Raw genomic sequence first — 72,089 nt, forward strand, 5'->3', positions numbered from 1 at the left:
AAGGAAAAACTGTTGTATTTATATTGTATTTTATGCTTCTGGCGTTGACTTCTGAGGCCCTAACTATTTAATCTGTTGGAGCAACGCCCTAGGGTGAAGCATAGGTTGTCCGGAACGTAGAAAAGACCATAACTTTCACACTGGTAGAAATTATTCGATTCATACAATGGAAAAACTGTTCTATTTATTTTGTGTTTTATGCTTCGCGCGTTGATTTCTAAGGCACTAACTATTCGATCTGGTGGAGCATCGCCCTAGGGTGAAGCCTAGGTTGCCCGGAAAGTAGAAATGTCCATAACTTTCATACTGGTTGCAATTATTCGTTTTATACGATGGAAAAACTGTTGTATTTATACTGTATTTTATGCTTCTGACGTTGACTTCTAACGCACTAACTATTCGATCTGGTGGAGCAACGCCCTGGAGTGAAACCTAGGTTGCCCGGAACGTAGAAATGACCATTACTTTCACACTCTTTGCAATTATTCATTTTATACGATGGAAAAGCTGTTGCATTTATATTGCATTTTATGCTTCTGGCGTTGACTTCTTAGGCCCTAACTATTCGATCTGGTGGAGCAACGCCCTAGGGTGAAGCCTAGGTGGCCCGGAACGTAGAAATGACCATGACTTTCATACTGGTTGCAATTATTCGTTTTATACGATGGAAAAACTGTTGTATTTATATTGCAATTTATGCTTCTGACGTTGACTTCTAAGGCTCGAACCATTCGATCTGGTGGAGCAACGCCCTAGAGTGAAACCTAGGTTGCCCGGAACGTAGAAATGACCATAACTTTCACACTGTTTGCAATTATTCGTTTTATACGATGGAAAAACTGTTGTATTTATATTGTATTTTATGCTTCTGGCGTTCACTTCTTAGGCCCTAAATATTCGATCGGGTGGAACAACGCCCTAGGGTGAAGCCTAGGTTGCCCGGAAAGCAGAAATGACCATAACTTTCAAACTGGTTGCAATTATTCCTGTTATACGATGGAAAAACTGTTGTATTTATATTGTATTTTATGCTTCTGGCGTTGACTTCTGAGGCCCTAACTATTCAAACTGTTGGAGCAACGACCTATGGTGAATCCTAGGTTGTCCGGTAAGTAGAAATGACCATATCTTTCACACTGGTTGCAATTATTCGTTTTATACGATGGAAAAACTGTTGTATTTATATTGTATTTTATGCTTCTGGCGTTCACTTCTTAGACCCTAACTATTCGATCGGGTGGAACAACGCCCTAGGGTGAAGCCTAGGTTGCCCGGAAAGCAGAAATGACCATAACTTTCAAACTGGTTGCAATTATTCGTGTTATACGATGGAAAAACTGTTGTATTTATATTGTATTTTATGCTTCTGGCGTTGACTTCTGAGGCCCTAACTATTCAAACTGTTGGAGCAACGACCTATGGTGAATCCTAGGTTGTCCGGTAAGTAGAAATGACCATATCTTTCACACTGGTTGCAATTATTCGTTTTATACGATGGAAAAACTGTTGTATTTATACTGTATTTTATGCTTCTGACGTTGACTTCTAAGGCTCGAACCATTCGATCTGGTGGAGCAACGCCCTAGAGAGAAACCTAGGTTGCCCGGAACGTAGAAATGACCATATCTTTCACACTGTTCGCAATTATTCGTTTTATACGATGGAAAAACTGTTGTATTTATATTGTATTTTATGCTTCTGGTGTTCACTTCTTAGGCCCTAAATATTCGATCGGGTGGAACAACGCCCTAGGGTGAAGCCTAGGTTGCCCGGAAAGTAGAAATGACCATAACTTTCGAACTGGTTGCAATCATTCCTGTTATACGACGGAAAAACTGTTGTATTTATATTGTATTTTATGCTTCTGGCGTTGACTTCTAAGGCTCTAAGTATTCGATATGGTGGAGCAACGCCCTAGAGTGAAGCCTAGGGTGCCCGGAACGTAGAAATGACCATCACTTTCAAACTGGTTGCAATTACTCCTGTTATATGATGGAAAAACTGTTGTATTTTTATTGCATTTTATGCTTCGGGCGTTGACTTCTAAGGCACTAACTATTCAATCTGTTGGAGCAACGCCCTAGAGTGAATCCTAGGTTGCCCGGAAAGTAGAAATGACCATAACTTTCATACTGGTTGCAATTATCCGGTTTATACGATGTAAAAACTGTTGTATTTATATTGTATTTTATGCTTCTGGCGTTCACTTCTTAGGCACTAACTTTTCAATCTGTTGGAGCAACGCCCTAGGGTGAATCCTAGGTTGCCCGGGAAGTAGAAATCACCATTGCTTTCATACTGGTTGCAATTATCCGTTTTATACGATGGAAAAACTGTTGTATTTATATTGTATTTTATGCTTCTGGCGTTGACTTCTAAGGCCCTAACTATTCGAACTAGTGGAGCAACGCCCTAGCGTGAAGCCTAGGTTGCCTGGAAAGTAGAAATGTCCATAACCTTCATACTGGTTGCAATTATTCGTTTTATACGATGGAAAAACTGTTGTATCTATATTGTATTTTATGCTTCTGGCGTTGACTTCTGTGACCCTAACTATTCGATCTGTTGGAGCAACGCCCTAGAGTGAAGCCTTGGTTTCCCGGAACGTAGAAATGACCATGACTTTCAAACTGGTTGCAATTATTCCTGTTATACCATGGAAAAACTGTTGTATTTATATTCTATTTTATGCTTCTGGCGTTGACTTCTAAGGCACTAACTGTTCGATCTGGTGGAGCAACGCCCTAGAGTGAAGCTTAGGTTGCCCGGAACATAGAAATGACCATAACCTTCACACTGGTGGCTATTATTCGTTTTATTCGATGGAAAAACTGTTATATTTACATTGTATTTTATGCTTCTGGCGCTGACTTCTTAGGCCCTAGCTACTCGATCGGGCGGAACAACGCCCTAGGGTGAAGCCTAGGTTGCCCGGAAAGTAGAAATGACCATAACTTTCAAACTGGTTGCAATTATTCCTGTTATACGATAGAAAAACTGTTGTATTTATATTGTATTTTATGCTTCTGGCGTTGACTTCTAAGGCACTAAGTATTCGATCGGGTGGAACAGCGCCCTAGAGTGAAACCTAGGTTGCCCGGAACGTAGAAATGACCATTACTTTCACGCTCTTTGCAATTATTCCTGTTATACGATGGAAAAACTGTTGTATTTTTTTGCATTTTATGATTCGGGCATTGACCTCTAAGGGCCCAACTATTCAGTCTGTTGGAGCAACGCCCTATGGTGAAGCCTAGGTTGCCCGGAAAGTAGAAATGTCCATAACTTTCATACTGGTTGCAATTATTCGTTTTATACGATGGAAAAACTGTTGTATTTATATTGTATTTTAAGCTTCTGACGTTGACTTCTAAGGCACCAACTATTAGATCTGGTGGAGCAACTCCCTAGAGTGAAGCCTAGGTTGCCCAGAACGTAGAAATGACCATAACTTTCACACTGGTTGCAATTATTCGTTTTATACGATGGAAAAGCTGTTGTATTTATATTGTATTTTATGCTTCTGGCGTTCACTTCTTAGGCCCTAACTATTCGATCGGGTGGAACAACGCCCTAGGGTGAAGCCTAGGTTGCCCGGAAAGTAGAAATGACCATAACTTTCGAACTGGTTGCAATCATTCCTGTTATACGACGGAAAAACTGCTGTATTTATATTGTATTTTATGCTTCTGGCGTTGACTTCTAAGGCTCTAAGTATTCGATATGGTGGAGCAACGCCCTAGAGTGAAGCCTAGGGTGCCCGGAACGTACAAATGACCATCACTTTCAAACTGGTTGCAATTACTCCTGTTATATGATGGATAAACTGTTGTATTTTTATTGCATTTTATGCTTCGGGCGTTGACTTCTAAGGCACTAACTATTCAATCTGTTGGAGCAACGCCCTAGGGTGAATCCTAGGTTGCCCGGGAAGTAGAAATCACCATTGCTTTCATACTGGTTGCAATTATCCGTTTTATACGATGGAAAAACTGTTGTATTTATATTGTATTTTATGCTTCTGGCGTTGACTTCTAAGGCCCTAACTATTCGATCTAGTGGAGCAACGCCCTAGGGTGAAGCCTAGGTTGCCTGGAAAGTAGAAATGTCCATAACCTTCACACTGGTGGCTATTATTCGTTTTATTCGATGGAAAAACTGTTATATTTACATTGTATTTTATGCTTCTGGCGCTGACTTCTTAGGCCCTAACTACTCGATCGGGCGGAACAACGCCCTAGGGTGAAGCCTAGGTTGCCCGGAAAGTAGAAATGACCATAACTTTCAAACTGGTTGCAATTATTCCTGTTATACGATAGAAAAACTGTTGTATTTATATTGTATTTTATGCTTCTGGCGTTGACTTCTAAGGCACTAAGTATTCGATCGGGTGGAACAGCGCCCTAGAGTGAAACCTAGGTTGCCCGGAACGTAGAAATGACCATTACTTTCACGCTCTTTGCAATTATTCCTGTTATACGATGGAAAAACTGTTGTATTTTTTTGCATTTTATGATTCGGGCATTGACCTCTAAGGGCCCAACTATTCAGTCTGTTGGAGCAACGCCCTATGGTGAAGCCTAGGTTGCCCGGAAAGTAGAAATGTCCATAACTTTCATACTGGTTGCAATTATTCGTTTTATACGATGGAAAAACTGTTGTATTTATATTGTATTTTAAGCTTCTGACGTTGACTTCTAAGGCACCAACTATTAGATCTGGTGGAGCAACTCCCTAGAGTGAAGCCTAGGTTGCCCAGAACGTAGAAATGACCATAACTTTCACACTGGTTGCAATTATTCGTTTTATACGATGGAAAAGCTGTTGTATTTATATTGTATTTTATGCTTCTGGCGTTCACTTCTTAGGCCCTAACTATTCGATCGGGTGGAACAACGCCCTAGGGTGAAGCCTAGGTTGCCCGGAAAGTAGAAATGACCATAACTTTCGAACTGGTTGCAATCATTCCTGTTATACGACGGAAAAACTGCTGTATTTATATTGTATTTTATGCTTCTGGCGTTGACTTCTAAGGCTCTAAGTATTCGATATGGTGGAGCAACGCCCTAGAGTGAAGCCTAGGGTGCCCGGAACGTACAAATGACCATCACTTTCAAACTGGTTGCAATTACTCCTGTTATATGATGGATAAACTGTTGTATTTTTATTGCATTTTATGCTTCGGGCGTTGACTTCTAAGGCACTAACTATTCAATCTGTTGGAGCAACGCCCTAGGGTGAATCCTAGGTTGCCCGGGAAGTAGAAATCACCATTGCTTTCATACTGGTTGCAATTATCCGTTTTATACGATGGAAAAACTGTTGTATTTATATTGTATTTTATGCTTCTGGCGTTGACTTCTAAGGCCCTAACTATTCGATCTAGTGGAGCAACGCCCTAGGGTGAAGCCTAGGTTGCCTGGAAAGTAGAAATGTCCATAACCTTCACACTGGTGGCTATTATTCGTTTTATTCGATGGAAAAACTGTTATATTTACATTGTATTTTATGCTTCTGGCGCTGACTTCTTAGGCCCTAACTACTCGATCGGGCGGAACAACGCCCTAGGGTGAAGCCTAGGTTGCCCGGAAAGTAGAAATGACCATAACTTTCAAACTGGTTGCAATTATTCCTGTTATACGATAGAAAAACTGTTGTATTTATATTGTATTTTATGCTTCTGGCGTTGACTTCTAAGGCACTAAGTATTCGATCGGGTGGAACAGCGCCCTAGAGTGAAACCTAGGTTGCCCGGAACGTAGAAATGACCATTACTTTCACGCTCTTTGCAATTATTCCTGTTATACGATGGAAAAACTGTTGTATTTTTTTGCATTTTATGATTCGGGCATTGACCTCTAAGGGCCCAACTATTCAGTCTGTTGGAGCAACGCCCTATGGTGAAGCCTAGGTTGCCCGGAAAGTAGAAATGTCCATAACTTTCATACTGGTTGCAATTATTCGTTTTATACGATGGAAAAACTGTTGTATTTATATTGTATTTTAAGCTTCTGACGTTGACTTCTAAGGCACCAACTATTAGATCTGGTGGAGCAACTCCCTAGAGTGAAGCCTAGGTTGCCCAGAACGTAGAAATGACCATAACTTTCACACTGGTTGCAATTATTCGTTTTATACGATGGAAAAGCTGTTGTATTTATATTGTATTTTATGCTTCTGGCGTTCACTTCTTAGGCCCTAACTATTCGATCGGGTGGAACAACGCCCTAGGGTGAAGCCTAGGTTGCCCGGAAAGTAGAAATGACCATAACTTTCGAACTGGTTGCAATCATTCCTGTTATACGACGGAAAAACTGCTGTATTTATATTGTATTTTATGCTTCTGGCGTTGACTTCTAAGGCTCTAAGTATTCGATATGGTGGAGCAACGCCCTAGAGTGAAGCCTAGGGTGCCCGGAACGTACAAATGACCATCACCTTCAAACTGGTTGCAATTACTCCTGTTATATGATGGATAAACTGTTGTATTTTTATTGCATTTTATGCTTCGGGCGTTGACTTCTAAGGCACTAACTATTCAATCTGTTGGAGCAACAGCCTAGAGTGAATCCTAGGTTGCCCGGAAAGTAGAAATGACCATAACTTTCATACTGGTTGCAATTATCCGGTTTATACGATGTAAAAACTGTTGTATTTATATTGTGTTTTATGCTTCTGGCATTCACTTCTTAGGCACTAACTTTTCAATCTGTTGGAGCAACGCCCTAGTGTGAATCCTAGGTTGCCCGGGAAGTAGAAATCACCATTGCTTTCATACTGGTTGCAATTATCCGTTTTATACGATGGAAAAACTGTTGTATTTATATTGTATTTTATGCTTCTGGCGTTGACTTCTAAGGCCCTAACTATTCGATCTAGTGGAGCAACGCCCTAGGGTGAAGCCTAGGTTGCCTGGAAAGTAGAAATGTCCATAACTTTCATACTGGTTGCAATTATTCGTTTTATACGATGGAAGAACTGTTGTATTTATACTGTATTTTATGCATCTGACGTTGACTTCTAAGGCACTAACTATTCGATCTGGTGGAGCTACGCCCTAGAGTGAAGCCTAGGTTGCCCGGAACGTATAAATGACCATTACTTTCACACTGGATGCAATTATTCGTTTTATACGATGGAAAAACTGTTGTATTTATATTGTATTTTATGCTTCTGGCGTTCACTTCTTAGGCCTTAACTATTCGGTCTGGTGGAACAACGCACTAGGGTGAAGCCTAGGTTGCCCAGAACGTAGAAATGACCATAACTTTGTCACTGGTAGCAATTATTCGATTTATACAATGGAAAAACTGTTCTATTTATTTTGTGTTTTATGTTTCGCGCCTTGACTTCTAAGGCCCTAACTATTCGATCTGGTGGAGCATCGCCCTAGGGTGAAGCCTAGGTTGCCCGGAAAGTAGAAATGTCCATAACTTTCACACTGGTTGCAATTATTCGTTTTATACGATGGAAAAACTGTTGTATTTATATTGTATTTTATGCTTCTGGCGTTCACTTCTTAGGCCCTAACTATTCGATCGGGTGGAACAACGCCCTAGGGTGAAGCCTTGGTTGCCCGGATAGTAGAAATGACCATAACTTTCATAGTGGTTGCAATTATTCGTTTTATAGGATGGAAAAACTGTTGTATTTATATTGTATTTTATGCTTCTGGCGTTGACTTCTGAGGCCCTAACTATCCGATCTGTTGGAGCAACGCCCTAGAGTGGAGCCTTGGTTTCCCGGAACGTAGAAATGACGATGACTTTCATACTGGTTGCAATTATTCGTTTTATACGATGGAAAAACTGTTGTATTTATATTGTATTTTATGCTTCTGGCGTTGACTTCTAAGGCACTAACTGTTCGATCTGGTGGAGCAACGCCCTAGAGTGAAGCTTAGGTTGCCCGGAACATAGAAATGACCATAACCTTCACACTGGTGGCTATTATTCGTTTTATTCGATGGAAAAACTGTTATATTTATATTGTATTTTATGCTTCCGGCGCTGACTTCTTAGGCCCTAACTATTCGATCTGGTGGAACAACGCCCTAAAGTGAAGTCTAGGTTGCCCGAAACGTAGAAATGACCATCACTCGCACACTGGTTGCAATTATTCGTTTTATACGATGGTAAAACTGTTGTATTTATATTGTATTTTATGCTTCTGGCGTTAAACTTCTAAGGCACTAAGCATTCGATATGGTGGAGCAACGCCCTAGAGTGAAGCCTAGGGTGCCCGGATCGTAGAAATGACCATCACTTTCAAACTGGTTGCAATTACTCCTGTTATATGATGGAAAAACTGTTGTATTTTTATTGCATTTGATGCTTCGGGCGTTGACTTCTAAGGCACTAACTATTCAAACTGTTGGAGCAACGACCTATGGTGAATCCTAGGTTGTCCGGTAAGTAGAAATGACCATATCTTTCACACTGGTTGCAATTATTCGTTTTATACGATGGAAAAACTGTTGTATTTATATTGTATTTTATGCTTCTGGCGTTCACTTCTTAGACCCTAACTATTCGATCGGGTGGAACAACGCCCTAGGGTGAAGCCTAGGTTGCCCGGAAAGCAGAAATGACCATAACTTTCAAACTGGTTGCAATTATTCCTGTTATACGATGGAAAAACTGTTGTATTTATATTGTATTTTATGCTTCTGGCGTTGACTTCTGAGGCCCTAACTATTCAAACTGTTGGAGCAACGACCTATGGTGAATCCTAGGTTGTCCGGTAAGTAGAAATGACCATATCTTTCACACTGGTTGCAATTATTCGTTTTATACGATGGAAAAACTGTTGTATTTATACTGTATTTTATGCTTCTGACGTTGACTTCTAAGGCTCGAATCATTCGATCTGGTGGAGCAACGCCCTAGAGAGAAACCTAGGTTGCCCGGAACGTAGAAATGACCATAACTTTCACACTGTTCGCAATTATTCGTTTTATACGATGGAAAAACTGTTGTATTTATATTGTATTTTATGCTTCTGGTGTTCACTTCTTAGGCCCTAAATATTCGATCGGGTGGAACAACGCCCTAGGGTGAAGCCTAGGTTGCCCGGAAAGTAGAAATGACCATAACTTTCGAACTGGTTGCAATCATTCCTGTTATACGACGGAAAAACTGTTGTATTTATATTGTATTTTATGCTTCTGGCGTTGACTTCTAAGGCTCTAAGTATTCGATATGGTGGAGCAACGCCCTAGAGTGAAGCCTAGGGTGCCCGGAACGTAGAAATGACCATCACTTTCAAACTGGTTGCAATTACTCCTGTTATATGATGGAAAAACTGTTGTATTTTTATTGCATTTTATGCTTCGGGCGTTGACTTCTAAGGCACTAACTATTCAATCTGTTGGAGCAACGCCCTAGAGTGAATCCTAGGTTGCCCGGAAAGTAGAAATGACCATAACTTTCATACTGGTTGCAATTATCCGGTTTATACGATGTAAAAACTGTTGTATTTATATTGTATTTTATGCTTCTGGCGTTCACTTCTTAGGCACTAACTTTTCAATCTGTTGGAGCAACGCCCTAGGGTGAATCCTAGGTTGCCCGGGAAGTAGAAATCACCATTGCTTTCATACTGGTTGCAATTATCCGTTTTATACGATGGAAAAACTGTTGTATTTATATTGTATTTTATGCTTCTGGCGTTGACTTCTAAGGCCCTAACTATTCGAACTAGTGGAGCAACGCCCTAGCGTGAAGCCTAGGTTGCCTGGAAAGTAGAAATGTCCATAACCTTCATACTGGTTGCAATTATTCGTTTTATACGATGGAAAAACTGTTGTATCTATATTGTATTTTATGCTTCTGGCGTTGACTTCTGTGACCCTAACTATTCGATCTGTTGGAGCAACGCCCTAGAGTGAAGCCTTGGTTTCCCGGAACGTAGAAATGACCATGACTTTCAAACTGGCTGCAATTATTCCTGTTATACCATGGAAAAACTGTTGTATTTATATTCTATTTTATGCTTCTGGCGTTGACTTCTAAGGCACTAACTGTTCGATCTGGTGGAGCAACGCCCTAGAGTGAAGCTTAGGTTGCCCGGAACATAGAAATGACCATAACCTTCACACTGGTGGCTATTATTCGTTTTATTCGATGGAAAAACTGTTATATTTACATTGTATTTTATGCTTCTGGCGCTGACTTCTTAGGCCCTAGCTACTCGATCGGGCGGAACAACGCCCTAGGGTGAAGCCTAGGTTGCCCGGAAAGTAGAAATGACCATAACTTTCAAACTGGTTGCAATTATTCCTGTTATACGATAGAAAAACTGTTGTATTTATATTGTATTTTATGCTTCTGGCGTTGACTTCTAAGGCACTAAGTATTCGATCGGGTGGAACAGCGCCCTAGAGTGAAACCTAGGTTGCCCGGAACGTAGAAATGACCATTACTTTCACGCTCTTTGCAATTATTCCTGTTATACGATGGAAAAACTGTTGTATTTTTTTGCATTTTATGATTCGGGCATTGACCTCTAAGGGCCCAACTATTCAGTCTGTTGGAGCAACGCCCTATGGTGAAGCCTAGGTTGCCCGGAAAGTAGAAATGTCCATAACTTTCATACTGGTTGCAATTATTCGTTTTATACGATGGAAAAACTGTTGTATTTATATTGTATTTTAAGCTTCTGACGTTGACTTCTAAGGCACCAACTATTAGATCTGGTGGAGCAACTCCCTAGAGTGAAGCCTAGGTTGCCCAGAACGTAGAAATGACCATAACTTTCACACTGGTTGCAATTATTCGTTTTATACGATGGAAAAGCTGTTGTATTTATATTGTATTTTATGCTTCTGGCGTTCACTTCTTAGGCCCTAACTATTCGATCGGGTGGAACAACGCCCTAGGGTGAAGCCTAGGTTGCCCGGAAAGTAGAAATGACCATAACTTTCGAACTGGTTGCAATCATTCCTGTTATACGACGGAAAAACTGCTGTATTTATATTGTATTTTATGCTTCTGGCGTTGACTTCTAAGGCTCTAAGTATTCGATATGGTGGAGCAACGCCCTAGAGTGAAGCCTAGGGTGCCCGGAACGTACAAATGACCATCACTTTCAAACTGGTTGCAATTACTCCTGTTATATGATGGATAAACTGTTGTATTTTTATTGCATTTTATGCTTCGGGCGTTGACTTCTAAGGCACTAACTATTCAATCTGTTGGAGCAACGCCCTAGGGTGAATCCTAGGTTGCCCGGGAAGTAGAAATCACCATTGCTTTCATACTGGTTGCAATTATCCGTTTTATACGATGGAAAAACTGTTGTATTTATATTGTATTTTATGCTTCTGGCGTTGACTTCTAAGGCCCTAACTATTCGATCTAGTGGAGCAACGCCCTAGGGTGAAGCCTAGGTTGCCTGGAAAGTAGAAATGTCCATAACCTTCACACTGGTGGCTATTATTCGTTTTATTCGATGGAAAAACTGTTATATTTACATTGTATTTTATGCTTCTGGCGCTGACTTCTTAGGCCCTAACTACTCGATCGGGCGGAACAACGCCCTAGGGTGAAGCCTAGGTTGCCCGGAAAGTAGAAATGACCATAACTTTCAAACTGGTTGCAATTATTCCTGTTATACGATAGAAAAACTGTTGTATTTATATTGTATTTTATGCTTCTGGCGTTGACTTCTAAGGCACTAAGTATTCGATCGGGTGGAACAGCGCCCTAGAGTGAAACCTAGGTTGCCCGGAACGTAGAAATGACCATTACTTTCACGCTCTTTGCAATTATTCCTGTTATACGATGGAAAAACTGTTGTATTTTTTTGCATTTTATGATTCGGGCATTGACCTCTAAGGGCCCAACTATTCAGTCTGTTGGAGCAACGCCCTATGGTGAAGCCTAGGTTGCCCGGAAAGTAGAAATGTCCATAACTTTCATACTGGTTGCAATTATTCGTTTTATACGATGGAAAAACTGTTGTATTTATATTGTATTTTAAGCTTCTGACGTTGACTTCTAAGGCACCAACTATTAGATCTGGTGGAGCAACTCCCTAGAGTGAAGCCTAGGTTGCCCAGAACGTAGAAATGACCATAACTTTCACACTGGTTGCAATTATTCGTTTTATACGATGGAAAAGCTGTTGTATTTATATTGTATTTTATGCTTCTGGCGTTCACTTCTTAGGCCCTAGCTATTCGATCGGGTGGAACAACGCCCTAGGGTGAAGCCTAGGTTGCCCGGAAAGTAGAAATGACCATAACTTTCGAACTGGTTGCAATCATTCCTGTTATACGACGGAAAAACTGCTGTATTTATATTGTATTTTATGCTTCTGGCGTTGACTTCTAAGGCTCTAAGTATTCGATATGGTGGAGCAACGCCCTAGAGTGAAGCCTAGGGTGCCCGGAACGTACAAATGACCATCACTTTCAAACTGGTTGCAATTACTCCTGTTATATGATGGATAAACTGTTGTATTTTTATTGCATTTTATGCTTCGGGCGTTGACTTCTAAGGCACTAACTATTCAATCTGTTGGAGCAACGCCCTAGGGTGAATCCTAGGTTGCCCGGGAAGTAGAAATCACCATTGCTTTCATACTGGTTGCAATTATCCGTTTTATACGATGGAAAAACTGTTGTATTTATATTGTATTTTATGCTTCTGGCGTTGACTTCTAAGGCCCTAACTATTCGATCTAGTGGAGCAACGCCCTAGGGTGAAGCCTAGGTTGCCTGGAAAGTAGAAATGTCCATAACCTTCACACTGGTGGCTATTATTCGTTTTATTCGATGGAAAAACTGTTATATTTACATTGTATTTTATGCTTCTGGCGCTGACTTCTTAGGCCCTAACTACTCGATCGGGCGGAACAACGCCCTAGGGTGAAGCCTAGGTTGCCCGGAAAGTAGAAATGACCATAACTTTCAAACTGGTTGCAATTATTCCTGTTATACGATAGAAAAACTGTTGTATTTATATTGTATTTTATGCTTCTGGCGTTGACTTCTAAGGCACTAAGTATTCGATCGGGTGGAACAGCGCCCTAGAGTGAAACCTAGGTTGCCCGGAACGTAGAAATGACCATTACTTTCACGCTCTTTGCAATTATTCCTGTTATACGATGGAAAAACTGTTGTATTTTTTTGCATTTTATGATTCGGGCATTGACCTCTAAGGGCCCAACTATTCAGTCTGTTGGAGCAACGCCCTATGGTGAAGCCTAGGTTGCCCGGAAAGTAGAAATGTCCATAACTTTCATACTGGTTGCAATTATTCGTTTTATACGATGGAAAAACTGTTGTATTTATATTGTATTTTAAGCTTCTGACGTTGACTTCTAAGGCACCAACTATTAGATCTGGTGGAGCAACTCCCTAGAGTGAAGCCTAGGTTGCCCAGAACGTAGAAATGACCATAACTTTCACACTGGTTGCAATTATTCGTTTTATACGATGGAAAAGCTGTTGTATTTATATTGTATTTTATGCTTCTGGCGTTCACTTCTTAGGCCCTAACTATTCGATCGGGTGGAACAACGCCCTAGGGTGAAGCCTAGGTTGCCCGGAAAGTAGAAATGACCATAACTTTCGAACTGGTTGCAATCATTCCTGTTATACGACGGAAAAACTGCTGTATTTATATTGTATTTTATGCTTCTGGCGTTGACTTCTAAGGCTCTAAGTATTCGATATGGTGGAGCAACGCCCTAGAGTGAAGCCTAGGGTGCCCGGAACGTACAAATGACCATCACCTTCAAACTGGTTGCAATTACTCCTGTTATATGATGGATAAACTGTTGTATTTTTATTGCATTTTATGCTTCGGGCGTTGACTTCTAAGGCACTAACTATTCAATCTGTTGGAGCAACAGCCTAGAGTGAATCCTAGGTTGCCCGGAAAGTAGAAATGACCATAACTTTCATACTGGTTGCAATTATCCGGTTTATACGATGTAAAAACTGTTGTATTTATATTGTGTTTTATGCTTCTGGCATTCACTTCTTAGGCACTAACTTTTCAATCTGTTGGAGCAACGCCCTAGTGTGAATCCTAGGTTGCCCGGGAAGTAGAAATCACCATTGCTTTCATACTGGTTGCAATTATCCGTTTAATACGATGGAAAAACTGTTGTATTTATATTGTATTTTATGCTTCTGGCGTTGACTTCTAAGGCCCTAACTATTCGATCTAGTGGAGCAACGCCCTAGGGTGAAGCCTAGGTTGCCTGGAAAGTAGAAATGTCCATAACTTTCATACTGGTTGCAATTATTCGTTTTATACGATGGAAGAACTGTTGTATTTATACTGTATTTTATGCATCTGACGTTGACTTCTAAGGCACTAACTATTCGATCTGGTGGAGCTACGCCCTAGAGTGAAGCCTAGGTTGCCCGGAACGTATAAATGACCATTACTTTCACACTGGATGCAATTATTCGTTTTATACGATGGAAAAACTGTTGTATTTATATTGTATTTTATGCTTCTGGCGTTCACTTCTTAGGCCTTAACTATTCGGTCTGGTGGAACAACGCACTAGGGTGAAGCCTAGGTTGCCCAGAACGTAGAAATGACCATAACTTTGTCACGGGTAGCAATTATTCGATTTATACAATGGAAAAACTGTTCTATTTATTTTGTGTTTTATGTTTCGCGCCTTGACTTCTAAGGCCCTAACTATTCGATCTGGTGGAGCATCGCCCTAGGGTGAAGCCTAGGTTGCCCGGAAAGTAGAAATGTCCATAACTTTCACACTGGTTGCAATTATTCGTTTTATACGATGGAAAAACTGTTGTATTTATATTGTATTTTATGCTTCTGGCGTTCACTTCTTAGGCCCTAACTATTCGATCGGGTGGAACAACGCCCTAGGGTGAAGCCTTGGTTGCCCGGATAGTAGAAATGACCATAACTTTCATAGTGGTTGCAATTATTCGTTTTATAGGATGGAAAAACTGTTGTATTTATATTGTATTTTATGCTTCTGGCGTTGACTTCTGAGGCCCTAACTATCCGATCTGTTGGAGCAACGCCCTAGAGTGGAGCCTTGGTTTCCCGGAACGTAGAAATGACGATGACTTTCATACTGGTTGCAATTATTCGTTTTATACGATGGAAAAACTGTTGTATTTATATTGTATTTTATGCTTCTGGCGTTGACTTCTAAGGCACTAACTGTTCGATCTGGTGGAGCAACGCCCTAGAGTGAAGCTTAGGTTGCCCGGAACATAGAAATGACCATAACCTTCACACTGGTGGCTATTATTCGTTTTATTCGATGGAAAAACTGTTATATTTATATTGTATTTTATGCTTCCGGCGCTGACTTCTTAGGCCCTAACTATTCGATCTGGTGGAACAACGCCCTAAAGTGAAGTCTAGGTTGCCCGAAACGTAGAAATGACCATCACTCGCACACTGGTTGCAATTATTCGTTTTATACGATGGTAAAACTGTTGTATTTATATTGTATTTTATGCTTCTGGCGTTAAACTTCTAAGGCACTAAGCATTCGATATGGTGGAGCAACGCCCTAGAGTGAAGCCTAGGGTGCCCGGATCGTAGAAATGACCATCACTTTCAAACTGGTTGCAATTACTCCTGTTATATGATGGAAAAACTGTTGTATTTTTATTGCATTTGATGCTTCGGGCGTTGACTTCTAAGGCACTAACTATTCAATCTGTTGGAGCAACGCCCTAGGGTGCATCCTAGGTTGCCCGGAAAGTAGAAATGGCCATAACTTTCATACTGGTTGCAATTATCCGGTTTATACGATGGAAAAACTGTTGTATTTATATTGTATTTTATGCTTCCGGCGTTCACTTCTTAGGCACTAACTTTTCAATCTGTTGGAGCAACGCCCTAGGGTGAATCCTAGGTTGCCCGGGAAGTAGAAATGACCATAACTTTCATACTGGTTGCAATTATCCGTTTTATACGATGGAAAAACTGTTATATTTATATTGTATTTTATGCTTCTGGCGTTCACTTCTTAGGCCTTAACTATTCGATCTGGTGGAACAACGCACTAGGGTGAAGCCTAGGTTGCCCGGAACGTATAAATGACCATTACTTTCACACTGGATGCAATTATTCGTTTTATACGATGGAGAAACTGTTGTAATTATATTGTACTTTATGCTTCTGGCGTTCACTTCTTAGGCCTTAACTATTCGGTCTGGTGGAACAACGCACTAGGGTGAAGCCTAGGTTGCCCAGAACGTAGAAATGACCATAACTTTCTCACTGGTAGCAATTATTCGATTTATACAATGGAAAAACTGTTCTATTTATTTTGTGTTTTATGTTTCGCGCCTTGACTTCTAAGGCCCTAACTATTCGATCTGGTGGAGCATCGCCCTAGGGTGAAGCCTAGGTTGCCCGGAAAGTAGAAATGTCCATAACTTTCACACTGGTTGCAATTATTCGTTTTATACGATGGAAAAACTGTTGTATTTATATTGTATTTTATGCTTCTGGCGTTCACTTCTTAGGCCCTAACTATTCGATCGGGTGGAACAACGCCCTAGGGTGAAGCCTTGGTTGCCCGGATAGTAGAAATGACCATAACATTCATAGTGGTTGCAATTATTCGTTTTATAGGATGGAAAAACTGTTGTATTTATATTTTATTTTATGCTTCTGGCGTTGACTTCTGAGGCCCTAACTATCCGATCTGTTGGAGCAACGCCCTAGAGTGGAGCCTTGGTTTCCCGGAACGTAGAAATGACCATGACTTTCATACTGGTTGCAATTATTCGTTTTATACGATGGAAAAACTGTTGTATTTATATTGTATTTTATGCTTCTGGCGTTGACTTCTAAGGCACTAGCTGTTCGATCTGGTGGAGCAACGCCCTAGAGTGAAGCTTAGGTTGCCCGGAACATAGAAATGACCATAACCTTCACACTGGTGGCTATTAGTCGTTTATTCGATGGAAAAACTGTTATATTTATATTGTATTTTATGCTTCCGGCGCTGACTTCTTAGGCCCTAACTATTCGATCTGGTGGAACAACGCCCTAAAGTGAAGTCTAGGTTGCCCGAAACGTAGAAATGACCATCACTCGCACACTGGTTGCAATTATTCGTTTTATACGATGGAAAAACTGTTGTATTTATATTGTACTTTATGCTTCTGGCGTTAAACTTCTAAGGCACTAAGTATTCGATATGGTGGAGCAACGCCCTAGAGTGAAGCCTAGGGTGCCCGGAACGTAGAAATGACCATCACTTTCAAACTGGTTGCAATTACTCCTGTTATATGATGGAAAAACTGTTGTATTTTTATTGCATTTGATGCTTCGGGCGCTGACTTCCAAGGCCCTAACTGTCCAATCTGTTGGAGCAACACCCTAGGGTGAAGCCTAGGTTGCCCGGAAAGTAGAAATGACCATAACTTTCATACTCGTTGCAATTATACGTTTTATACGATGGAAAAGCTGTTGTATTTATATTGTATTTTATGCTTCTTGCGCTCACTTCTTAGGCCCTAACTATTCGATCTGGTGGAACATCGCCCTGGGGTGAAGCCTAGGTTTCCCGGAACGTAGAGATGACCATAACTTTCACAGTAGTAGCAATTATTCGATTTATACAATGGAAAAACAGTTCTATTAATTTTGTTTTTTATGTCTCTGGCGTTGACTTCTAAGGCACTAACTATTCGATCTGGTGGAGCAACGCCCTAGAGTGAAGCCTAAGATGCCCGGAACGTAGAAATGACCATAACTTTCACACTGGTAGCAATTATTAGATTTATACAATGGAAAAACTGTTCTATTTATTTTGTGTTTTATGTTTCGCGCGTTGACTTCTAAGGCCCTAACTATTCGATCTAGTGGAGCAACGCCCTAGGGTGAAGCGTAGGTTGCCTGGAAAGTAGAAATGACCATAACTTTCATACTGGTTGCAATTATCCGGTTTATACGATGTAAAAACTGTTGTATTTATATTGTATTTTATGCTTCTGGCGTTCACTTCTTAGGCACTAACTTTTCAATCTGTTGGAGCAACGCCCTAGGGTGAATCCTAGGTTGCCCGGGAAGTAGAAATCACCATTGCTTTCATACTGGTTGCAATTATCCGTTTTATACGATGGAAAAACTGTTGTATTTATATTGTATTTTATGCTTCTGGCGTTGACTTCTAAGGCCCTAACTATTCGATCTAGTGGAGCAACGCCCTAGGGTGAAGCCTAGGTTGCCTGGAAAGTAGAAATGTCCATAACTTTCATACTGGTTGCAATTATTCGTTTTATACGATGGAAAAACTGTTGTATCTATATTGTATTTTATGCTTCTGGCGTTGACTTCTGTGACCCTAACTATTCGGTCTGGTGGAACAACGCACTAGGGTGAAGCCTAGGTTGCCCAGAACGTAGAAATGACCATAACTTTCTCACTGGTAGCAATTATTCGATTTATACAATGGAAAAACTGTTCTATTTATTTTGTGTTTTATGTTTCGCGCCTTGACTTCTAAGGCCCTAACTATTCGATCTGGTGGAGCATCGCCCTAGGGTGAAGCCTAGGTTGCCCGGAAAGTAGAAATGTCCATAACTTTCACACTGGTTGCAATTATTCGTTTTATACGATGGAAAAACTGTTGTATTTATATTGTATTTTATGCTTCTGGCGTTCACTTCTTAGGCCCTAACTATTCGATCGGGTGGAACAACGCCCTAGGGTGAAGCCTTGGTTGCCCGGATAGTAGAAATGACCATAACATTCATAGTGGTTGCAATTATTCGTTTTATAGGATGGAAAAACTGTTGTATTTATATTTTATTTTATGCTTCTGGCGTTGACTTCTGAGGCCCTAACTATCCGATCTGTTGGAGCAACGCCCTAGAGTGGAGCCTTGGTTTCCCGGAACGTAGAAATGACCATGACTTTCATACTGGTTGCAATTATTCGTTTTATACGATGGAAAAACTGTTGTATTTATATTGTATTTTATGCTTCTGGCGTTGACTTCTAAGGCACTAGCTGTTCGATCTGGTGGAGCAACGCCCTAGAGTGAAGCTTAGGTTGCCCGGAACATAGAAATGACCATAACCTTCACACTGGTGGCTATTAGTCGTTTTATTCGATGGAAAAACTGTTATATTTATATTGTATTTTATGCTTCCGGCGCTGACTTCTTAGGCCCTAACTATTCGATCTGGTGGAACAACGCCCTAAAGTGAAGTCTAGGTTGCCCGAAACGTAGAAATGACCATCACTCGCACACTGGTTGCAATTATTCGTTTTATACGATGGAAAAACTGTTGTATTTATATTGTACTTTATGCTTCTGGCGTTAAACTTCTAAGGCACTAAGTATTCGATATGGTGGAGCAACGCCCTAGAGTGAAGCCTAGGGTGCCCGGAACGTAGAAATGACCATCACTTTCAAACTGGTTGCAATTACTCCTGTTATATGATGGAAAAACTGTTGTATTTTTATTGCATTTGATGCTTCGGGCGCTGACTTCCAAGGCCCTAACTGTCCAATCTGTTGGAGCAACACCCTAGGGTGAAGCCTAGGTTGCCCGGAAAGTAGAAATGACCATAACTTTCATACTCGTTGCAATTATACGTTTTATACGATGGAAAAGCTGTTGTATTTATATTGTATTTTATGCTTCTTGCGCTCACTTCTTAGGCCCTAACTATTCGATCTGGTGGAACATCGCCCTGGGGTGAAGCCTAGGTTTCCCGGAACGTAGAGATGACCATAACTTTCACAGTAGTAGCAATTATTCGATTTATACAATGGAAAAACAGTTCTATTAATTTTGTTTTTTATGTCTCTGGCGTTGACTTCTAAGGCACTAACTATTCGATCTGGTGGAGCAACGCCCTAGAGTGAAGCCTAAGATGCCCGGAACGTAGAAATGACCATAACTTTCACACTGGTAGCAATTATTAGATTTATACAATGGAAAAACTGTTCTATTTATTTTGTGTTTTATGTTTCGCGCGTTGACTTCTAAGGCCCTAACTATTCGATCTAGTGGAGCAACGCCCTAGGGTGAAGCGTAGGTTGCCTGGAAAGTAGAAATGACCATAACTTTCATACTGGTTGCAATTATCCGGTTTATACGATGTAAAAACTGTTGTATTTATATTGTATTTTATGCTTCTGGCGTTCACTTCTTAGGCACTAACTTTTCAATCTGTTGGAGCAACGCCCTAGGGTGAATCCTAGGTTGCCCGGGAAGTAGAAATCACCATTGCTTTCATACTGGTTGCAATTATCCGTTTTATACGATGGAAAAACTGTTGTATTTATATTGTATTTTATGCTTCTGGCGTTGACTTCTAAGGCCCTAACTATTCGATCTAGTGGAGCAACGCCCTAGGGTGAAGCCTAGGTTGCCTGGAAAGTAGAAATGTCCATAACTTTCATACTGGTTGCAATTATTCGTTTTATACGATGGAAAAACTGTTGTATCTATATTGTATTTTATGCTTCTGGCGTTGACTTCTGTGACCCTAACTATTCGATCTGTTGGAGCAACGCCCTAGAGTGAAGCCTTGGTTTCCCGGAACGTAGAAATGACCATGACTTTCAAACTGGTTGCAATTATTCCTGTTATACCATGGAAAAACTGTTGTATTTACATTCTATTTTATGCTTCTGGCGTTGACTTCTAAGGCACTAACTGTTCGATCTGGTGGAGCAACGCCCTAGAGTGAAGCTTAGGTTGCCCGGAACATAGAAATGACCATAACCTTCACACTGGTGGCTATTATTCGTTTTATTCGATGGAAAAACTGTTATATTTACATTGTATTTTATGCTTCTGGCGCTGACTTCTTAGGCCCTAACTACTCGATCGGGCGGAACAACGCCCTAGGGTGAAGCCTAGGTTGCCCGGAAAGTAGAAATGACCATAACTTTCAAACTGGTTGCAATTATTCCTGTTATACGATAGAAAAACTGTTGTATTTATATTGTATTTTATGCTTCTGGCGTTGACTTCTAAGGCACTAAGTATTCGATCGGGTGGAACAGCGCCCTAGAGTGAAACCTAGGTTGCCCGGAACGTAGAAATGACCATTACTTTCACGCTCTTTGCAATTATTCCTGTTATACGATGGAAAAACTGTTGTATTTTTTTGCATTTTATGATTCGGGCATTGACCTCTAAGGGCCCAACTATTCAGTCTGTTGGAGCAACGCCCTATGGTGAAGCCTAGGTTGCCCGGAAAGTAGAAATGTCCATAACTTTCATACTGGTTGCAATTATTCGTTTTATACGATGGAAAAACTGTTGTATTTATATTGTATTTTAAGCTTCTGACGTTGACTTCTAAGGCACCAACTATTAGATCTGGTGGAGCAACTCCCTAGAGTGAAGCCTAGGTTGCCAAGAACGTAGAAATGACCATAACTTTCACACTGGTTGCAATTATTCGTTTTATACGATGGAAAAGCTGTTGTATTTATATTGTATTTTATGCTTCTGGCGTTCACTTCTTAGGCCCTAACTATTCGATCGGGTGGAACAACGACCTAGGGTGAAGCCTAGGTTGCCCGGAAAGTAGAAATGACCATAACTTTCAAACTGGTTGCAATCATTCCTGTTATACGACGGAAAAACTGCTGTATTTATATTGTATTTTATGCTTCTGGCGTTGACTTCTAAGGCTCTAAGTATTCGATATGGTGGAGCAACGCCCTAGAGTGAAGCCTAGGGTGCCCGGAACGTACAAATGACCATCACTTTCAAACTGGTTGCAATTATTCGTTTTATACGATGTAAAAACTGTTGTATTTATATTGTATTTTATGCTTCTGGCATCCACTTCTTAGGCACTAACTTTTCAGTCTGTTTGAGCAACGCCCTAAGGTGAATCCTAGGTTGCCCGGAACGTAGAAATGACAATAACTTTCACACTGGTTGCAATTATTCGTTTTATACGATGGAAAAACTGTTGTATTTATATTGTATTTTATGCTTCTGGCGTTCACTTCTTAGGCCCTAACTATTCGATCGGGTGGAACAACGCCCTATGGTGAAGCCTAGGTTGCCCGGAAAGTAGAAATGACCATAACTTTCATACTGGTTGCAATTATCCGGTTTATACGATGTAAAAACTGTTGTATTTATATTGTATTTTATGCTTCTGGCGTTCACTTCTTAGGCACTAACTTTTCAATCTGTTGGAGCAACGCCCTAGGGTGAATCCTAGGTTGCCCGGGAAGTAGAAATCACCATTGCTTTCATACTGGTTGCAATTATCCGTTTTATACGATGGAAAAACTGTTGTATTTATATTGTATTTTATGCTTCTGGCGTTGACTTCTAAGGCCCTAACTATTCGATCTAGTGGAGCAACGCCCTAGGGTGAAGCCTAGGTTGCCTGGAAAGTAGAAATGTCCATAACCTTCATACTGGTTGCAATTATTCGTTTTATACGATGGAAAAACTGTTGTATCTATATTGTATTTTATGCTTCTGGCGTTGACTTCTGTGACCCTAACTATTCGATCTGTTGGAGCAACGCCCTAGAGTGAAGCCTTGGTTTCCCGGAACGTAGAAATGACCATGACTTTCAAACTGGTTGCAATTATTCCTGTTATACCATGGAAAAACTGTTGTATTTATATTCTATTTTATGCTTCTGGCGTTGACTTCTAAGGCACTAACTGTTCGATCTGGTGGAGCAACGCCCTAGAGTGAAGCTTAGGTTGCCCGGAACATAGAAATGACCATAACCTTCACACTGGTGGCTATTATTCGTTTTATTCGATGGAAAAACTGTTATATTTACATTGTATTTTATGCTTCTGGCGCTGACTTCTTAGGCCCTAACTACTCGATCGGGCGGAACAACGCCCTAGGGTGAAGCCTAGGTTGCCCGGAAAGTAGAAATGACCATAACTTTCAAACTGGTTGCAATTATTCCTGTTATACGATAGAAAAACTGTTGTATTTATATTGTATTTTATGCTTCTGGCGTTGACTTCTAAGGCACTAAGTATTCGATCGGGTGGAACAGCGCCCTAGAGTGAAACCTAGGTTGCCCGGAACGTAGAAATGACCATAACTTTCATACTGGTTGCAATTATTCGTTTTATACGATGGAAAAACTGTTGTATTTATATTGTATTTTAAGCCTCTGACGTTGACTTCTAAGGCACCAACTATTAGATCTGGTGGAGCAACTCCCTAGAGTGAAGCCTAGGTTGCCCAGAACGTAGAAATGACCATAACTTTCACACTGGTTGCAATTATTCGTTTTATACGATGGAAAAGCTGTTGTATTTATATTGTATTTTATGCTTCTGGCGTTCACTTCTTAGGCCCTAACTATTCGATCGGGTGGAACAACGACCTAGGGTGAAGCCTAGGTTGCCCGGAAAGTAGAAATGACCATAACTTTCAAACTGGTTGCAATCATTCCTGTTATACGACGGAAAAACTGCTGTATTTATATTGTATTTTATGCTTCTGGCGTTGACTTCTAAGGCTCTAAGTATTCGATATGGTGGAGCAACGCCCTAGAGTGAAGCCTAGGGTGCCCGGAACGTACAAATGACCATCACTTTCAAACTGGTTGCAATTATCCGGTTTATACGATGTAAAAACTGTTGTATTTATATTGTATTTTATGCTTCTGGCATTCACTTCTTAGGCACTAACTTTTCAATCTGTTGGAGCAACGCCCTAGGGTGAATCCTAGGATGCCCGGGAAGTAGAAATCACCATTGCTTTCATACTGGTTGCAATTATCCGTTTTATACGATGGAAAAACTGTTGTATTTATATTGTATTTTATGCTTCTGGCGTTGACTTCTAAGGCACTAACTGTTCGATCTGGTGGAGCAACGCCCTAGAGTGAAGCTTAGGTTGCCCGGAACATAGAAATGACCATAACCTTCACACTGGTGGCTATTATTCGTTTTATTCGATGGAAAAACTGTTATATTTATATTGTATTTTATGCTTCCGGCGCTGACTTCTTAGGCCCTAACTATTCGATCTGGTGGAACAACGCCCTAAAGTGAAGTCTAAGTTGCCCGAAACGTAGAAATGACCATCACTCGCACACTGGTTGCAATTATTCGTTTTATACGATGGAAAAACTGTTGTATTTGTATTGTATTTTATGCTTCTGGCGTTCACTTCTTAGGCACTAACTTTTCAGTCTGTTTGAGCAACGCCCTAAGGTGAATCCTAGGTTGCCCGGAACGTAGAAATGACAATAACTTTCACACTGGTTGCAATTATTCGTTTTATACGATGGAAAAACTGTTGTATTTATATTGTATTTTATGCTTCTGGCGTTCACTTCTGTGACCCTACCTATTCGATCTGTTCGAGCAACGCCCTAGAGTGAAGCCTTGGTTTCCCGGAACGTAGAAATGACCATGACTTTCAAACTGGTTGCAATTATTCCTGTTATACCATGGAAAAACTGTTGTATTTATATTCTATTTTATGCTTCTGGCGTTGACTTCTAAGGCACTAACTGTTCGATCTGGTGGAGCAACGCCCTAGAGTGAAGCTTAGGTTGCCCGGAACATAGAAATGACCATAACCTTCACACTGGTGGCTATTATTCGTTTTATTCGATGGAAAAACTGTTATATTTACATTGTATTTTATGCTTCTGGCGCTGACTTCTTAGGCTCTAACTACTCGATCGGGCGGAACAACGCCCTAGGGTGAAGCCTAGGTTGCCCGGAAAGTAGAAATGACCATAACTTTCAAACTGGTTGCAATTATTCCTGTTATACGATAGAAAAACTGTTGTATTTATATTGTATTTTATGCTTCTGGCGTTGACTTCTAAGGCACTAAGTATTCGATCGGGTGGAACAGCGCCCTAGAGTGAAACCTAGGTTGCCCGGAACGTAGAAATGACCATTACTTTCACGCTCTTTGCAATTATTCCTGTTATACGATGGAAAAACTGTTGTATTTTTTTGCATTTTATGATTCGGGCATTGACCTCTAAGGGCCCAACTATTCAGTCTGTTGGAGCAACGCCCTATGGTGAAGCCTAGGTTGCCCGGAAAGTAGAAATGTCCATAACTTTCATACTGGTTGCAATTATTCGTTTTATACGATGGAAAAACTGTTGTATTTATATTGTATTTTAAGCCTCTGACGTTGACTTCTAAGGCACCAACTATTAGATCTGGTGGAGCAACTCCCTAGAGTGAAGCCTAGGTTGCCCAGAACGTAGAAATGACCATAACTTTCACACTGGTTGCAATTATTCGTTTTATACGATGGAAAAGCTGTTGTATTTATATTGTATTTTATGCTTCTGGCGTTCACTTCTTAGGCCCTAACTATTCGATCGGGTGGAACAACGCCCTAGGGTGAAGCCTAGGTTGCCCGGAAAGTAGAAGTGACCATAACTTTCGAACTGGATGCAATCATTCCTGTTATACGACGGAAAAACTGCTGTATTTATATTGTATTTTATGCTTCTGGCGTTGACTTCTAAGGCTCTAAGTATTCGATATGGTGGAGCAACGCCCTAGAGTGAAGCCTAGGGTGCCCGGAACGTACAAATCACCATCACTTTCAAACTGGTTGCAATTACTCCTGTTATATGATGGATAAACTGTTGTATTTTTATTGCATTTTATGCTTCGGGCGTTGACTTCTAAGGCACTAACTATTCAATCTGTTGGAGCAACGCCCTAGAGTGAATCCTAGGTTGCCCGGAAAGTAGAAATGACCATAACTTTCATACTGGTTGCAATTATCCGGTTTATACGATGTAAAAACTGTTGTATTTATATTGTATTTTATGCTTCTGGCGTTCACTTCTTAGGCACTAACTTTTCAATCTGTTGTAGCAACGCCCTAGGGTGAATCCTAGGTTGCCCGGGAAGTAGAAATCACCATTGCTTTCATACTGGTTGCAATTATCCGTTTTATACGATGGAAAAACTGTTGTATTTATATTGTATTTTATGCTTCTGGCGTTGACTTCTAAGGCCCTAACTATTCGATCTAGTGGAGCAACGCCCTAGGGTGAAGCCTAGGTTGCCTGGAAAGTAGAAATGTCCATAACTTTCATACTGGTTGCAATTATTCGTTTTATACGATGGAAAAACTGTTGTATCTATATTGTATTTTATGCTTCTGGCGTTGTCTTCTGTGACCCTAACTATTCGATCTGTTGGAGCAACGCCCTAGAGTGAAGCCTTGGTTTCCCGGAACGTAGAAATGACCATGACTTTCAAACTGGTTGCAATTATTCCTGTTATACCATGGAAAAACTGTTGTATTTATATTCTATTTTATGCTTCTGGCGTTGACTTCTAAGGCACTAACTGTTCGATCTGGTGGAGCAACGCCCTAGAGTGAAGCTTAGGTTGCCCGGAACATAGAAATGACCATAACCTTCAAACTGGTGGCTATTATTCGTTTTATTCGATGGAAAAACTGTTATATTTACATTGTATTTTATGCTTCTGGCGCTGACTTCTTAGGCCCTAACTACTCGATCGGGCGGAACAACGCCCTAGGGTGAAGCCTAGGTTGCCCGGAAAGTAGAAATGACCATAACTTTCAAACTGGTTGCAATTATTCCTGTTATACGATAGAAAAACTGTTGTATTTATATTGTATTTTATGCTTCTGGCGTTGACTTCTAAGGCACTAAGTATTCGATCGGGTGGAACAGCGCCCTAGAGTGAAACCTAGGTTGCCCGGAACGTAAAAATGACCATTACTTTCACGCTCTTTGCAATTATTCCTGTTATACGATGGAAAAACTGTTGTATTTTTTTGCATTTTATGATTCGGGCATTGACCTCTAAGGGCCCAACTATTCAGTCTGTTGGAGCAACGCCCTATGGTGAAGCCTAGGTTGCCCGGAAAGTAGAAATGTCCATAACTTTCATACTGGTTGCAATTATTCGTTTTATACGATGGAAAAACTGTTGTATTTATATTGTATTTTAAGCTTCTGACGTTGACTTCTAAGGCACCAACTATTAGATCTGGTGGAGCAACTCCCTAGAGTGAAGCCTAGGTTGCCCAGAACGTAGAAATGACCATAACTTTCACACTGGTTGCAATTATTCGTTTTATACGATGGAAAAGCTGTTGTATTTATATTGTATTTTATGCTTCTGGCGTTCACTTCTTAGGCCCTAACTATTCGATCGGGTGGAACAACGCCCTAGGGTGAAGCCTAGGTTGCCCGGAAAGTAGAAATGACCATAACTTTCGAACTGGTTGCAATCATTCCTGTTATACGACGGAAAAACTGCTGTATTTATATTGTATTTTATGCTTCTGGCGTTGACTTCTAAGGCTCTAAGTATTCGATATGGTGGAGCAACGCCCTAGAGTGAAGCCTAGGGTGCCCGGAACGTACAAATGACCATCACTTTCAAACTGGTTGCAATTACTCCTGTTATATGATGGATAAACTGTTGTATTTTTATTGCATTTTATGCTTCGGGCGTTGACTTCTAAGGCACTAACTATTCAATCTGTTGGAGCAACACCCTAGAGTGAATCCTAGGTTGCCCGGAAAGTAGAAATGACCATAACTTTCATACTGGTTGCAATTATCCGGTTTATACGATGTAAAAACTGTTGTATTTATATTGTATTTTATGCTTCTGGCATTCACTTCTTAGGCACTAACTTTTCAATCTGTTGGAGCAACGCCCTAGGGTGAATCCTAGGTTGCCCGGGAAGTAGAAATCACCATTGCTTTCATACTGGTTGCAATTATCCGTTTTATACGATGGAAAAACTGTTGTATTTGTATTGTATTTTATGCTTCTGGCGTTGACTTCTAAGGCCCTAACTATTCGATCTAGTGGAGCAACGCCCTAGGGTGAAGCCTAGGTTGCCTGGAAAGTAGAAATGTCCATAACTTTCATACTGGTTGCAATTATTCGTTTTATACGATGGAAGAACTGTTGTATTTATACTGTATTTTATGCTTCTGACGTTGACTTCTAAGGCACTAACTATTCGATCTGGTGGAGCTACGCCCTAGAGTGAAGCCTAGGTTGCCCGGAACGTATAAATGACCATTACTTTCACACTGGATGCAATTATTCGTTTTATGCGATGGAAAAACTGTTGTATTTATATTGTATTTTATGCTTCTGGCGTTCACTTCTTAGGCCTTAACTATTCGGTCTGGTGGAACAACGCACTAGGGTGAAGCCTAGGTTGCCCAGAACGTAGAAATGACCATAACTTTCTCACTGGTAGCAATTATTCGATTTATACAATGGAAAAACTGTTCTATTTATTTTGTGTTTTATGTTTCGCGCCTTGACTTCTAAGGCTCTAACTATTCGATCTGGTGGAGCATCGCCCTAGGGTGAAGCCTAGGTTGCCCGGAAAGTAGAAATGTCCATAACTTTCACACTGGTTGCAATTATTCGTTTTATACGATGGAAAAACTGTTGTATTTATACTGTATTTTATGCTTCTGACGTTGACTTCTAAGGCACTAACTATTCGATCTGGTGGAGCTACGCCCTAGAGTGAAGCCTAGGTTGCCCGGAACGTATAAATGACCATTACTTTCACACTGGTTGCAATTATTCGTTTTATACGATGGAAAAACTGTTGTACTTATATTGTATTTTATGCTTCTGGCGTTGACTTCTAAGGCACTAACTGTTCGATCTGGTGGAGCAACGCCTAGAGTGAAGCTTAGGTTGCCCGGAACATAGAAATGACCATAATCTTCACACTGGTGGCTATTATTCGTTTTATTCGATGGAAAAACTGTTATATTTATATTGTATTTTATGCTTCCGGCGCTGACTTCTTAGGCCCTAACTATTCGATCTGGTGGAACAACGCCCTAAAGTGAAGTCTAGGTTGCCCGAAACGTAGAAATGACCATCACTCGCACACTGGTAGCAATTATTCGTTTTATACGATGGAAAAACTGTTGTATTTATATTGTATTTTATGCTTCTGGCGTTAAACTTCAAAGGCACTAAGCATTCGATATGGTGGAGCAACGCCCTAGAGTGAAGCCTAGGGTGCCCGGATCGTAGAAATGACCATCACTTTCAAACTGGTTGCAATTACTCCTGTTATATGATGGAAAAACTGTTGTATTTTTATTGCATTTGATGCTTCGGGCGTTGACTTCTAAGGCACTAACTATTCAATCTGTTGGAGCAACGCCCTAGGGTGCATCCTAGGTTGCCCGGAAAGTAGAAATGGCCATAACTTTCATACTGGTTGCAATTATCCGGTTTATACGATGGAAAAACTGTTGTATTTATATTGTATTTTATGCTTCCGGCGTTCACTTCTTAGGCACTAACTTTTCAATCTGTTGGAGCAACGCCCTAGGGTGAATCCTAGGTTGCCCGGGAAGTAGAAATGACCATAACTTTCATACTGGTTGCAATTATCCGTTTTATACGATGGAAAAACTGTTATATTTATATTGTATTTTATGCTTCTGGCGTTCACTTCTTAGGCCTTAACTATTCGATCTGGTGGAACAACGCACTAGGGTGAAGCCTAGGTTGCCCGGAACGTATAAATGACCATTACTTTCACACTGGATGCAATTATTCGTTTTATACGATGGAAAAACTGTTGTAATTATATTGTATTTTATGCTTCTGGCGTTCACTTCTTAGGCCTTAACTATTCGGTCTGGTGGAACAACGCACTAGGGTGAAGCCTAGGTTGCCCAGAACGTAGAAATGACCATAACTTTCTCACTGGTAGCAATTATTCGATTTATACAATGGAAAAACTGTTCTATTTATTTTGTGTTTTATGTTTCGCGCCTTGACTTCTAAGGTCCTAACTATTCGATCTGGTGGAGCATCGCCCTAGGGTGAAGCCTAGGTTGACCGGAAAGTAGAAATGTCCATAACTTTCACACTGGTTGCAATTATTCGTTTTATACGATGGAAAAACTGTTGTATTTATATTGTATTTTATGCTTCTGGCGTTCACTTCTTAGGCCCTAACTATTCGATCGGGTGGAACAACGCCCTAGGGTGAAGCCTTGGTTGCCCGGATAGTAGAAATGACCATAACTTTCATAGTGGTTGCAATTATTCGTTTTATAGGATGGAAAAACTGTTGTATTTATATTGTATTTTATGCTTCTGGCGTTGACTTCTGAGGCCCTAACTATCCGATCTGTTGGAGCAACGCCCTAGAGTGGAGCCTTGGTTTCCCGGAACGTAGAAATGACCATGACTTTCATACTGGTTGCAATTATTCGTTTTATACGATGGAAAAACTGTTGTATTTATATTGTATTTTATGCTTCTGGCGTTGACTTCTAAGGCACTAACTGTTCGTTCTGGTGGAGCAACGCCCTAGAGTGAAGCTTAGTTTGCCCGGAACATAGAAATGACCATAACCTTCACACTGATGGCTATTATTCGTTTTATTCGATGGAAAAACTGTTATATTTATATTGTATTTTATGCTTCTGGCGCTGTCTTCTTAGGCCCTAACTATTCGATCTGGTGGAGCATCGCCCTAGGGTGAAGCCTAGGTTGCCCGGAAAGTAGAAACGTCCATAACTTTCATACTGGTTGCAATTATTCGTTTTATACGATGGAAAAACTGTTGTATTTATATTGTATTTTATGCTTCTGGCGTTGACTTCTAAGGCACTAACTGTTCGATCTGGTGGAGCAACGCCCTAGGGTGAAGCTTAGGTTGCCCGGAACATAGAAATGACCATAACCTTCACACTGGTGGCTATTATTCGTTTTATTCGATGGAAAAACTGTTATATTTATATTGTATTTTATGCTTCCGGCGCTGACTTCTTAGGCCCTAACTATTCGATCTGGTGGAACAACGCCCTAAAGTGAAGTCTAGGTTGCCCGAAACGTAGAAATGACCATCACTCGCACACTGGTTGCAATTATTCGTTTTATACGATGGAAAAACTGTTGTATTTATATTGTATTTTATGCTTCTGGCGTTAAACTTCTAAGGCACTAAGTATTCGATATGGTGGAGCAACGCCCTAGAGTGAAGCCTAGGTTGCCCGGAACGTAGAAATGACCATCACTTTCAAACTGGTTGCAATTACTCCTGTTATATGATGGAAAAACTGTTGTATTTTTATTGCATTTGATGCTTCGGGCGTTGACTTCTAAGGCACTAACTATTCAATCTGTTGGAGCAACGCCCTAGGGTGCATCCTAGGTTGCCCGGAAAGTAGAAATGGCCATAACCTTCATACTGGTTGCAATTATCCGGTTTATACGATGGAAAAACTGTTGTATTTATATTGTATTTTATGCTTCCGGCGTTCACTTCTTAGGCACTAACTTTTCAATATGTTGGAGCAACGCCCTAGGGTGAATCCTAGGTTGCCCGGGAAGTAGAAATGACCATAACTTTCATACTGGTTGCAATTATCCGTTTTATACGATGGAAAGACTGTTATATTTATATTGTATTTTATGCTTCTGGCGTTCACTTCTTAGGCCTTAACTATTCGATCTGGTGGAACAACGCACTAGGGTGAAGCCTAGGTTGCCCGGAACGTAGGAATGACCATAACTTTCACACTGGTAGCAATTATTCGATTTATACAATGGAAAAACTGTTCTATTCATTTTGTGTTTTATGTTTCGCGCCTTGGCTTCTAATGCCCTAACTATTCGATCTGGTGGAGCATCGCCCTAGTGTGAAGCCTAGGTTGCCCGGAAAGTAGAAATGTCCATAACTTTCATACTACTTGTAAGTATTCGTTTTATACGATGGAAAGACTGTTGTATTTATACTGTATTTTATGCTTCTGACGTTGACTTCTAACGCACTAACTATTCGATCTGGTGGAGCAACGCCCTAGAGTGAAACCTACGTTGCCCGGAACGTAGAAATGACCATTACTTTCACACTCTTTGCAATTATTCATTTTATACGATGGAAAAGCTGTTGCATTTATATTGTATTTTATGCTTCTGGCGTTGACTTCTTGGGCCCTAACTATTCGATCTGTTGGAACAACGCCCTAGAGTGAAGCCCTGGTTTCCAGGACGTAGAAATGACCATGACATTCATACTGGTTGCAATTATTCGTTTTATACGATGGAAAAACTGTTGTATTAATATTGTATTTTATGCTTCTGTCGTTGACTTCTAAGGCACTAACTGTTCGTTCTGGTGGAGCAACGCCCTAGAGTGAAGCTTAGGTTGCCCGGAACATAGAAATGACCATAACCTTCACACTGATGTCTATTATTCGTTTTATTCGATGGAAAAACTGTTATATTTATATTGTATTTTATGCTTCTGGCGCTGTCTTCTTAGGCCCTAACTATTCGATCTGGTGGAGCATCGCCCTAGGGTGAAGCCTAGGTTGCCCGGAAAGTAGAAACGTCCATAACTTTCATACTGGTTGCAATTATTCGTTTTATACGATGGAAAAACTGTTGTATTTATATTGTATTTTATGCTTCTGGCGTTGACTTCTAAGGCACTAACTGTTCGATCTGGTGGAGCAACGCCCTAGGGTGAAGCTTAGGTTGCCCTGAACATAGAAATGACCATAACCTTCACACTGGTGGCTATTATTCGTTTTATTCGATGGAAAAACTGTTATATTTATATTGTATTTTATGCTTCCGGCGCTGACTTCTTAGGCCCTAACTATTCGATCTGGTGGAACAACGCCCTAAAGTGAAGTCTAGGTTGCCCGAAACGTAGAAATGACCATCACTCGCACACTGGTTGCAATTATTCGTTTTATACGATGGAAAAACTGTTGTATTTATATTGTATTTTATGCTTCTGGCGCTGTCTTCTTAGGCCCTAACTATTCGATCTGGTGGACCAACGCCTTAGAGTGACGCCTAGGTTGCCCGGAACGTAGAAATGACCATATCTTTCACACTGGTTGCTATTGTTCCTGTTATACGATGGAGAAGCTGTTGTATTTATATTGTACCTTATGCTTCTGGCGTTGAATTCTAAGGCCCTAACTATTCGATCTGGTGGATCAACACCCTAGGGTGAACCCTAGGTTGCCCGGATAGTAGAAATGACCATAACTTTCATAGTGGTTGCAATTATTCGTTTTATACGAGGGAAAAACTGTTGCATTTATATTGTATTTTATGCTTCTGGTGTTGACTTCTGAGACCCTAACTATTCGATCTGTTGGAGCAACGCCCTAGAGTGAAGCCTTGGTTTCCGGGACGTAGAAATGACCATGACTTTCATACTGGTTGCAATTATTCGTTTTATACGATGGAAAAAAAGTTGTATTTATACTGTATTTTACGCTTCTGACGTTGACTTCTAACGCACTAACTCTTCGATCTGGTGGAGCAACTCCCTAGAGTGAAGCCTAGGTTGCCCGAAACGTAGAAATGACCATTACTTTCACACTCTTTGCAATTATTCAATTTATACGATGGAAAAGCTGTTGCATTTATATTGTATTTTATGCTTCTGGCGTTGACTTCTTGGGCCGTAACTATTCGGTCTGGTGGAGCAACGCCCTGTAGTGAAACCTAGGTTGCCCGGAACGTTGAATTGGCCATCACTTTCAAACTGGTTGCAATTATTCCTGACATATGATGGAAACACTGTTGTATTTTTTTTGCATTTTATGGTTCTGGCGTTGACTTCTAAGGCCCAAACTATTCAATCTGTTGGAGTAACGCCCTAGGGTGAAGCCTAGGTTGCTCGGAAAGTAGAAATGTCCATAAGTTTCTTACTGGTTGCAATTATTCGTTTTATACGATGGAAAAGCTGTTGTATTTATATTGTATTTTATGCTTCTGGCGTTGACTTCTAAGGCGCTAACTATTCGATCTGGTGGAGCAACGCAATAGAGTGATGCCTAGGTTGCCCGGAGCGTAGAATTGGCCGTCAATTTCATACTGGTTGCAATTATACCTGTTATATGATGGAAACACTGCTGTATTTTTTTTGCATTTTATGCTTCGGGCGTTGACTTCTAAGGCCGTAACTATTCAATCTGTTGGAGCAACGCCCTAGGGTGAAGCCCAGCTTGCTCGGAAAGTAGAAATGACCGTAAGTTTAATACTGGTTGCAATTATTCGTTTTATACGATGGAAAAGCTGTTGCATTTATATCGTATTTTATGCTTCTGGCGTTGACTTCTTAGGCCGTAACTATTCGGTCTGGTGGAGCAACGCCCTGTAGTGAAACCTAGGTTGCCCGGAACGTTGAATTGGCCATCACTTTCAAACTGGTTGCAATTATTCCTGACATATGATGGAAACACTGTTGTATTTTTTTTGCATTTTATGGTTCGGGCGTTGACTTCTAAGGCCCTAACTATTCAATCTGTTGGAGCAATGCCCTAGGGTGAAGCCTAGGTTGCTCGGAAAGTAGAAATGACCATAAGTTTCATACTGGTTGCAATTATTCGTTTTATACGATGGTAAAACTGTTGTATTTATATTCTATTTTATGCTTCTGGCGTTGACTTCTAAGGCACTAACTATTCGATCTTGCGGAGCAACGCCCTAGAGTGAAGCCGAGGTTTCGCGGAACGTAGAAATGACCATCACTTTCAAACTGGTTGCAATTATTCCTGTTATGTGATGGAAAAGCTGTTGTATTTTTAATGCATTTTATGCTTCGGGCGTTGACTTCTAAGGCCCTAACTATTCAATCTGTTGGAGCAACGCCCTATGGTGAAGCCTAGCTTGCTCGGAAAGTAGAAATGACCATAAGTTTCATACTGGTTGCAATTATTCGTTTTATACGATGGAAAATCTGTTGTATTTATATTGTATTTTATGCTTCTGGCGTTGACTTCTAAGGCACTATCTATTCGATCTGGTGAAGCAAGGCCCTAGAGCGAAGCCTAGGTTGCCCGGGACGTAGAAATGGCCATCACTTTCAAACTGGTTGCAATTATTCCTGTTATATGATGGAAACACTGTTGTATTTTTTTTGCATTTTATGGTTCGGGCGTTGACTTCTAAGGCCCTAACTATTCAATCTGTTGGAGCAACGCCCTAGGGTGAAGCCTAGATTGCTCGGAAAGTAGAAATGACCATAAATTTCATACTGGCTGCAATTATTCGTTTTATACGATGGAAGAACTGATGTATTTATATTGTATTTTATGCTTCTGGCGTTGACTTCTAAGGCACTAACTATTTGATCTGGTGGAACAACGCCCTAGAGTGATGTCTAGGATGCCTGGAACGTAGAATTGGCCATCAATTTCAAACTGGTTGCAATTATACCTGTTATATGATGGAAACACTGCTGTATTTTTTTTGCATTTTATGGTTCGGGCGTTGACTTCTAAGGCCCTAACTATTCAATCCGTTGGAGCAACGCCCTGTAGTGAAACCTAGGTTGCCCGGAACGTTGAATTGGCCATCACTTTCAAACTGGTTGCAATTATTCCTGACATATGATGGAAACACTGTTGTATTTTTTTTGCATTTTATGGTTCGGGCGTTGAGTTCTAAGGCCCTAACTATTCAATCTGTTGGAGCAATGCCCTAGGGTGAAGCCTAGGTTGCTCGGAAAGTAGAAATGACCATGACATTCATACTGGTTGCAATTATTCGTTTTATACGATGGTAAAACTGTTGTATTTATATTGTATTTTATGCTTCTGGCGTTGACTTCTAAGGCACTATCTATTCGATCTGGTGGAGCAACGCCCTAGAGCGAAGCCTAGGTTGCCCGGAACGTAGAATTGGCCATCACTTTCAAACTGGTTGCAATTATTCCTGTTATATGATGGAAACACTGTTGTATTTTTTTTGCATTTTATGGTTCGGGCGTTGACTTCTAAGGCCCTAACTATTCAATCTGATGGAGCAACGCCCTTGGGTGAAGCCTAGCTTGCTCGGAAAGTAGAAATGACCATAAGTTTCATACTGGTTGCAATTGTTCGTTTTATACGATGGAAAAACTGTTGTTTTTATATTGTATTTTATGCTTCTGTCGTTCCCTTCTTAGGCCCTAACTATTCGACCTGGTGGAACAACGGCGTAGGGTGAAGCCTAGGTTGCCCGGAACGTAGAAATAACCATAACTTTTACACTGGTAGCAATTATTCGTTTTATACTATGGAAAAACTGTTCTATTTATTTTGTATTTAATGCTTCGGGCGTTGGCTTCTAATTCCCTAACTGTTTGATCTGGTGGAGCAACGCCCTAGAGTGAAACCTAGGCTGCCCGGAACGTAGAAATGACCATAACTTTCACACTGGTTGCTATTATTCGTTTTATACGATGGAAAAACTGTTATATTTATATTGTATTTTATGCTTCTGGCGTTGACTTCTTAGGCCCTAACTATTCGATCTGGTGGAACAACGCCCTAGAGTGAAGCCTAGGTTGCCTGGAACGTAGAATTGGCCATCACTTTCAAACTGGTTGCAATTATTCCTGTTATATGATGGAGACACTGTTGTATTTTTATTGCATTTTATGCTTCGGGCGTTGACTTCTAAGGCCCTAACTATTCAATCTGTTGGAGCAACGCCCTAGGGTGAAGCCTAGCTTGCTCGGAAAGTAGAAATGTCCATAAGTTTCATACTGGTTGCAATTATTCGTTTTATACGATTGAAAAGCTGTTGTATTTATATCGTATTTTATGCTTCTGGCGTTGACTTCTTAGGCCGTAACTATTCGGTCTGGTGGAGCAACGCCCTGGAGTGAAGCCTAGGTTGCCCGGAACGTAGAATTGGCTATCACTTTCAAACTGGTTGCAATTATTCCTGGTATATGATGGAAACACTGTTGTATTTTTTTTGCATTTTATGGTTCGGGCGTTGACTTCTAAGGTCCCAACTATTCAATCTGTTGGACCAACGACCTAGGGTGAAGCCTAGGATGCTCGGAAAGTAGAAATGACCATAAGTTTCATACTGGGTGCAATTAATCGTTTTATAAGATGGAAAAACTGTTGAATATATATTGTATTTTATGCTTCTGGCATAGACTTCTAAGGCACTATCTGTTCGATCTGGTGGAGCAACGCCCTAGACCGAAGCCTAGGTTGCCCGGAACGTAGAATTGGCCATCAATTTCAAACTGGTTGCAATTATACCTGTTATATGATGGAAACACTGCTGTATTTTTTTTGCATTTTATGTTTCGGGTGTTGACTTCTAAGGCCCTAACTATTCAATCTGTTGGAGCAACGCCCTAGGGTGAAGCCTAGCTTGCTCGGAAAGTAGAAATGTCCATAAGTTTCATACTGGTTGCTATTATTCGTTTTATACGATGGAAAAGCTGTTGTATTTATATCGTATTTTATGCTTCTGGCGTTGACTTCTTAGGCCGTAACTATTCGGTCTGGTGGAGCAACGCCCTGGAGTGAAGCCTAGGTTGCCCGGAACGTAGAATTGGCTATCACTTTCAAACTGGTTGCAATTATTCCTGTTATATGATGGAAACACTGTTGTATTTTTTTTGCATTTTATGGTTCGGGCGTTGACTTCAAAGGTCCTAACTATTCAATCTGTTGGAGCAACGACCTAGGGTGAAGCCTAGGTTGCTCGGAAAGTAGAAATGACCATAGGTTTCATACTGGGTGCAATTATTCGTTTTATACGATGGAAAAACTGTTGTATCTATATTGTAGTTTATGCTTCTGGCGTTGACTTCAAATGCACTAACTGTTCGATCTGGTGGAGCAACGCAATAGAGTGATGCCTAGGTTGCCCGGAACGTAGAATTGGCCATCAATTTCAAACTGCTTGCAATTATACCTGTTATATGATGGAAACACTGCTGTATTTTTTTTGCATTTTATGGTTCTGGCGTTGACTTCTAAGGCCCTAACTATTCAATCTGTTGGACCAACGCTCTAGGGTGAAGCCTAGCTTGCTCGGAAAGTAGAAATGACCATAAGTTTAATACTGGTTGCAATTATTCGTTTTATACGATGGAAAAACTGTTGTATTTATATTGTATTTTATACATCTGGCGTTGACTTCTAAGGTACTAACTATTCGATCTAGTGGAGCAACGCCCTAGAGTGAAGCCTATGTTGCCCGGAACGTAGAAATGACCATCACTTTCAAACTGGTTGCAATTATTCCTGTTATATGATGGAAAAACTGTTGTATTTTTATTGCATTTTATCCTTCGGGCATTGACTTCTAAGGCCCTAACTGTTCAATCTGTTGGAGCAACGCCCTGGAGTGAAGCCTAGGTTGCCCGGAACGTAGAATTGGCCATAAGTTTCATACTGGTTGCAATTATTCGTTTTATACGATGGAAAAGCTGTTGTATATATATCGTCTTTTATGCTTCTGGCGTTGACTTCTAAGGCGCTAACTATTCGATCTGGTGGAGCAACGCAATAGGGTGATGCCTAGGTTGCCCGGAACGTAGAATTGGCCGTCAATTTCAAACTGGTTGCAATTATACCTGTTATATGATGGAAACACTGCTGTATTTTTTTTGCATTTTATACTTCGGGCGTTGACTTCTAAGGCCCTAACTATTCAATCAGTTGGAGCAACGCCCTAGGGTGAAGCCCAGCTTGCTCGGAAAGTAGAAATGACCGTAAGTTTAATACTGGTTGCAATTATTCGTTTTATACGATGGAAAAGCTGTTGCATTTATATCGTATTTTATGCTTCTGGCGTTGACTTCTTAGGCCGTAACTATTCGGTCTGGTGGAGCAACGCCCTGTAGTGAAACCTAGGTTGCCCGGAACGTTGAATTGGCCATCACTTTCAAACTGGTTGCAATTATTCCTGACATATGATGGAAACACTGTTGTATTTTTTTTGCATTTTATGGTTCGGGCGTTGACTTCTAAGGCCCTAACTATTCAATCTGTTGGAGCAATGCCCTAGGGTGAAGCCTAGGTTGCTCGGAAAGTAGAAATGACCATAAGTTTCATACTGGTTGCAATTATTCGTTTTATACGATGGTAAAACTGTTGTATTTATACTGTATTTTATGCTTCTGGCGTTGACTTCTAAGGCACTATCTATTCGATCTGGTGGACCAACGCCCTAGAGCGAAGCCTAGGTTGCCCGGAACGTAGAATTGGCCATCACTCTCAAACTGGTTGCAATTATTCCTGTTATATGATGGAAACACTGTTGTATTTTTTTTGCATTTTATGGTTCTGGCGTTGACTTCTAAGGCCCTAACTATTCAATCTGTTGGACCAACGCTCTAGGGTGAAGCCTAGCTTGCTCGGAAAGTAGAAATGACCATAAGTTTCATACTGGTTGCAATTATTCGTTTTATACGATGGAAAAACTGTTGTTTTTATATTGTATTTTATGCTTCTGGCGTTCCCTTCTTAGGCCCTAACTATTCGATCTGGTGGAACAACGGCGTAGGGTGAAGCCTAGGTTGCCCGGAACGTAGAAATATCCATAACTTTTACACTGGTAGCAATTATTCGTTTTATACTATGGAAAAACTGTTCTATTTATTTTGTATTTAATGCTTCGGGCGTTGGCTTCTAATTCCCTAACTGTTTGATCTGGTGGAGCAACGCCCTAGAGTGAAACCTAGGTTGCCCGGAACGTAGAAATGACCATAACTTTCACACTGGTTGCTATTATTCGTTTTATACGATGGAAAAACTGTTATATTTATATTGTATTTTATGCATCTGGCGTTGACTTCTTAGGCCTTAACTATTCGATCTGGTGGAACAACGCCCTAGAGTGAAGCCTAGGTTGCCTGGAACGTAGAATTGGCCATCACTTTCAAACTGCTTGCAATTATTCCTGATATACGATGGAAACACTGTTGTATTTTTTTTGCATTTTATGGTTCGGGCGTTGACTTCTAAGGCCCTAACTATTCAATCTGTTGGAGCAACGCCCTAGCGTGAAGCCTAGCTTGCTCGGAAAGTAGAAATGACCATAAGTTTCATACTGGTTGCAATTGTTCGTTTTATACGATGGAAAAACTGTTGTTTTTATATTGTATTTTATGCTTCTGTCGTTCCCTTCTTAGGCCCTAACTATTCGACCTGGTGGAACAACGGCGTAGGGTGAAGCCTAGGTTGCCCGGAACGTAGAAATAACCATAACTTTTACACTGGTAGCAATTATTCGTTTTATACTATGGAAAAACTGTTCTATTTATTTTGTATTTAATGCTTCGGGCGTTGGCTTCTAATTCCCTAACTGTTTGATCTGGTGGAGCAACGCCCTAGAGTGAAACCTAGGCTGCCCGGAACGTAGAAATGACCATAACTTTCACACTGGTTGCTATTATTCGTTTTATACGATGGAAAAACTGTTATATTTATATTGTATTTTATGCTTCTGGCGTTGACTTCTTAGGCCCTAACTATTCGATCTGGTGGAACAACGCCCTAGAGTGAAGCCTAGGTTGCCTGGAACGTAGAATTGGCCATCACTTTCAAACTGGTTGCAATTATTCCTGTTATATGATGGAGACACTGTTGTATTTTTATTGCATTTTATGCTTCGGGCGTTGACTTCTAAGGCCCTAACTATTCAATCTGTTGGAGCAACGCCCTAGGGTGAAGCCTAGCTTGCTCGGAAAGTAGAAATGTCCATAAGTTTCATACTGGTTGCAATTATTCGTTTTATACGATTGAAAAGCTGTTGTATTTATATCGTATTTTATGCTTCTGGCGTTGACTTCTTAGGCCGTAACTATTCGGTCTGGTGGAGCAACGCCCTGGAGTGAAGCCTAGGTTGCCCGGAACGTAGAATTGGCTATCACTTTCAAACTGGTTGCAATTATTCCTGGTATATGATGGAAACACTGTTGTATTTTTTTTGCATTTTATGGTTCGGGCGTTGACTTCTAAGGTCCCAACTATTCAATCTGTTGGACCAACGACCTAGGGTGAAGCCTAGGATGCTCGGAAAGTAGAAATGACCATAAGTTTCATACTGGGTGCAATTAATCGTTTTATAAGATGGAAAAACTGTTGAATATATATTGTATTTTATGCTTCTGGCATAGACTTCTAAGGCACTATCTGTTCGATCTGGTGGAGCAACGCCCTAGACCGAAGCCTAGGTTGCCCGGAACGTAGAATTGGCCATCAATTTCAAACTGGTTGCAATTATACCTGTTATATGATGGAAACACTGCTGTATTTTTTTTGCATTTTATGTTTCGGGTGTTGACTTCTAAGGCCCTAACTATTCAATCTGTTGGAGCAACGCCCTAGGGTGAAGCCTAGCTTGCTCGGAAAGTAGAAATGTCCATAAGTTTCATACTGGTTGCTATTATTCGTTTTATACGATGGAAAAGCTGTTGTATTTATATCGTATTTTATGCTTCTGGCGTTGACTTCTTAGGCCGTAACTATTCGGTCTGGTGGAGCAACGCCCTGGAGTGAAGCCTAGGTTGCCCGGAACGTAGAATTGGCTATCACTTTCAAACTGGTTGCAATTATTCCTGTTATATGATGGAAACACTGTTGTATTTTTTTTGCATTTTATGGTTCGGGCGTTGACTTCAAAGGTCCTAACTATTCAATCTGTTGGAGCAACGACCTAGGGTGAAGCCTAGGTTGCTCGGAAAGTAGAAATGACCATAGGTTTCATACTGGGTGCAATTATTCGTTTTATACGATGGAAAAACTGTTGTATTTATATTGTAGTTTATGCTTCTGGCGTTGACTTCAAATGCACTAACTGTTCGATCTGGTGGAGCAACGCAATAGAGTGATGCCTAGGTTGCCCGGAACGTAGAATTGGCCATCAATTTCAAACTGCTTGCAATTATACCTGTTATATGATGGAAACACTGCTGTATTTTTTTTGCATTTTATGGTTCTGGCGTTGACTTCTAAGGCCCTAACTATTCAATCTGTTGGACCAACGCTCTAGGGTGAAGCCTAGCTTGCTCGGAAAGTAGAAATGACCATAAGTTTAATACTGGTTGCAATTATTCGTTTTATACGATGGAAAAACTGTTGTATTTATATTGTATTTTATACATCTGGCGTTGACTTCTAAGGTACTAACTATTCGATCTAGTGGAGCAACGCCCTAGAGTGAAGCCTATGTTGCCCGGAACGTAGAAATGACCATCACTTTCAAACTGGTTGCAATTATTCCTGTTATATGATGGAAAAACTGTTGTATTTTTATTGCATTTTATCCTTCGGGCATTGACTTCTAAGGCCCTAACTGTTCAATCTGTTGGAGCAACGCCCTGGAGTGAAGCCTAGGTTGCCCGGAACGTAGAATTGGCCATAAGTTTCATACTGGTTGCAATTATTCGTTTTATACGATGGAAAAGCTGTTGTATATATATCGTCTTTTATGCTTCTGGCGTTGACTTCTAAGGCGCTAACTATTCGATCTGGTGGAGCAACGCAATAGGGTGATGCCTAGGTTGCCCGGAACGTAGAATTGGCCGTCAATTTGAAACTGGTTGCAATTATACCTGTTATATGATGGAAACACTGCTGTATTTTTTTTGCATTTTATACTTCGGGCGTTGACTTCTAAGGCCCTAACTATTCAATCAGTTGGAGCAACGCCCTAGGGTGAAGCCCAGCTTGCTCGGAAAGTAGAAATGACCGTAAGTTTAATACTGGTTGCAATTATTCGTTTTATACGATGGAAAAGCTGTTGCATTTATATCGTATTTTATGCTTCTGGCGTTGACTTCTTAGGCCGTAACTATTCGGTCTGGTGGAGCAACGCCCTGTAGTGAAACCTAGGTTGCCCGGAACGTTGAATTGGCCATCACTTTCAAACTGGTTGCAATTATTCCTGACATATGATGGAAACACTGTTGTATTTTTTTTGCATTTTATGGTTCGGGCGTTGACTTCTAAGGCCCTAACTATTCAATCTGTTGGAGCAATGCCCTAGGGTGAAGCCTAGGTTGCTCGGAAAGTAGAAATGACCATAAGTTTCATACTGGTTGCAATTATTCGTTTTATACGATGGTAAAACTGTTGTATTTATACTGTATTTTATGCTTCTGGCGTTGACTTCTAAGGCACTATCTATTCGATCTGGTGGACCAACGCCCTAGAGCGAAGCCTAGGTTGCCCGGAACGTAGAATTGGCCATCACTCTCAAACTGGTTGCAATTATTCCTGTTATATGATGGAAACACTGTTGTATTTTTTTTGCATTTTATGGTTCGGGCGTTGATTTCTAAGGCCCTAACTATTCAATCTGTTGGAGCAACGCCCTTGGGTGAAGCCTAGCTTGCTCGGAAAGTAGAAATGACCATAAGTTTCATACTGGTTGCAATTATTCGTTTTATACGATGGAAAAACTGTTGTTTTTATATTGTATTTTATGCTTCTGGCGTTCCCTTCTTAGGCCCTAACTATTCGATTTGGTGGAACAACGGCGTAGGGTGAAGCCTAGGTTGCCCGGAACGTAGAAATATCCATAACTTTTACACTGGTAGCAATTATTCGTTTTATACTATGGAAAAACTGTTCTATTTATTTTGTATTTAATGCTTCGGGCGTTGGCTTCTAATTCCCTAACTGTTTGATCTGGTGGAGCAACGCCCTAGAGTGAAACCTAGGTTGCCCGGAACGTAGAAATGACCATAACTTTCACACTGGTTGCTATTATTCGTTTTATACGATGGAAAAACTGTTATATTTATATTGTATTTTATGCATCTGGCGTTGACTTCTTAGGCCTTAACTATTCGATCTGGTGGAACAACGCCCTAGAGTGAAGCCTAGGTTGCCTGGAACGTAGAATTGGCCATCACTTTCAAACTGGTTGCAATTATTCCTGTTATATGATGGATACACTGTTGTATTTTTATTGCATTTTATGCTTCGGGCGTTGACTTCTAAGCCCCTAACTATTCAATGTGTTGGAGCAACGCCCTAGGGTGAAGCCTAGCTTGCTCGGAAAGTAGAAATGTCCATAAGTTTTATACAGGTTGCAATTATTCGTTTTATACGATGGAAAAGCTGTTGTGTTTATATCGTATTTTATGCTTCTGGCGTTGACTTCTTAGGCCGTAACTATTCGGTCTGGTGGAGCAACGCCCTGGAGTGAAGCCTAGGTTGCCCGGAACGTAGAATTGGCTATCACTTTCAAACTGGTTGCAATTATTCCTGTTATATGATGGAAACACTGTTGTATTTTTTTTGCATTTTATGGTTCGGGCGTTGACTTCTAAGGTCCTAACTATTCAATCTGTTGGAGCAACGACCTAGGGTGAAGCCTAGGATGCTCGGAAAGTAGAAATGACCATAAGTTTCATACTGGGTGCAATTAATCGTTTTATAAGATGGAAAAACTGTTGTATATATATTGTATTTTATGCTTCTGGCATAGACTTCTAAGGCACTATCTGTTCGATCTGGTGGAGCAACGCCCTAGACCGAAGCCTAGGTTGCCCGGAACGTAGAATTGGCCATCACTTTCAAACTGGTTGCAATTATTCCTGTTATATGATGGAAACACTGTTGTATTTTTTTTGCATTTTATGGTTCGGGCGTTGACTTCAAAGGTCCTAAATATTCAATCTGTTGGAGAGAACGCCCTAGGGTGAAGCCTAGGTTGCTCGGAAAGTAGACATGACCATAGGTTTCATACTGGGTGCAATTATTCGTTTTATACGATGGAAAAACTGTTGTATTTATATTGTAGTTTATGCTTCTGGCGTTGACTTCAAAGGCACTAACTGTTCGATCTGGTGGAGCAACGCCCTAGAGTGAAGCCTAGGTTGCCCGGAACGTAGAATTGGCCATCACTTTCAAACTGCTTGCAATTATTCCTGTTATATGATGGATACACTGTTGTATTTTTATTGCATTTTATGCTTCGGGCGTTGACTTCTAAGGCCCTAACTATTCAATCTGTTGGACCAACGCCCTAGGGTGAAGCCTAGCTTGCTCGGAAAGTAGAAATGACCATAAGTTTCATACTGGTTGCAATTATTCGTTTTATACGATGGAAAAACTGTTGTATCTATTTTGTATTTTATGCTTCTGGCGTTGACTTCTGAGGCACTAACTATTCGATCTGGTAGAGCAACGCAATAGAGTGATGCCTAGGTTGCCCGGAACGTAGAATTGGCCATCAATTTCAAACTGGTTGCAATTATACCTGTTATATGATGGAAACACTGCTGTATTTTTTTTGCATTTTATGGTTCAGGCGTTGACTTCTAAGGCCCTAACTATTCAATCCGTTGGAGCAACGACATATGGTGAAGCCTAGGTTGCTCGGAAAGTAGACATGACCATAAGTTTCATACTGGTTGCATTTATTCGTTTTATACGATGGAAAAACTGTTGTATTTATATTGTATTTTATGCTTCTGGCGTTGACTTCTAAGGCACTGACTATTCGATCTGGTGGAGCAACGCCCTAGAGTGAAGCCTGGGTTGCCCGGAACGTAGAATTGGCCATCACTTTCTAACTGGTTGCAATTATTCCTGATATATGATGGAAACACTGTTGTATTTTTTTTGCATTTTATGGTTCGGGCGTTGACTTCTAAGGCCCTAACTGTTCAATCTGTTGGAGCAACGCCCTAGGGTGAAGCCTAGGTTGCTCGGAAAGTAGAAATGTCCATAAGTTTCATACTGGTTGCAATTATTCGTTTTATACGATGGAAAAACTGTTGTTTTTATATTGCATTTTATGCTTCTGGCGTTCCCTTCTTAGGCCCTAACTATTCGATCTGGTGGAGCAACGCAATAGAGTGATGCCTAGGTTGCCCGGAACGTAGAATTGGCCATCAATTTCAAACTCGTTGCAATTATACCTGTTATATGATGGAAACACTGCTGTATTTTTTTTGCATTATATGGATCGAGCGTTGACTTCTAAGGCCCTAACTATTCCATCCGTTGGAGCAACGCCCTAGGGTGAAGCCTAGGTTGCTCGGAAAGTAGAAATGACCATAAGTTTCATACTGGTTGCAATTATTCGTTTTATACGATGGAAAAACTGTTGTATTTATATTGTATTTTATGCTTCTGGCGTTGACTTCTAAGGCACTAACTATTCGATCTGGTGGAGCAACGCCCTAGGGTGAAGCCTAGCTTGCTCGGAAAGTAGAAATGACCATAAGTTTCATACTGGTTGCAATTATTCGTTTTATACGATGGAAAAGCTGTTGTATTTTTTTTGCATTTTGTGTTTCGGGTGTTGACTTCTAAGGCCCTAACTATTCAATCCGTTGGAGCAACGCCCTAGGGTGATGCCTAGCTTGCTCGGAAAGTAGAAGTGACCATAAGTTTCATACTGGTTGCAATTATTCGTTTTATACGATGGAAAAGCTGTTGTATTTATATCGTATTTTATGCTTCTGGCGTTGACTTCTTAGGCCGTAACTATTCGGTCTGGTGGAGCAACGCCCTGGAGTGAAACCTAGGTTGCCCGGAACGTAGAATTGGCCACCACTTTCAAACTGGTTGCAATTATTCCTGATATATGATGGAAACACTGTTGTATTTTTCTTGCATTTTATGGTTCGGGCGTTGACTTCTAAGGCCCTAACTATTCAATCTGTTGGAGCAACGCCCTAGGGTGAATCCTAGGTTGCTCGGAAAGTAGAAAGATCCATAAGTTTCATACAGGTTGCAATTATTCGTTTTATACGATGGAAAAACTGTTGTATTTATATTGTATTTTATGCTTTTAGCGTTGACTTCTAAGGCACTAACTATTCGATCTGGTGGAGCAACGCAATAGAGTGATGCCTAGCTTGCCCGGAACGTAGAATTGGCCATCAATTTCAAACTCGTTGCTATTATACCTGTTATATGATGGAAACACTGCTGTATTTTTTTTGCATTATATGGATCGGGCGTTGACTTCTAAGGCCCTAACTATTCCATCCGTTGGAGCAACGCCCTAGGGTGAAGCCTAGGTTGCTCGGAAAGTAGAAATGACCAAGAGTTTCATACTGGTTGCAATTATTCGTTTTATACGATGGAAAAACTGTTGTATTTATATTGTATTTTATGCTTCTGGCGTTGACTTCTAAGGCACTAACTATTGGATCTGGTGGAGCAACGCCCTAGAGTGAAGTCTAGGTTGCCCGGAACGTAGAATTGGCCATCACTTTCAAACTGCTTGCAATTATTCCTGATATACGATGGAAACACTGTTGTATTTTTTTTTGCATTTTATGGTTCGGGCGTTGACTTCTAAGGCCCTAACTATTCAATCTGTTGGAGCAACGCCCTAGCGTGAAGCCTAGGTTGCTCGGATAGTAGAAATGTCCATAAGTTTCATAGTGGTTGCAATTATTCGTTTTATACGATGGAAAAACTGTTGTATTTATATTGTATTTTATGCTTCTGGCGTTGACTTCTAAGGCACTAACTATTTGATCTGGTGGAGCAACGCAATAGAGTGATGCCTAGGTTGCCCGGAACGTAGAATTGGCCATCAATTTCAAACTGGTTGCAATTATACCTGTTATATAATGGAAACACTGCTGTATTTTTTTTGTATTTTATGGTTCGGGCGTTGACTTCTATGGCCCTAACTATTCAATCCGTTGGAGCAACGCGCTAGGGTGAAGCCTAGGTTGCTCGGAAAGTAGAAATGACCATAAGTTTCATACTGGTTGCAATTATTCGTTTTATACGATGGAAAAACTGTTGTATTTATATTGTATTTTATGCTTCTGGCGTTGACTTCTAAGGCACTAACTATTCGATCTGGTGGAGCAACGCAATAGAGTGATGCCTAGGTTGCCCGGAACGTAGAATTGGCCATCAATTTCAAACTGGTTGCAATTATACCTGTTATATAATGGAAACACTGCTCTATTTTTTTTGTATTTTATGGTTCGGGCGTTGACTTCTAAGGCCCTAACTATTCAATCCGTTGGAGCAACGCGCTAGGGTGAAGCCTAGGTTGCTCGGAAAGTAGAAATGACCATAAGTTTCATACTGGTTGCAATTATTCGTTGTATACGTCGGAAAAGCTGTTGTATTTATATTGTATTTTATGCTTCTGGCGCTGACTTCTAAGGCACTAACTATTCGATCTGGTGGAGCAACGCCCTAGAGTGAAGCCTAGGTTGCCCGGAACGTAGAAATGACCATAACTTTCACACTGGTTGCAATTATTCCTGTTATATGATGGATACACTGTTGTACTTTTATTGCAATTTTTTGCTTCGAGCGTTGACTTCTAAGGCCCTAACTATTCAATCTGTTGGAGCAACGCCCTATGGTGAAGCCTAGCTTGCTCGGAAAGTAGAAATGACCATAAGTTTCATACTGGTTGCAATTATTCGTTTTATACGATGGAAAAGCTGTTGTATATATATCGTCTTTTATGCTTCTGGCGTTGACTTCTTCGGCCGTAACTATTCGGTCTGGTGGAGCAACGCCCTGGAGTGAAACCTAGGTTGCCCGGAACGTAGAATTGGCCATCACTTTCAAACTGGTTGCAATTATTCCTGATATATGATGGAAACACTGATGTATTTTTTTTGCATTTTATGGTTCGGTCGTTGACTTCTAAGGCCCTAACTATTCAATCTGTTGGAGCAACGCCCTAGGGTGAAGCCTAGGTTGCACGGAAAGTAGAAATGACCATAAGTTTCATACTGGTTGCAATTATTCGTTTTATACGATGGAAAAGCTGTTGTATTTATATTGTATTTTATGCTTCTGGCGTTGACTTCTAAGGAACTATCTATTCGATCTGGTGAAGCAAGGCCCTAGAGCGAAGCCTAGGTTGCCCGGGACGTAGAATTGGCCATCACTTTCAAACTGGTTGCAATTATTCCTGTTATATGATGGAAACACTGTTGTATTTTTTTTTGCATTTTATGGTTCGGGCGTTGACTTCTAAGGCCCTAACTATTCAATCTGTTGGAGCAACGCCCTAGGGTGAAGCCTAGATTGCTCGGAAAGTAGAAATGACCATAAGTTTCATACTGGCTGCAATTATTCGTTTTATACGATGGAAGAACTGATGTATTTATATTGTATTTTATGCTTCTGGCGTTGACTTCTAAGGCACTAACTATTTGATCTGGTGGAGCAACGCCCTAGAGTGATGTCTAGGATGCCCGGAACGTAGAATTGGCCATCAATTTCAAACTGGTTGCAATTATACCTGTTATATGATGGAAACGCTGCTGTATTTTTTTTGCATTTTATGGTTCGGGCGTTGACTTCTAAGGCCCTAACTATTCAATCCGTTGGAGCAACGCCCTAGGGTGAGGCCTGGGTTGCCCGGAACGTAGAATTGGCCATCACTTTCAAACTGGGTGCAATTATTCCTGATATATGATGGAAACACTGTTGTATTTTTTTTGCTTTTTATGGTTCTGGCGTTGACTTCTAAGGCCCAAACTATTCAATCTGTTGGAGTAACGCCCTAGGGTGAAGCCTAGGTTGCTCGGAAAGTAGAAATGTCCATAAGTTTCATACTGGTTGCAATTATTCGTTTTATACGATGGAAAAGCTGTTGTATTTATATTGTATTTTATGCTTCTGGCGTTGACTTCTAAGGCACTAACTATTCGATCTGGTGGAGCAACGCAATAGAGTGATGCCTACGTTGCCCGGAACGTAGAATTGGCCATCAATTTCAAACTCGTTGCAATTATACCTGTTATATGATGGAAACACTGCTGTATTTTTTTTGCATTTTATGGATCGGGCGTTGACTTCTAAGGCCCTAACTATTCCATCCGTTGGAGCAACGCCCTAGGCTGAAGCCTAGGTTGCTCGGAAAGTAGAAATGACCATAAGTTTCATACTGGTTGCAATTATTCGTTTTATACGATGGAAAAACTGTTGTATTTATAATGTATTTTATGCTTCTGGCGTTGACTTCTAAGGCACTAACTATTGGATCTGGTGGAGCAACGCCCTAGAGTGAAGTCTAGGTTGCCCGGACGTAGAATTGGCCTTCACTTTCATACTGGTTGCAATTATTCCTGATATACGATGGAAACACTGTTGTATTTTTTCTGCATTTTATGGTTCGGGCGTTGACTTCTAAGGCCCTAACTGTTCAATCTGTTGGAGCAACGACCTAGGGTGAAGCCTAGGTTGCTCGGAAAGTAGAAATGACCATAAGTTTCATACTGGTTGCATTTATTCGTTTTATACGATGGAAGAACTGTTGTATTTATATTGTATTTTATGCTTCTGGCGTTGACTTCTAAGGCACTGACTATTAGATCTGGTGGAGCAACGCCCTAGAGTGAAGCCTGGGTTGCCCGGAACGTAGAATTGGCCATCACTTTCTAACTGGTTGCAATTATTCCTGATATATGATGGAAACACTGTTGTATTTTTTTTGCATTTTATGGTTCGGGCGTTGACTTCTAAGGCCCTAACTGTTCAATCTGTTGGAGCAACGCCCTAGGGTGAAGCCTAGGTTGCTCGGATAGTAGAAATGTCCATAAGTTTCATAGTGGTTGCAATTATTCGTTTTATACGATAGAAAAACTGTTGTATTTATATTGTATTTTATGCTTCTGGCGTTGACTTCTAAGGCACTAACTATTCGATCTGGTGGAGCAACGCAATAGAGTGATGCCTAGGTTGCCCGGAACGTAGAATTGGCCATCAATTTCAAACTGGTTACAATTATTCCTGATATATGATGGAAACACTGTTGTATTTTTTTTGCATTTTATGGTTCGGGCGTTGACTTCTAAGGCCCTAACTATCCAATCTGTTGGAGCAACGCCCTAGGGTGAAGCCTAGGTTGCTCGGAAAGTAGAAATGTCCATAAGTTTCATACTGGTTGCAATTATTCGTTTTATACGATGGAAAAACTGTTGTATTTATATTGTATTTTATGCTTCTGGCGTTGACTTCTAAGGCACTAACCATTCGATCTGGTGGAGCAACGCAATAGAGTGATGCCTAGGTTGCACGGAACGTAGAATTGGCAATCAATTTCAAACTGGTTGCAATTATACCTGTTATATGATGGAAACACTGCGGTATTTTTTTTGCATTTTATGGTTCGGGCGTTGACTTCTAAGGCCCTAACTATTCAATCCGTTGGAGCAACGCCCTAGGGTGAAGCCTAGGTTGCTCGGAAAGTTGAAATGACCATAAGTTTCATACTGATTGCAATTATTCGTTTTATACGATGGACAAACTGTTGTATTTATATTGTATTTTATGCTTCTGGCGTTGACTTCTAAGGCACTAACTATTCGATCTGGTGGAGCAACGCCCTAGAGTGAAGCCTAGGTGGCCCGGAACGTAGAATTGGCCATCACTTTCAAACTGGTTACAATTATTCCTGATATATGGTGTAAACACTGTTGTATTTTTTTTGCATTTTATGGTTCGGGCGTTGACTTCTAAGGCCCTAACTATCCAATCTGTTGGAGCAACGCCCTAGGGTGAAGCCTAGGTTGCTCGGAAAGTAGAAATGTCCATAAGTTTCATACTGGTTGCAATTATTCGTTGTTTAGGACGGAAAGGCTGTTGTATTTATATTGTATTTTATGCTTCTGGCGCTGACTTCTAAGGCACTAACTATTCGATCTGGTGGAGCAACGCAATAGAGTGATGCCTACGTTGCCCGGAACGTAGAATTGGCCATCAATTTCAAACTCGTTGCAATTATACCTGTTATATGATGGTAACACTGCTGTATTTTTTTTGCATTTTATGGATCGGGCGTTGACTTCTAAGGCCCTAACTATTCCATCCGTTGGAGCAACGCCCTAGGCTGAAGCCTAGGTTGCTCGGAAAGTAGAAATGACCATAAGTTTCATACTGGTTGCAATTATTCGTTTTATACGATGGAAAAACTGTTGTATTTATAATGTATTTTATGCTTCTGGCGTTGACTTCTAAGGCACTAACTATTGGATCTGGTGGAGCAACGCCCTAGAGTGAAGTCTAGGTTGCCCGGACGTAGAATTGGCCTTCACTTTCATACTGGTTGCAATTATTCCTGATATACGATGGAAACACTGTTGTATTTTTTCTGCATTTTATGGTTCGGGCGCTGACTTCTAAGGCACTAACTATTCGATCTGGTGGAGCAACGCCCTAGAGTGAAGCCTAGGTTGCCCGGAACGTAGAATTGTCCATCACTTTCAAACTGGTTGCAATTATTCCTGTTATATGATGGAAACACTGTTGTATTTTATTGCATTTTATGCTTCGGGCGTTGACTTCTAAGGCCCTAACTGTTCAATCTGTTGGAGCAACGCCCTAGGGTGAAGCCTAGCTTGCTCGGAAAGTAGAAATGACCATAAGTCTCATACTGGTTGCAATTATTCGTTTTATACGATGGAAAAACTGTTGTATTTATATTGTATTTTATGCTTCTGGCGTTGACTTCTAAGGCACTATCTATTCGATCTGGTGAAGCAAGGCCCTAGAGCGAAGCCTAGGTTGCCCGGGACGTAGAATTGGCCATCACTTTCAAACTGGTTGCAATTATTCCTGTTATATGATGGAAACACTGTTGTATTTTTTTTGCATTTTATGGTTCGGGCGTTGACTTCTAAGGCCCTAACTATTCAATCTGTTGGAGCAACGCCCTAGGGTGAAGCCTAGGTTGCCCGGACAGTAGAAATGACGTTAACCTTCATACTGGTTGCAATTATTCGTTTTATACGATGGAAAAACTGTTGTATTTATATTGTATTTTATACATCTGGCGCTGACTTCTAAGGTACTAACTATTCGATCTAGTGGAGCAACGCCCTAGAGTGAAGCCTAGGTTGCCCGGAACGTAGAATTGTCCATCACTTTCAAACTGGTTGCAATTATTCCTGTTATATGATGGAAACACTGTTGTATTTTATTGCATTTTATGCTTCGGGCGTTGACTTCTAAGGCCCTAACTGTTCAATCTGTTGGAGCAACGCCCTAGGGTGAAGCCTAGCTTGCTCGGAAAGTAGAAATGACCATAAGTCTCATACTGGTTGCAATTATTCGTTTTATACGATGGAAAAACTGTTGTATTTATATTGTATTTTATGCTTCTGGCGTTGACTTCTAAGGCACTATCTATTCGATCTGGTGAAGCAAGGCCCTAGAGCGAAGCCTAGGTTGCCCGGGACGTAGAATTGGCCATCACTTTCAAACTGGTTGCAATTATTCCTGTTATATGATGGAAACACTGTTGTATTTTTTTTGCATTTTATGGTTCGGGCGTTGACTTCTAAGGCCCTAACTATTCAATCTGTTGGAGCAACGCCCTAGGGTGAAGCCTAGGTTGCCCGGACAGTAGAAATGACGTTAACCTTCATACTGGTTGCAATTATTCGTTTTATACGATGGAAAAACTGTTGTATTTATATTGTATTTTATACATCTGGCGCTGACTTCTAAGGTACTAACTATTCGATCTAGTGGAGCAACGCCCTAGAGTGAAGCCTATGTTGCCCGGAACGTAGAAATGACCATCACTTTCAAACTGGTTGCAATTATTCCTGTTATGTGATGGAAAAGCTGTTGTATTTTTAATGCATTTTATGCTTCGGGCATTGACTTCTAAGGCCCTAACTATTCAATCTGTTGGAGCAACGCCCTAGGGTGTAGCCTAGGTTGCCCGGAACGTAGAAATAACCATAACTTTTACACTGGTAGCAATTATTCGTTTTATACTATGGAAAAACTGTTCTATTTATTTTGTATTTAATGCTTCGGGCGTTGGCTTCTAAGGCACTAACTGTTTGATCTGGTGGAGCAACGCCCTAGAGTGAAACCTAGGTTGCCCGGAACGTATAAATGACCATAACTTTCACACTGGTTGCAATTATTCCTGTTATATGATGGATACACTGTTGTACTTTTATTGCAATTTTTTGCTTCGGGCGTTGACTTCTAAGGCCCTAACTATTCAATCTGTTGGAGCAACGCCCTATGGTGAAGCCTAGCTTGCTCGGAAAGTAGAAATGACCATAAGTTTCATACTGGTTGCAATTATTCGTTTTATACGATGGAAAAGCTGTTGTATTTATATCGTCTTTTATGCTTCTGGCGTTGACTTCTTCGGCCGTAACTATTCGGTCTGGTGGAGCAACGCCCTGGAGTGAAACCTAGGTTGCCCGGAACGTAGAATTGGCCATCACTTTCAAACTGGTTGCAATTATTCCTGATATATGATGGAAACACTGATGTATTTTTTTTGCATTTTCTGGTTCGGTCGTTGACTTCTAAGGCCCTAACTATTCAATCTGTTGGAGCAACGCCCTAGGGTGAAGCCTAGGTTGCACGGAAAGTAGAAATGACCATAAGTTTCATACTGGTTGCAATTATTCGTTTTATACGATGGAAAAGCTGTTGTATTTATATTGTATTTTATGCTTCTGGCGTTGACTTCTAAGGCACTATCTATTCGATCTGGTGAAGCAAGGCCCTAGAGCGAAGCCTAGGTTGCCCGGGACGTAGAATTGGCCATCACTTTCAAACTGGTTGGAATTATTCCTGTTATATGATGGAAACACTGTTGTATTTTTTTTGCATTTTATGGTTCGGGCGTTGACTTCTAAGGCCCTAACTATTCAATCTGTTGGAGCAACGCCCTAGCGTGAAGCCTAGGTTGCTCGGATAGTAGAAATGTCCATAAGTTTCATAGTGGTTGCAATTATTCGTTTTATACGATGGAAAAACTGTTGTGTTTATATTGTATTTTATGCTTCTGGCGCTGACTTCTAAGGCACTAACTATTCGATCTGGTGGAGCAACGCCCTAGAGTGAAGCCTAGGTTGCCCGGAACGTAGAATTGTCCATCACTTTCAAACTGGTTGCAATTATTCCTGTTATATGATGGAAACACTGTTGTATTTTATTGCATTTTATGCTTCGGGCGTTGACTTCTAAGGCCCTAACTGTTCAATCTGTTGGAGCAACGCCCTAGGGTGAAGCCTAGCTTGCTCGGAAAGTAGAAATGACCATAAGTTTCATACTGGTTGCAATTATTCGTTTTATACGATGGAAAAACTGTTGTATTTATATTGTATTTTATGCTTCTGGCGTTGACTTCTAAGGCACTATCTATTCGATCTGGTGAAGCAAGGCCCTAGAGCGAAGCCTAGGTTGCCCGGGACGTAGAATTGGCCATCACTTTCAAACTGGTTGCAATTATTCCCGTTATATGATGGAAACACTGTTGTATTTTTTTTGCATTTTATGGTTCGGGCGTTGACTTCTAAGGCCCTAACTATTCAATCTGTTGGAGCAACGCCCTAGGGTGTAGCCTAGGTTGCCCGGAACGTAGAAATAACCATAACTTTTACACTGGTAGCAATTATTCGTTTTATACTATGGAAAAACTGTTCTATTTATTTTGTATTTAATGCTTCGGGCGTTGGCTTCTAAGGCACTAACTGTTTGATCTGGTGGAGCAACGCCCTAGAGTGAAACCTAGGTTGCCCGGAACGTAGAAATGACCATAACTTTCACACTGGTTGCAATTATTCCTGTTATATGATGGATACACTGTTGTACTTTTATTGCAATTTTTTGCTTCGGGCGTTGACTTCTAAGGCCCTAACTATTCAATCTGTTGGAGCAACGCCCTATGGTGAAGCCTAGCTTGCTCGGAAAGTAGAAATGACCATAAGTTTCATACTGGTTGCAATTATTCGTTTTATACGACGGAAAAGCTGTTGTATTTATATCGTCTTTTATGCTTCTGGCGTTGACTTCTTCGGCCGTAACTATTCGGTCTGGTGGAGCAACGCCCTGGAGTGAAACCTAGGTTGCCCGGAACGTAGAATTGGCCATCACTTTCAAACTGGTTGCAATTATTCCTGATATATGATGGAAACACTGATGTATTTTTTTTGCATTTTCTGGTTCGGTCGTTGACTTCTAAGGCCCTAACTATTCAATCTGTTGGAGCAACGCCCTAGGGTGAACCCTAGGTTGCACGGAAAGTAGAAATGACCATAAGTTTCATACTGGTTGCAATTATTCGTTTTATACGATGGAAAAGCTGTTGTATTTATATTGTATTTTATGCTTCTGGCGTTGACTTCTAAGGCACTATCTATTCGATCTGGTGAAGCAAGGCCCTAGAGCGAAGCCTAGGTTGCCCGGGACGTAGAATTGGCCATCACTTTCAAACTGGTTGGAATTATTCCTGTTATATGATGGAAACACTGTTGTATTTTTTTTGCATTTTATGGTTCGGGCGTTGACTTCTAAGGCCCTAACCATTCAATCTGTTGGAGCAACGCCCTAGCGTGAAGCCTAGGTTGCTCGGATAGTAGAAATGTCCATAAGTTTCATAGTGGTTGCAATTATTCGTTTTATACGATGGAAAAACTGTTGTGTTTATATTGTATTTTATGCTTCTGGCGTTGACTTCTAAGGCACTAACTATTCGATCTGGTGGAGCAACGCAATAGAGTGATGCCTAGGTTGCCCGGAACGTAGAATTGGCCATCAATTTCAAACTGGTTGCAATTATACCTCTTATATAATGGAAACACTGCTGTATTTTTTTTGTATTTTATGCTTCGGGCGTTGACTTCTAAGGCCCTAACTGTTCAATCTGTTGGAGCAACGCCCTAGGGTGAAGCCTAGCTTGCTCGGAAAGTAGAAATGACCATAAGTTTCATACTGGTTGCAATTATTCGTTTTATACGATGGAAAAACTGTTGTATTTATATTGTATTTTATGCTTCTGGCGTTGACTTCTAAGGCACTAACTATTCGATCTGGTGGAGCAACGCCCTAGGGTGAAGCCTAGCTTGCTCGGAAAGTAGAAATGACCATAAGTTTCATACTGGTTGCAATTATTCGTTTTATACGATGGAAAAGCTGTTGTATTTTTTTTGCATTTTGTGTTTCGGGTGTTGACTTCTAAGGCCCTAACTATTCAATCCGTTGGAGCAACGCCCTAGGGTGATGCCTAGCTTGCTCGGAAAGTAGAAGTGACCATAAGTTTCATACTGGTTGCAATTATTCGTTTTATACGATGGAAAAGCTGTTGTATTTATATCGTATTTTATGCTTCTGGCGTTGACTTCTTAGGCCGTAACTATTCGGTCTGGTGGAGCAACGCCCTGGAGTGAAACCTAGGTTGCCCGGAACGTAGAATTGGCCATCACTTTCAAACTGGTTGCAATTATTCCTGATATATGATGGAAACACTGTTGTATTTTTCTTGCATTTTATGGTTCGGGCGTTGACTTCTAAGGCCCTAACTATTCAATCTGTTGGAGCAACGCCCTAGGGTGAAGCCTAGGTTGCTCGGAAAGTAGAAAGATCCATAAGTTTCATACAGGTTGCAATTATTCGTTTTATACGATGGAAAAACTGTTGTATTTATATTGTATTTTATGCTTTTGGCGTTGACTTCTAAGGCACTAACTATTCGATCTGGTGGAGCAACGCAATAGAGTGATGCCTAGCTTGCCCGGAACGTAGAATTGGCCATCAATTTCAAACTCGTTGCTATTATACCTGTTATATGATGGAAACACTGCTGTATTTTTTTTGCATTATATGGATCGGGCGTTGACTTCTAAGGCCCTAACTATTCCATCCGTTGGAGCAACGCCCTAGGGTGAAGCCTAGGTTGCTCGGAAAGTAGAAATGACCAAGAGTTTCATACTGGTTGCAATTATTCGTTTTATACGATGGAAAAACTGTTGTATTTATATTGTATTTTATGCTTCTGGCGTTGACTTCTAAGGCACTAACTATTGGATCTGGTGGAGCAACGCCCTAGAGTGAAGTCTAGGTTGCCCGGAACGTAGAATTGGCCATCACTTTCAAACTGGTTGCAATTATTCCTGATATACGATGGAAACACTGTTGTATTTTTTTTGCATTTTATGGTTCGGGCGTTGACTTCTAAGGCCCTAACTATTCAATCTGTTGGAGCAACGCCCTAGCGTGAAGCCTAGGTTGCTCGGATAGTAGAAATGTCCATAAGTTTCATAGTGGTTGCAATTATTCGTTTTATACGATGGAAAAACTGTTGTATTTATATTGTATTTTATGCTTCTGGCGTTGACTTCTAAGGCACTAACTATTTGATCTGGTGGAGCAACGCAATAGAGTGATGCCTAGGTTGCCCGGAACGTAGAATTGGCCATCAATTTCAAACTGGTTGCAATTATACCTGTTATATAATGGAAACACTGCTGTATTTTTTTTGTATTTTATGGTTCGGGCGTTGACTTCTATGGCCCTAACTATTCAATCCGTTGGAGCAACGCGCTAGGGTGAAGCCTAGGTTGCTCGGAAAGTAGAAATGACCATAAGTTTCATACTGGTTGCAATTATTCGTTGTATACGTCGGAAAAGCTGTTGTATTTATATTGTATTTTATGCTTCTGGCGCTGACTTCTAAGGCACTAACTATTCGATCTGGTGGAGCAACGCCCTAGAGTGAAGCCTAGGTTGCCCGGAACGTAGAAATGACCATAACTTTCACACTGGTTGCAATTATTCCTGTTATATGATGGATACACTGTTGTACTTTTATTGCAATTTTTTGCTTCGAGCGTTGACTTCTAAGGCCCTAACTATTCAATCTGTTGGAGCAACGCCCTATGGTGAAGCCTAGCTTGCTCGGAAAGTAGAAATGACCATAAGTTTCATACTGGTTGCAATTATTCGTTTTATACGATGGAAAAGCTGTTGTATATATATCGTCTTTTATGCTTCTGGCGTTGACTTCTTCGGCCGTAACTATTCGGTCCGGTGGAGCAACGCCCTGGAGTGAAACCTAGGTTGCCCGGAACGTAGAATTGGCCATCACTTTCAAACTGGTTGCAATTATTCCTGATATATGATGGAAACACTGATGTATTTTTTTTGCATTTTATGGTTCGGTCGTTGACTTCTAAGGCCCTAACTATTCAATCTGTTGGAGCAACGCCCTAGGGTGAAGCCTAGGTTGCACGGAAAGTAGAAATGACCATAAGTTTCATACTGGTTGCAATTATTCGTTTTATACGATGGAAAAGCTGTTGTATTTATATTGTATTTTATGCTTCTGGCGTTGACTTCTAAGGAACTATCTATTCGATCTGGTGAAGCAAGGCCCTAGAGCGAAGCCTAGGTTGCCCGGGACGTAGAATTGGCCATCACTTTCAAACTGGTTGCAATTATTCCTGTTATATGATGGAAACACTGTTGTATTTTTTTTGCATTTTATGGTTCGGGCGTTGACTTCTAAGGCCCTAACTATTCAATCTGTTGGAGCAACGCCCTAGGGTGAAGCCTAGATTGCTCGGAAAGTAGAAATGACCATAAGTTTCATACTGGCTGCAATTATTCGATTTATACGATGGACAAACTGTTGTATTTATATTGTATTTTATGCTTCTGGCGTTGACTTCTAAGGCACTAACTATTCGATCTGGTGGAGCAACGCCCTAGAGTGAAGCCTAGGTGGCCCGGAACGTAGAATTGGCCATCACTTTCAAACTGGTTACAATTATTCCTGATATATGGTGTAAACACTGTTGTATTTTTTTTGCATTTTATGGTTCGGGCGTTGACTTCTAAGGCCCTAACTATCCAATCTGTTGGAGCAACGCCCTAGGGTGAAGCCTAGGTTGCTCGGAAAGTAGAAATGTCCATAAGTTTCATACTGGTTGCAATTATTCGTTGTTTAGGACGGAAAGGCTGTTGTATTTATATTGTATTTTATGCTTCTGGCGCTGACTTCTAAGGCACTAACTATTCGATCTGGTGGAGCAACGCAATAGAGTGATGCCTACGTTGCCCGGAACGTAGAATTGGCCATCAATTTCAAACTCGTTGCAATTATACCTGTTATATGATGGTAACACTGCTGTATTTTTTTTGCATTTTATGGATCGGGCGTTGACTTCTAAGGCCCTAACTATTCCATCCGTTGGAGCAACGCCCTAGGCTGAAGCCTAGGTTGCTCGGAAAGTAGAAATGACCATAAGTTTCATACTGGTTGCAATTATTCGTTTTATACGATGGAAAAACTGTTGTATTTATAATGTATTTTATGCTTCTGGCGTTGACTTCTAAGGCACTAACTATTGGATCTGGTGGAGCAACGCCCTAGAGTGAAGTCTAGGTTGCCCGGACGTAGAATTGGCCTTCACTTTCATACTGGTTGCAATTATTCCTGATATACGATGGAAACACTGTTGTATTTTTTCTGCATTTTATGGTTCGGGCGCTGACTTCTAAGGCACTAACTATTCGATCTGGTGGAGCAACGCCCTAGAGTGAAGCCTAGGTTGCCCGGAACGTAGAATTGTCCATCACTTTCAAACTGGTTGCAATTATTCCTGTTATATGATGGAAACACTGTTGTATTTTATTGCATTTTATGCTTCGGGCGTTGACTTCTAAGGCCCTAACTGTTCAATCTGTTGGAGCAACGCCCTAGGGTGAAGCCTAGCTTGCTCGGAAAGTAGAAATGACCATAAGTCTCATACTGGTTGCAATTATTCGTTTTATACGATGGAAAAACTGTTGTATTTATATTGTATTTTATGCTTCTGGCGTTGACTTCTAAGGCACTATCTATTCGATCTGGTGAAGCAAGGCCCTAGAGCGAAGCCTAGGTTGCCCGGGACGTAGAATTGGCCATCACTTTCAAACTGGTTGCAATTATTCCTGTTATATGATGGAAACACTGTTGTATTTTTTTTGCATTTTATGGTTCGGGCGTTGACTTCTAAGGCCCTAACTATTCAATCTGTTGGAGCAACGCCCTAGGGTGAAGCCTAGGTTGCCCGGACAGTAGAAATGACGTTAACCTTCATACTGGTTGCAATTATTCGTTTTATACGATGGAAAAACTGTTGTATTTATATTGTATTTTATACATCTGGCGCTGACTTCTAAGGTACTAACTATTCGATCTAGTGGAGCAACGCCCTAGAGTGAAGCCTAGGTTGCCCGGAACGTAGAATTGTCCATCACTTTCAAACTGGTTGCAATTATTCCTGTTATATGATGGAAACACTGTTGTATTTTATTGCATTTTATGCTTCGGGCGTTGACTTCTAAGGCCCTAACTGTTCAATCTGTTGGAGCAACGCCCTAGGGTGAAGCCTAGCTTGCTCGGAAAGTAGAAATGACCATAAGTCTCATACTGGTTGCAATTATTCGTTTTATACGATGGAAAAACTGTTGTATTTATATTGTATTTTATGCTTCTGGCGTTGACTTCTAAGGCACTATCTATTCGATCTGGTGAAGCAAGGCCCTAGAGCGAAGCCTAGGTTGCCCGGGACGTAGAATTGGCCATCACTTTCAAACTGGTTGCAATTATTCCTGTTATATGATGGAAACACTGTTGTATTTTTTTTGCATTTTATGGTTCGGGCGTTGACTTCTAAGGCCCTAACTATTCAATCTGTTGGAGCAACGCCCTAGGGTGAAGCCTAGGTTGCCCGGACAGTAGAAATGACGTTAACCTTCATACTGGTTGCAATTATTCGTTTTATACGATGGAAAAACTGTTGTATTTATATTGTATTTTATACATCTGGCGCTGACTTCTAAGGTACTAACTATTCGATCTAGTGGAGCAACGCCCTAGAGTGAAGCCTATGTTGCCCGGAACGTAGAAATGACCATCACTTTCAAACTGGTTGCAATTATTCCTGTTATGTGATGGAAAAGCTGTTGTATTTTTAATGCATTTTATGCTTCGGGCATTGACTTCTAAGGCCCTAACTATTCAATCTGTTGGAGCAACGCCCTAGGGTGTAGCCTAGGTTGCCCGGAACGTAGAAATAACCATAACTTTTACACTGGTAGCAATTATTCGTTTTATACTATGGAAAAACTGTTCTATTTATTTTGTATTTAATGCTTCGGGCGTTGGCTTCTAAGGCACTAACTGTTTGATCTGGTGGAGCAACGCCCTAGAGTGAAACCTAGGTTGCCCGGAACGTATAAATGACCATAACTTTCACACTGGTTGCAATTATTCCTGTTATATGATGGATACACTGTTGTACTTTTATTGCAATTTTTTGCTTCGGGCGTTGACTTCTAAGGCCCTAACTATTCAATCTGTTGGAGCAACGCCCTATGGTGAAGCCTAGCTTGCTCGGAAAGTAGAAATGACCATAAGTTTCATACTGGTTGCAATTATTCGTTTTATACGATGGAAAAGCTGTTGTATTTATATCGTCTTTTATGCTTCTGGCGTTGACTTCTTCGGCCGTAACTATTCGGTCTGGTGGAGCAACGCCCTGGAGTGAAACCTAGGTTGCCCGGAACGTAGAATTGGCCATCACTTTCAAACTGGTTGCAATTATTCCTGATATATGATGGAAACACTGATGTATTTTTTTTGCATTTTCTGGTTCGGTCGTTGACTTCTAAGGCCCTAACTATTCAATCTGTTGGAGCAACGCCCTAGGGTGAAGCCTAGGTTGCACGGAAAGTAGAAATGACCATAAGTTTCATACTGGTTGCAATTATTCGTTTTATACGATGGAAAAGCTGTTGTATTTATATTGTATTTTATGCTTCTGGCGTTGACTTCTAAGGCACTATCTATTCGATCTGGTGAAGCAAGGCCCTAGAGCGAAGCCTAGGTTGCCCGGGACGTAGAATTGGCCATCACTTTCAAACTGGTTGGAATTATTCCTGTTATATGATGGAAACACTGTTGTATTTTTTTTGCATTTTATGGTTCGGGCGTTGACTTCTAAGGCCCTAACTATTCAATCTGTTGGAGCAACGCCCTAGCGTGAAGCCTAGGTTGCTCGGATAGTAGAAATGTCCATAAGTTTCATAGTGGTTGCAATTATTCGTTTTATACGATGGAAAAACTGTTGTGTTTATATTGTATTTTATGCTTCTGGCGCTGACTTCTAAGGCACTAACTATTCGATCTGGTGGAGCAACGCCCTAGAGTGAAGCCTAGGTTGCCCGGAACGTAGAATTGTCCATCACTTTCAAACTGGTTGCAATTATTCCTGTTATATGATGGAAACACTGTTGTATTTTATTGCATTTTATGCTTCGGGCGTTGACTTCTAAGGCCCTAACTGTTCAATCTGTTGGAGCAACGCCCTAGGGTGAAGCCTAGCTTGCTCGGAAAGTAGAAATGACCATAAGTTTCATACTGGTTGCAATTATTCGTTTTATACGATGGAAAAACTGTTGTATTTATATTGTATTTTATGCTTCTGGCGTTGACTTCTAAGGCACTATCTATTCGATCTGGTGAAGCAAGGCCCTAGAGCGAAGCCTAGGTTGCCCGGGACGTAGAATTGGCCATCACTTTCAAACTGGTTGCAATTATTCCCGTTATATGATGGAAACACTGTTGTATTTTTTTTGCATTTTATGGTTCGGGCGTTGACTTCTAAGGCCCTAACTATTCAATCTGTTGGAGCAACGCCCTAGGGTGTAGCCTAGGTTGCCCGGAACGTAGAAATAACCATAACTTTTACACTGGTAGCAATTATTCGTTTTATACTATGGAAAAACTGTTCTATTTATTTTGTATTTAATGCTTCGGGCGTTGGCTTCTAAGGCACTAACTGTTTGATCTGGTGGAGCAACGCCCTAGAGTGAAACCTAGGTTGCCCGGAACGTAGAAATGACCATAACTTTCACACTGGTTGCAATTATTCCTGTTATATGATGGATACACTGTTGTACTTTTATTGCAATTTTTTGCTTCGGGCGTTGACTTCTAAGGCCCTAACTATTCAATCTGTTGGAGCAACGCCCTATGGTGAAGCCTAGCTTGCTCGGAAAGTAGAAATGACCATAAGTTTCATACTGGTTGCAATTATTCGTTTTATACGACGGAAAAGCTGTTGTATTTATATCGTCTTTTATGCTTCTGGCGTTGACTTCTTCGGCCGTAACTATTCGGTCTGGTGGAGCAACGCCCTGGAGTGAAACCTAGGTTGCCCGGAACGTAGAATTGGCCATCACTTTCAAACTGGTTGCAATTATTCCTGATATATGATGGAAACACTGATGTATTTTTTTTGCATTTTCTGGTTCGGTCGTTGACTTCTAAGGCCCTAACTATTCAATCTGTTGGAGCAACGCCCTAGGGTGAACCCTAGGTTGCACGGAAAGTAGAAATGACCATAAGTTTCATACTGGTTGCAATTATTCGTTTTATACGATGGAAAAGCTGTTGTATTTATATTGTATTTTATGCTTCTGGCGTTGACTTCTAAGGCACTATCTATTCGATCTGGTGAAGCAAGGCCCTAGAGCGAAGCCTAGGTTGCCCGGGACGTAGAATTGGCCATCACTTTCAAACTGGTTGGAATTATTCCTGTTATATGATGGAAACACTGTTGTATTTTTTTTGCATTTTATGGTTCGGGCGTTGACTTCTAAGGCCCTAACCATTCAATCTGTTGGAGCAACGCCCTAGCGTGAAGCCTAGGTTGCTCGGATAGTAGAAATGTCCATAAGTTTCATAGTGGTTGCAATTATTCGTTTTATACGATGGAAAAACTGTTGTGTTTATATTGTATTTTATGCTTCTGGCGTTGACTTCTAAGGCACTAACTATTCGATCTGGTGGAGCAACGCAATAGAGTGATGCCTAGGTTGCCCGGAACGTAGAATTGGCCATCAATTTCAAACTGGTTGCAATTATACCTCTTATATAATGGAAACACTGCTGTATTTTTTTTGTATTTTATGCTTCGGGCGTTGACTTCTAAGGCCCTAACTGTTCAATCTGTTGGAGCAACGCCCTAGGGTGAAGCCTAGCTTGCTCGGAAAGTAGAAATGACCATAAGTTTCATACTGGTTGCAATTATTCGTTTTATACGATGGAAAAACTGTTGTATTTATATTGTATTTTATGCTTCTGGCGTTGACTTCTAAGGCACTAACTATTCGATCTGGTGGAGCAACGCCCTAGGGTGAAGCCTAGCTTGCTCGGAAAGTAGAAATGACCATAAGTTTCATACTGGTTGCAATTATTCGTTTTATACGATGGAAAAGCTGTTGTATTTTTTTTGCATTTTGTGTTTCGGGTGTTGACTTCTAAGGCCCTAACTATTCAATCCGTTGGAGCAACGCCCTAGGGTGATGCCTAGCTTGCTCGGAAAGTAGAAGTGACCATAAGTTTCATACTGGTTGCAATTATTCGTTTTATACGATGGAAAAGCTGTTGTATTTATATCGTATTTTATGCTTCTGGCGTTGACTTCTTAGGCCGTAACTATTCGGTCTGGTGGAGCAACGCCCTGGAGTGAAACCTAGGTTGCCCGGAACGTAGAATTGGCCATCACTTTCAAACTGGTTGCAATTATTCCTGATATATGATGGAAACACTGTTGTATTTTTCTTGCATTTTATGGTTCGGGCGTTGACTTCTAAGGCCCTAACTATTCAATCTGTTGGAGCAACGCCCTAGGGTGAAGCCTAGGTTGCTCGGAAAGTAGAAAGATCCATAAGTTTCATACAGGTTGCAATTATTCGTTTTATACGATGGAAAAACTGTTGTATTTATATTGTATTTTATGCTTTTGGCGTTGACTTCTAAGGCACTAACTATTCGATCTGGTGGAGCAACGCAATAGAGTGATGCCTAGCTTGCCCGGAACGTAGAATTGGCCATCAATTTCAAACTCGTTGCTATTATACCTGTTATATGATGGAAACACTGCTGTATTTTTTTTGCATTATATGGATCGGGCGTTGACTTCTAAGGCCCTAACTATTCCATCCGTTGGAGCATCGCCCTAGGGTGAAGCCTAGGTTGCTCGGAAAGTAGAAATGACCAAGAGTTTCATACTGGTTGCAATTATTCGTTTTATACGATGGAAAAACTGTTGTATTTATATTGTATTTTATGCTTCTGGCGTTGACTTCTAAGGCACTAACTATTGGATCTGGTGGAGCAACGCCCTAGAGTGAAGTCTAGGTTGCCCGGAACGTAGAATTGGCCATCACTTTCAAACTGGTTGCAATTATTCCTGATATACGATGGAAACACTGTTGTATTTTTTTTGCATTTTATGGTTCGGGCGTTGACTTCTAAGGCCCTAACTATTCAATCTGTTGGAGCAACGCCCTAGCGTGAAGCCTAGGTTGCTCGGATAGTAGAAATGTCCATAAGTTTCATAGTGGTTGCAATTATTCGTTTTATACGATGGAAAAACTGTTGTATTTATATTGTATTTTATGCTTCTGGCGTTGACTTCTAAGGCACTAACTATTTGATCTGGTGGAGCAACGCAATAGAGTGATGCCTAGGTTGCCCGGAACGTAGAATTGGCCATCAATTTCAAACTGGTTGCAATTATACCTGTTATATAATGGAAACACTGCTGTATTTTTTTTGTATTTTATGGTTCGGGCGTTGACTTCTATGGCCCTAACTATTCAATCCGTTGGAGCAACGCGCTAGGGTGAAGCCTAGGTTGCTCGGAAAGTAGAAATGACCATAAGTTTCATACTGGTTGCAATTATTCGTTGTATACGTCGGAAAAGCTGTTGTATTTATATTGTATTTTATGCTTCTGGCGCTGACTTCTAAGGCACTAACTATTCGATCTGGTGGAGCAACGCCCTAGAGTGAAGCCTAGGTTGCCCGGAACGTAGAAATGACCATAACTTTCACACTGGTTGCAATTATTCCTGTTATATGATGGATACACTGTTGTACTTTTATTGCAATTTTTTGCTTCGAGCGTTGACTTCTAAGGCCCTAACTATTCAATCTGTTGGAGCAACGCCCTATGGTGAAGCCTAGCTTGCTCGGAAAGTAGAAATGACCATAAGTTTCATACTGGTTGCAATTATTCGTTTTATACGATGGAAAAGCTGTTGTATATATATCGTCTTTTATGCTTCTGGCGTTGACTTCTTCGGCCGTAACTATTCGGTCCGGTGGAGCAACGCCCTGGAGTGAAACCTAGGTTGCCCGGAACGTAGAATTGGCCATCACTTTCAAACTGGTTGCAATTATTCCTGATATATGATGGAAACACTGATGTATTTTTTTTGCATTTTATGGTTCGGTCGTTGACTTCTAAGGCCCTAACTATTCAATCTGTTGGAGCAACGCCCTAGGGTGAAGCCTAGGTTGCACGGAAAGTAGAAATGACCATAAGTTTCATACTGGTTGCAATTATTCGTTTTATACGATGGAAAAGCTGTTGTATTTATATTGTATTTTATGCTTCTGGCGTTGACTTCTAAGGAACTATCTATTCGATCTGGTGAAGCAAGGCCCTAGAGCGAAGCCTAGGTTGCCCGGGACGTAGAATTGGCCATCACTTTCAAACTGGTTGCAATTATTCCTGTTATATGATGGAAACACTGTTGTATTTTTTTTGCATTTTATGGTTCGGGCGTTGACTTCTAAGGCCCTAACTATTCAATCTGTTGGAGCAACGCCCTAGGGTGAAGCCTAGATTGCTCGGAAAGTAGAAATGACCATAAGTTTCATACTGGCTGCAATTATTCGATTTATACGATGGAAGAACTGATGTATTTATATTGTATTTTATGCTTCTGGCGTTGACTTCTAAGGCACTAACTATTTGATCTGGTGGAGCAACGCCCTAGAGTGATGTCTAGGATGCCCGGAACGTAGAATTGGCCATCAATTTCAAACTGGTTGCAATTATACCTGTTATATGATGGAAACACTGCTGTATTTTTTTTGCATTTTATGGTTCGGGCGTTGACTTCTAAGGCCCTAACTATTCAATCCGTTGGAGCAACGCCCTAGGGTGAGGCCTGGGTTGCCCGGAACGTAGAATTGGCCATCACTTTCAAACTGGGTGCAATTATTCCTGATATATGATGGAAACACTGTTGTATTTTTTTTGCTTTTTATGGTTCTGGCGTTGACTTCTAAGGCCCAAACTATTCAATCTGTTGGAGTAACGCCCTAGGGTGAAGCCTAGGTTGCTCGGAAAGTAGAAATGTCCATAAGTTTCATACTGGTTGCAATTATTCGTTTTATACGATGGAAAAGCTGTTGTATTTATATTGTATTTTATGCTTCTGGCGTTGACTTCTAAGGCACTAACTATTCGATCTGGTGGAGCAACGCAATAGAGTGATGCCTACGTTGCCCGGAACGTAGAATTGGCCATCAATTTCAAACTCGTTGCAATTATACCTGTTATATGATGGAAACACTGCTGTATTTTTTTTGCATTTTATGGATCGGGCGTTGACTTCTAAGGCCCTAACTATTCCATCCGTTGGAGCAACGCCCTAGGCTGAAGCCTAGGTTGCTCGGAAAGTAGAAATGACCATAAGTTTCATACTGGTTGCAATTATTCGTTTTATACGATGGAAAAACTGTTGTATTTATAATGTATTTTATGCTTCTGGCGTTGACTTCTAAGGCACTAACTATTGGATCTGGTGGAGCAACGCCCTAGAGTGAAGTCTAGGTTGCCCGGACGTAGAATTGGCCTTCACTTTCATACTGGTAGCAATTATTCCTGATATACGATGGAAACACTGTTGTATTTTTTCTGCATTTTATGGTTCGGGCGTTGACTTCTAAGGCCCTAACTGTTCAATCTGTTGGAGCAACGACCTAGGGTGAAGCCTAGGTTGCTCGGAAAGTAGAAATGACCATAAGTTTCATACTGGTTGCATTTATTCGTTTTATACGATGGAAGAACTGTTGTATTTATATTGTATTTTATGCTTCTGGCGTTGACTTCTAAGGCACTGACTATTAGATCTGGTGGAGCAACGCCCTAGAGTGAAGCCTGGGTTGCCCGGAACGTAGAATTGGCCATCACTTTCTAACTGGTTGCAATTATTCCTGATATATGATGGAAACACTGTTGTATTTTTTTTGCATTTTATGGTTCGGGCGTTGACTTCTAAGGCCCTAACTGTTCAATCTGTTGGAGCAACGCCCTAGGGTGAAGCCTAGGTTGCTCGGATAGTAGAAATGTCCATAAGTTTCATAGTGGTTGCAATTATTCGTTTTATACGATAGAAAAACTGTTGTATTTATATTGTATTTTATGCTTCTGGCGTTGACTTCTAAGGCACTAACTATTCGATCTGGTGGAGCAACGCAATAGAGTGATGCCTAGGTTGCCCGGAACGTAGAATTGGCCATCAATTTCAAACTGGTTACAATTATTCCTGATATATGATGGAAACACTGTTGTATTTTTTTTGCATTTTATGGTTCGGGCGTTGACTTCTAAGGCCCTAACTATCCAATCTGTTGGAGCAACGCCCTAGGGTGAAGCCTAGGTTGCTCGGAAAGTAGAAATGTCCATAAGTTTCATACTGGTTGCAATTATTCGTTTTATACGATGGAAAAACTGTTGTATTTATATTGTATTTTATGCTTCTGGCGTTGACTTCTAAGGCACTAGCCATTCGATCTGGTGGAGCAACACAATAGAGTGATGCCTAGGTTGCACGGAACGTAGAATTGGCAATCAATTTCAAACTGGTTGCAATTATACCTGTTATATGATGGAAACACTGCGGTATTTTTTTTGCATTTTATGGTTCGGGCGTTGACTTCTAAGGCCCTAACTATTCAATCCGTTGGAGCAACGCCCTAGGGTGAAGCCTAGGTTGCTCGGAAAGTTGAAATGACCATAAGTTTCATACTGATTGCAATTATTCGTTTTATACGATGGACAAACTGTTGTATTTATATTGTATTTTATGCTTCTGGCGTTGACTGCTAAGGCACTAACTATTCGATCTGGTGGAGCAACGCCCTAGAGTGAAGCCTAGGTGGCCCGGAACGTAGAATTGGCCATCACTTTCAAACTGGTTACAATTATTCCTGATATATGGTGTAAACACTGTTGTATTTTTTTTGCATTTTATGGTTCGGGCGTTGACTTCTAAGGCCCTAACTATCCAATCTGTTGGAGCAACGCCCTAGGGTGAAGCCTAGGTTGCTCGGAAAGTAGAAATGTCCATAAGTTTCATACTGGTTGCAATTATTCGTTGTTTAGGACGGAAAAGCTGTTGTATTTATATTGTATTTTATGCTTCTGGCGCTGACTTCTAAGGCACTAACTATTCGATCTGGTGGAGCAACGCAATAGAGTGATGCCTACGTTGCCCGGAACGTAGAATTGGCCATCAAATTCAAACTCGTTGCAATTATACCTGTTATATGATGGTAACACTGCTGTATTTTTTTTGCATTTTATGGATCGGGCGTTGACTTCTAAGGCCCTAACTATTCCATCCGTTGGAGCAACGCCCTAGGCTGAAGCCTAGGTTGCTCGGAAAGTAGAAATGACCATAAGTTTCATACTGGTTGCAATTATTCGTTTTATACGATGGAAAAACTGTTGTATTTATAATGTATTTTATGCTTCTGGCGTTGACTTCTAAGGCACTAACTATTGGATCTGGTGGAGCAACGCCCTAGAGTGAAGTCTAGGTTGCCCGGACGTAGAATTGGCCTTCACTTTCATACTGGTTGCAATTATTCCTGATATACGATGGAAACACTGTTGTATTTTTTCTGCATTTTATGGTTCGGGCGCTGACTTCTAAGGTACTAACTATTCGATCTGGTGGAGCAACGCCCTAGAGTGAAGCCTAGGTTGCCCGGAACGTAGAATTGTCCATCACTTTCAAACTGGTTGCAATTATTCCTGTTATATGATGGAAACACTGTTGTATTTTATTGCATTTTATGCTTCGGGCGTTGACTTCTAAGGCCCTAACTGTTCAATCTGTTGGAGCAACGCCCTAGGGTGAAGCCTAGCTTGCTCGGAAAGTAGAAATGACCATAAGTCTCATACTGGTTGCAATTATTCGTTTTATACGATGGAAAAACTGTTGTATTTATATTGTATTTTATGCTTCTGGCGTTGACTTCTAAGGCACTATCTATTCGATCTGGTGAAGCAAGGCCCTAGAGCGAAGCCTAGGTTGCCCGGGACGTAGAATTGGCCATCACTTTCAAACTGGTTGCAATTATTCCTGTTATATGATGGAAACAGTGTTGTATTTTTTTTGCATTTTATGGTTCGGGCGTTGACTTCTAAGGCCCTAACTATTCAATCTGTTGGAGCAACGCCCTAGGGTGAAGCCTAGGTTGCCCGGACAGTAGAAATGACGTTAACCTTCATACTGGTTGCAATTATTCGTTTTATACGATGGAAAAACTGTTGTATTTATATTGTATTTTATACATCTGGCGCTGACTTCTAAGGTACTAACTATTCGATCTAGTGGAGCAACGCCCTAGAGTGAAGCCTAGGTTGCCCGGAACGTAGAATTGTCCATCACTTTCAAACTGGTTGCAATTATTCCTGTTATATGATGGAAACACTGTTGTATTTTATTGCATTTTATGCTTCGGGCGTTGACTTCTAAGGCCCTAACTGTTCAATCTGTTGGAGCAACGCCCTAGGGTGAAGCCTAGCTTGCTCGGAAAGTAGAAATGACCATAAGTCTCATACTGGTTGCAATTATTCGTTTTATACGATGGAAAAACTGTTGTATTTATATTGTATTTTATGCTTCCGGCGTTGACTTCTAAGGCACTATCTATTCGATCTGGTGAAGCAAGGCCCTAGAGCGAAGCCTAGGTTGCCCGGGACGTAGAATTGGCCATCACTTTCAAACTGGTTGCAATTATTCCTGTTATATGATGGAAACACTGTTGTATTTTTTTTGCATTTTATGGTTCGGGCGTTGACTTCTAAGGCCCTAACTATTCAATCTGTTGGAGCAACGCCCTAGGGTGAAGCCTAGGTTGCCCGGACAGTAGAAATGACGTTAACCTTCATACTGGTTGCAATTATTCGTTTTATACGATGGAAAAACTGTTGTATTTATATTGTATTTTATACATCTGGCGCTGACTTCTAAGGTACTAACTATTCGATCTAGTGGAGCAACGCCCTAGAGTGAAGCCTATGTTGCCCGGAACGTAGAAATGACCATCACTTTCAAACTGGTTGCAATTATTCCTGTTATGTGATGGAAAAGCTGTTGTATTTTTAATGCATTTTATGCTTCGGGCATTGACTTCTAAGGCCCTAACTATTCAATCTGTTGGAGCAACGCCCTAGGGTGTAGCCTAGGTTGCCCGGAACGTAGAAATAACCATAACTTTTACACTGGTAGCAATTATTCGTTTTATACTATGGAAAAACTGTTCTATTTATTTTGTATTTAATGCTTCGGGCGTTGGCTTCTAAGGCACTAACTGTTTGATCTGGTGGAGCAACGCCCTAGAGTGAAACCTAGGTTGCCCGGAACGTAGAAATGACCATAACTTTCACACTGGTTGCAATTATTCCTGTTATATGATGGATACACTGTTGTACTTTTATTGCAATTTTTTGCTTCGGGCGTTGACTTCTA

Source organism: Calliopsis andreniformis, unplaced genomic scaffold (assembly GCF_051401765.1).
Source record: "Calliopsis andreniformis isolate RMS-2024a unplaced genomic scaffold, iyCalAndr_principal scaffold0026, whole genome shotgun sequence".
Taxonomy (NCBI): Eukaryota; Metazoa; Arthropoda; class Insecta; order Hymenoptera; family Andrenidae; genus Calliopsis; species Calliopsis andreniformis.